The sequence below is a fragment of the Mustela putorius genome, unplaced genomic scaffold, assembly GCF_011764305.1.
Source record: "Mustela putorius furo isolate JIRA1106 unplaced genomic scaffold, ASM1176430v1.1 tig00001021_pilon_pilon_pilon, whole genome shotgun sequence".
NCBI classification, from domain to species: Eukaryota; Metazoa; Chordata; class Mammalia; order Carnivora; family Mustelidae; genus Mustela; species Mustela putorius.
Genome location: NW_025421534.1, coordinates 288,443 through 360,531, shown reverse-complemented (window position 1 = coordinate 360,531; position 72,089 = coordinate 288,443).

The window sequence follows — 72,089 nt, the reverse complement described above, 5'->3', positions numbered from 1 at the left end:
TATTAATATTATTGTGGAGGCTGAGAAAATTAAGGCCATCCCACCTCAAGTTTATCTAATGTGGGAAACAGAGGCAGAAGAAAATCATGAAAATTCCTTACCTACTGACAAGCCCTTGAAACAGACAGAGTGGCTCTCCCCTGGGGACTTAATTGCCCTCACCTTGACATTTTAGTAAGGACAATCCTAGCCTGACCGACATCCTACCTGGACAGGTCTGACCAGGATCCTGTAAGTCTACTTTAATAATTCCTTTATCTCTAAACCTCCAAGATAGTGTCGAGAATCATTCCCAGTATATGGCCCACTGATATACATCTAAAGGGTCTGACGAGAAGATTTTTATTATTGGGAATAAATAACCTTTTTCCCAACAATAGCTAGCCCCTCAAGATCCTGGAGACCTTGCTTCCAAAATTCCTTAGAGACTTATGCCATCCATAATCCCCTTTGTCCTCACCCACCGGCAGAGTCCAACCCTACTCCGCCTTTAAAAACTCTGACTGTAATCTGATTTGGAGTCCAAGTCCCTACTCCATTGTGCCAGGTATACTTGGGCCCAATCTTAAGCTTGTCAAATAAACCCTCGTGTGATTGCATCGGTGCTTGGCTCCTTGGTAGTCTCTCGGATGTGAAAACTCAGGCATAATAATTATTATGAGAGAAAGAAGCCCAGTAAAAACAAAACAACAACAAAAAGAAACCAAAAAAATAAATAAAACTTTGATAGTTGTCCAAAATCCTCCTCCAGTCCAGGAGTTTAACCAATCATTAGAGAGAAAAGGGTGATGTAAAGTGCCAATTTGAGTATCCATATCTTTTAGCAATCTTGTTACATTTCTGTGATAATCTGGAATATATACATAATGCTATCTTAATGAAAACGCAGGTTCCTCCCTGAGCTGCAGTCAGGATTTCAAGGACCATTCAGTTTTTCAAGACCATCTTTTGTATTTGTGGATTACTGTGTCCAGCTTAAAGATCACCACTGTAGCCTAGGTTAGAGTCTCTATTTGCAGTTTTACACCAATATAGGCAGTTTCTATTGGTGTAAAATATGGCTGAAAGATAGAAAACATCAAGAAGTCCTCTTTGTTTGCTGTCTAGACTTAACAACATCTTAGTTACAAGGAATGACTGGCAAGTAGTGATGACTCATCTCAGGAGAAAAGCACATCCACAAATGCATCAGCCCAATCATAAGGAAAGTGGAGATACTCACTATTTCTGCAAATCCATTGATAACTCCAGGGGGTGGGGTATGCTCTGACTCTCAAGGAGTGATTTTGTCATCCAAGCCACACAGAATTCAAGGTAATAGCTGAGTTATACAATTGTTGGGGGAGTCCATTCCATTTTCCAGTTGTTCAAAAGATCATATGCCCATGGGGGTACTCATAATTCCCACAGATTAACAAGGATGATTATTATCTATATATGGGCTATTATAGCAATTTCCCTGAAGTTGACATCAAGCTGTCCAGCATCAGTTTTCAGGGCTTCAGGAAAAAGGGCAATTTTTAATTTTTAATGACTTTAAGAGAATGGAAAAAGATTCAAAACATTAGTTTGGAGAGCCATAACCAGATATTTGAGAAAATTGAATTCAGGATCCAGTTTAATTTATAAAAACAGTATTAATATCTAATATCTAAAAAGATGTGTTACTGCAACATTTTCTTTCCATAATCAAAGATAACACATTTTTATTAAAGATAATTTTATTTTATAAAAGATAACAAAATCAAGACTACTTTGTTTCTAAAACAGGTCTAGTTTTAAGAAACTTGGCTAATTATATAGGCTCAGAAAGAATAGTGATTGATCATATTGATATTTTAAACTCTGCTTTGCTGGAACTTTTTATAATGAATGTCTAGATTGGACTTTTAATAGCCTTGAGGCCAGAAGCCAAGCTGAATATTTGTCATAAGACATACCTGCAATAATTGTAGATTTGGGCAAGTTCCTCTTCTCTTGATCCCCCAAGTATCCCGAGTTTCCTGGACCTGCCAGGAAGTGACATTCTTTACTCACTTGGTAAGGTTACTGGGAACTCTGTAAGCAGTTATCAGGTTAACATTTTGAAGGGGCTCTATTGACTTCATAAAATTAACCTTAGTTCCTTATACCCCCTGATCATATCTGAGTCTATGCAAGTCTCTCTCAAATATGACATTCCCCTCAAAGCCTTAGTAAAATAAACAATGGTGTCCTGTTACAATGAAAACAGATTCTTATAGAACTTATGGGAATAACTATTATTGTTATGAAATAAAGAATATTCACTGAGAGTTTTTGAGTTCTGGAGGGTTCAGGTAGAGAGAAAGGTTAAATGTTTCAATCTGTCTACAAATGAATATTTTATATTTCTTTATATTGTGGATATCTTAAGAGGAAATCCGGAGGAGGAGCAAACATTACAGAACCAATAGTGTTTCATACAAGGCCACAGAAACTATAATCATCTTTCTCAATTCATTTAGTTCAGTGTCATTAATTCTCACTGTGTTTGAATGCAGTTTTTCTGTTAGTTCTAGAAATTATTATCCACTTTAATTTTATAATGTTAATTATATATAAAAAAATCCCACCTGTTTGTTAAATAGTCCTCTTCATGAATCATCTTGAGCACAAAACATGTCCTGCAAGAGAATCAGAACAATAACTATAAATAAAGATAGAATGAAAATTGGGCATGGTTAAAGATCTGATATGAGATTTCATTATAATATAGCTGAGAAGGAATCCAGTTATTTCTGTGACCCATAACACTTAAATAATCAGAATATCAAGAGATGGCATTATTAAAACTTTAGGAAATTCATATAAATTCTAGAATAGTTTCGGAATTTTCAAAAAATTAAGTCTTATCATTGTTTAACTGTGCTTCCAGAATAATTTAACATATGAAATAAGGAAACCTTATTAGAACAAAAAGCTTTATTTACAATTAAAATCTGCAGAAGTTTGTTAAATCCCTCAATTTTAAAACTCCATGCCTAAGTAGGATTAGATCATTATCAGATTAACACATATTTAGTCAAGGTGGCAATAAGGGATTCTATAGGAAGTTACATAGTTGTTAGTAAAACTCAGTTCCTTTAATATTGAAAAGTTATAACATACTTAAGGAATCAAAGACCTGATAAAAACAAAACATGAAAGTTTTGGTTTTCTGGGCAGACAAAAGAGAAAAAAAAACAACTTTATATTTTCTTATCAAGAGCAGCCAAAAAAATTCAGGAAAATTTTGGTCTTTTAAACAGAGAGAAAATCAGATTGGGGGAGCAAGATGGCAGAGGAGTAGGGTACCCTATTTCAACTGGTCCCCTCAATTGAGCTGGATATATGCCAAACCACTCTGAACACCCAAAAATAAGCCTGAGATGTAAGAAGATATATCAGGATCTATACTAACAGAATATCTCAGGTGGACAGTTTTGAGTTATGAAGCAGGGAGCTGTGATTCTGCAGGCAGATATCAGAAGAAAAACTGAAGCAGTTGGGAGCCATGGTAAGCACCAGTGCTGGGAAGGTGAAATAACACAGGAGCACAAAAATGTCCCATGCTGGGGCCCAGACACAGACTTGCAGATAAGTAGCCATGGGAAAAGGACTTTAGGGCAGCCTCCCATGCTAAAACCTGGAGCTGCAGGGGCTCACATGTGAACTGGGGTTGGCTGGTAGTTTTAGAAGCACAAAGGGCAGAGAAATGTCTAAACCTGGAAGGGAGGGTTGGAAGTGCTGCTGTGGAGTGTACAACCCAGGTCACTGCAGTTTTAGCAGTCCAACAAAAACAGAGTTGGTGTGACCTGGAAGGCTTTCTGGAGAACAGTCTGTGATCTTTATGTTCTGGGACAGAAATTTGGACACAGTCACTTCTGCACTTACTCTTGGAAAGGACACAGAAACTTGCCAGGGGAAGCCACCAGACAACAAAGCCCCTGAAACCCGGTATTCACTGAGCCTATCCCCCACCACAAGGGGCAAGGCCATTCTGCCCAAACAGGATTGCCTGAGTTACAGCATGGCAGGGCCCTTCCCCCAGAATATAGAACAAGAGGCCTAGAAACCTAAAGAAAGAACAAGAGGCTGAGAAACCTAAAGTCCCTATAGAACAGGCACATCTTGCTTGGATTATAGTAAAAGAGTTTGGACTGTGTACATTTCTTCAACCACTTCACACCAGAATGACTAGAAGAAGGAACCCCTAACAGAGGAAAAATTCAGAGACTGTGACCTCTGCCACAGAACTATTGGATATGGATATAAGCAAGATGTTGGAAAAAGAATTCAGGGTAACAGTTATCCAGACATTGGCTAGGTTTGAGAAAATCATTAGTGGCAACATAGATTCTCTAAGGGCAAAGTGAGAGCTGATCTGGCAGAATTTAAAAATGTTATGAATGACATTCAATCTAATCTAGATACTCTTAACATCTAGGGTAAATGAGGCAGATGATCGAATTAGTGATCTAGAAGACATACTTATAGAAAAGAAGGATCAGGAGGGGGCCTCAAACAAACAGATTAGAAGCCATGAACACATAATTAGAGAAATAAATGAAGCCATAAAATATTTCTAGGTCAGAATTATTGGGATCCCTGAGAGGGTAGAGAGAGAGAGAGAGAGAGAGAGAGAGAACCAGAAGATATAGTTGAACAAATCCTACCTGAGAATTTCCCTAATCTATGGAATGGAAAAACTGTTCATTACCTAGAGGCAGAGAGGACATCCCTCCCAAGGTCAACGAAGGTAGAAAGACCTTCAGACATGTGACTGTGAAATTCAGGAATCATAAATTCAAAGAAAATATCTTAAGGGCACTTAAGGTGAAGAAATTCCTTAGGTACAGAGGGAGGAAAATCAGAATAACATCAGATCTGTCCACAGAAATCTGGCAAACCAGAAAAGTCTGGCAAAATATATTCAGGGCACTAAATGAGAAGAACATGGAGCCAATAATACTTTATCTGGCAAGGCTGACATTCAGAATGGATGGAGAGATAAAGTGCTTCCAAGACTGTCAAAAAAGATTATGTGACCACCAAGCCAGCACTACAAGAAATATTAAGGGGGGAGTTCTATAAAAGAAGACACCAAGAGCGATATACAACAGAAATTTGAAGTGAAAATCTATAGAAACAAGGACTTAACGGGGAATAAGATGAAAATAACATATTTTTCAATTGCACTACTGGGTATTTACCCCATAGATACAGATGTAGTGAAAAGAAGGGCCATCTGTACCCCAATGTTTATAGCAGCAATGGCCATGGTCACAAAACTGGAAATAACCAAGATGCCCTTCAATGGACGAATGGATAAGGTAGATGTGATCCATAAACACTATGGAGTATTATGCCTCCATCAGAAAGGATGAATACCCAACTTTTGTATCAACATGGATGGGACTGGAAGAGATTATGCTGAATGAAATAAGTCGAGCAGAGAGAGTCAATTAACATATGGTTTCACTTATTTGTGGAACATAACAAATAGCATGGAGATCAAGGGGAGACGGAGAGGAGAAGGGAGTTGAGGGAAATTGGAAGGGGAGGTGATCCATAAGAGACAATGGACTCTGAAAAACAATCTGAGGGGTTTGAAGGGGTGAGGGGTGGGAGGTTGGGGCAACCAGGTGGTGGGTATTATAGAGGGCACAGATTGCATGGAGCACTGGGTGTGGTGCAAAAATAATGAATACTGTTACAGTGAAAAGGAATAAAAAATAAAAAAAAAAGATAACTCTCAATGTGAAGAGCCTAAATGCTCCCATAAAATGGCACAGGGTTGCAAATTCATTAAAAAGACAGAGCTCATCCACATGCACTTTTGTACAAGAAATGCATACTAAAGATACATCACACTGAAAGTGAAGGGATGGAAAACCATCTTTCATGCCAACGGGGCTCAAAAGAAACTTGGGATAATGATTATCAGACCAGACAAGTTACATTTTAAGCTAAAGACTATAGTCAGAGATACAGAAGGACACTGCATCATTCTTTTTTTTTTTTTTAATAAACATTTATTTTTATCCACAAGGGTACAGGTCTGTGAATCACCAGGTTTACACACTTCACAAAACTCACCAAAGCACATACCCTCCCCAATGTCCATAATCCCACCCCCTTCTCCTAAACCCCCTCCCCCCAGCAACCCTCAGTTTGTTTTGTGAGATTAAGAGTCACTTATGGTTTGTCTCCCTCCCAATCCCATCTAGTTTCATTAATTCTTCTCCTACCCCCTTAAGCCCCCATGTTGCATCTCCACTTCCTCATATCAGGGAGATCATATGACAGTTGTCTTTCTCTGCTTGACTTATTTCGCTAAGCATGATACGCTCTAGTTCCATCCATGTTGTCGCAAATGGCAAGATTTCATTTCTTTTGATGGCTGCATAGTATTCCATTGTGTATATATACCACATCTTCTTGATCCATTCATCTGTGGATGGACATCTAGGTTCTTTCCATAGTTTGGCTATTGTGGACATTGCTGCTATAAACATTCGGGTGCACGTGCCCCTTTGGATCACTACGTTTGTATCTTTAGGGTAAATACCCAGTAGTGCAATTGCTGGGTCATAGGGCAGTTCTATTTTCAACATTTTGAGGAACCTCCATGCTGTTTTCCAAAGTGAATGCACCAGCTTGCATTCCCACCAACAGTGTAGGAGGGTTCCCCTTTCTTCACATCCTCGCCAGCATCTGTCATTTCCTGACTTGTTTATTTTAGCCATTCTGACTGGTGTGAGGTGATATCTCATTGTGGTTTTGATTTGTATTTCCCTGATGCCGAGTGATATGGAGCACTTTTTCATGTGTCTGTTGGCCATCTGAATGTCTTCTTTGCAGAAATGTCTGTTCATGTCCTCTGCCCATTTCTTGATTGGATTATTTGTTCTTTGGGTGTTGAGTTTGCTAAGTTCTATATAGATTGTGGACACTAGTCCTTTATCTGATATGTCGTTTGCAAATATCTTCTCCCATTCTGTCAGTTGTCTTTTGATTTTGTTAACTGTTTCCTTTGCTGTGCAAAAGCTTTTGATCTTGATGAAATCCCAATACTTCCTTTTTGCCCTTGCTTCCCTTGCCTTTGGCGTTGTTCCTAAGAAGATGTTGCTGCGGCTGAGGTCGAAGAGGTTGCTGCCTGTGTTCTCCTCAAGGATTTTGATGGATTCCTTTTGCACATTGAATTCCTTCATCCATTTTGAGTCTATTTTTGTGTGTGGTGTAAGGAAATGGTCCAATTTCATTTTTCTGCATGTGGCTGTCCAATTTTCCCAACACCATTTATTGAAGAGCCTGTCTTTTTTCCATTGGACATTCTTTCTTACTTTGTCGAAGATTAGTTGACCATAGAGTTGAGGGTCTATTTCTGGGCTCTCTATTCTGTTCCATGGATCTATGTGTCTGTTTTTGTGCCAGTACCATGATGTCTTGATGATGACAGCTTTGTAATAGAGCTTGAAGTCCGGAATTGAGATGCCACCAACGTTGGCTTTCTTTTTCAATATCCCTTTGGCTATTCGAGGTCTTTTCTGGTTCCATATAAATTTTAGAATTATTTGTTCCATTTAATTGAAAAAGATGGATGGTACTTTGATAGGAATTGCATTAAATGTGTAGATTGCTTTAGGTAGCATAGACATTTTCACAATATTTATTCTTCCAATCCAGGAGCATGGAACATTTTTCCATTTCTTTATCTTCCTCAATTTCTTTCATGAGTACTTTATAGTTTTCTGAGTATAGATTCTGTGCCTCTTTGGTTAGGTTTATTCCTACGTATCGTATGGTTTTGGGTGCAATTATAAATGGGATTGACTCCTTAATTTCTCTTTCTTCTGTCTTGCTGTTGGTGTAGAGAAATGCAACTGATTTATGTGCATTGATTTTATATCCTGACACTTTACTGAATTCCTGTATAAGTTCTAGCAGTTTTGGAGTGGAGTTTTTTGGGTTTTCCACATATAGTATCATATCATCTGCTAAGAGTGATACTTTGACTTCTTCTTTGCCAATTTGGATGCCTTTAATTTCCTTTTGTTGTCTGATTGCTGAGGCTAGGACCTCTAGTACTATGTTGAATAGCAGTGGTGATAATGGACATCCCTGCCGTGTTCCTGACCTTAGCAGAAAAGCTTTCAGTTTTTCTCTATTGAGAATGATATTTGCGGTGGCTTTTTCATAGATGGCTTTGATGATATTGAGGCATGTGCCCTCTAACCCTACACTTTGAAGAGTTTTGATCAGGAAGGGATGCTGTACTTTGTCAAATGCTTTTTCAGCATCTATTGAGAGTATCATATAGTTTTTGTTCTTTCTTTTATTGATGTGTTTTATCACATTGACTGATTTGCAGATGTTGAACCAACCTTGCAGCCCTGGAATAAATCCCACTTGGTCGTGGTGAATAATACTTTTAATGTACTGTTGAATCCTATTGGCTTGTATTTTGTTGAGGATTTTTGCATCTGTGTTCATCAAGGATATTGGTCTATAGCTCTCTTTTTAGATGGGATCCTTGTCTGGTTTTGCGATTAAGGTGATGCTGGCCTCCTAAAATGAGTTTGGAAGTTTTCCTTCCATTTCTATTTTTTGGAACAGTTTCAGGAGAATTGGAATTAGTTCTTCTTTAAATGTTTGGTAGAATTTCCCCGGGAAGCCGTCTGGCCCTGGGCTTTTGTTTGTTTGGAGATTTTTTTTTTTTTAAACATTATTTATTTATTTATTTGACAGGCAGAGATCACTAGTAGGCAGAGAAGCAGGCAGAGAGGGAGAGAGAGAGAGAGAGAGAGAGGGAAGCAGGCTCCCTGCTGAGCAGAGAGCCTGACACGGGGCTCAATCCCAGGACCCTGAGATCATGACCTGAGCCAAAGGCAGCGGCTTAACCCACTGAACCACCCAGGCGCCCCTGTTTGGAGATTTTTAATGACTGTTTCAATCTCCTTACTGGTTATGGGTCTGTTCAGGCTTTCTACTTCTTCCTGGTTCAGTTGTGGTAGTTTATATGTTGCTAGGAATGCATCCATTTCTTCCAGATTGTCAAATTTGTTGGCATAGAGTTGCTCATAGTATGTTCTTATAATAGTTTGTATTTCTTTGGTGTTAGTTGTGATCTCTCCTCTTTCATTCACGATTTTATTTATTTGGGTTCTTTCTCTTTTCTTTTTGATAAGTCTGGCCAGGGGTTTATCAATTTTATTAATTCTTTCAAAGAAGCAGCTCCTAGTTTCGTTGCTTTGCTCTATTGTCTTTTTGGTTTCTATTTCATTGATTTCTGCTCTGATCTTTATGATTTCTCTTCTCCTGCTTGGCTTAGGGTTCTTTCTTGTTCTTTTTCCAGCTCCTTTAGGTGTAGGGTTAGGTTGTGTAGCTGAGACCATTCTTGTTTCTTGAGAAAGGCTTTTACCGCTATATATTTTCCACTCAGGACTGCCTTTATTGTGTCCCACAGATTTTGAACCGTTGTATTTTCATTATCATTTGTTTCCATGATTGTTTTCAATTCTTCTTTAATTTCGCGGTTGACCCATTCATTCTTTAGAAGGATTCTGTTTAGTCTCCATGTATTTGGGTTCTTTCCAAACTTCCTTTTGTGGTTGAGTTCTAGCTTTAGAGGACTGTGGTCTGAAAATATGTACGGAATGATCCCAATCTTTTGATACCGGTCGAGTCCTGATTTAGGACCGAGGATGTGATCTATTCTGGAGAATGTTCCATGTGCACTAGAGAAGAATATGTATTCTGTTGCTTTGGGATTAAATGTTCTGAATATATCTGTGATGTGCATCTGGTCCAGTGTGTCATTTAAGGCCTTTATTTCCTTGCTGATCTTTTGCTTGGATGATCTGTCCATTTCAGTGATGGGAGTGTTAAAGTCCCCTACTATTATTGTATTATTATTGATGTGTTTCTTTGATTTTGTTATTAATTGGTTTATATAGTTGGCTGCTCCCACGTTGGGGGCATAGATATTTAAAATTGTTAGATCTTCTTGTTGGACAGACCCTTTGAGTATGATATAGTGTCCTTCCTCATCTCTTATTAGAGTCTTTGGCTTAAAATCTAATTGATCTGATATAAGGATTGCCACTCCTGCTTTTTTCTGATGTCCATTAGCATGGTCAATTCTTTTCCAACCTCTCACTTTAAATCTGGAGGTGTCTTCGGGCTTAAAATGAGTTTCTTGGAGGCAACATATAGATGGGTTTTGTTTTTTTATCCATTCTGATACCCTGTGTCTTTTGACAGGGGCATTTAGCCCATTAACATTCAGGGTAACTATTGAGAGATATGAATTTAGGGCCATTGTATTGCCTGTAAGGTGACTGTTACTGTATATGGTCTCTGTTCCTTTCTGATCTACCACTTGTAGGCTCTCTCTTTGCTTAGAGGACCCCTTTCAAGATTTCCTGTAGAGCTGGTTTGGTGTTTGCAAATTCTTTCAGTTTTTGTTTGTCCTGGAAGCTTTTAATCTCTCCTTCTATTTTCAATGATAGCCTAGCTGGATATAGTATACTTGGCTACATGTTTTTCTCGTTTAGTGCTCTGAAAATATCATGCCAGCTCTTTCTGGCCTGCCAGGTGTCTGTGTATAAGTCAGCTGCCAATCTAATATTTTTACCATTGTATGTTATAGACTTCTTTTCCCGGGCTGCTTTCAGGATTTTCTCTTTGTCACTGAGACTTGTCAATTTTACTCTTAGGTGACGGGGTGTGGGCCTATTCTTGTTGATTTTGAGGGGTGTTCTCTGAACGTCCTGAATTTTGATGTTCGTTCCCTTTGCCATATTGGGGAAATTCTCCCCAATAATTCTCTCCAGTATACCTTCTGCTCCACTCTCTCTTTCTTCTTCTTCTGGAATCACAAGTATTCTAATGTTGTTTCGTCTTATGGTGTCACTTATCTCTTGAATTCTCCCCTCGTCGTCCAGTAGCTGTTTGTCCCTCTTTTCTCAGCTTCTTTATTCTCTGTCATTTGGTCTTCTATATCACTAATTCTTTCTTCTGCCTCATTTATCCTAGCAGTGAGAGCCTCCATTTTTGATTGCACCTCATTAATAGCTTTTTTGATTTCAACTTGGTTAGATTTTAGTTCTTTTATTTCTCCAGAAATGGCTTTTATATCTCTCGAGAGGGTTTCTCTAATATCTTCCATGTCTTTTTGAGCCTGGCTTGAACCTTGAGAATTGTCATTCTGAACTCTAGATCTGAACTATTACCAATGTCTGTATTGATTATGTCCCTAGCCTTTGGTACTGCCTCTTGTTCTTTTTTTTTTGTGTGTGTTGAATTTTTCCGTCTTGTCATTTTGTCCAGATAAGAGTATATGAAGGAGCAAGTAAAATACTAAAAGGGTGGCAACAACCCCAGGAAATTATGCTTTAACCAAATTAGAAGCGATCCCAAATCATGAGGGGAGAGAAAGGGGATAAAAAGAGGTTCAAAAAGGAAGAAAGAAAAAAAAAAGAAAAAAGAAAAGAAAAGAATTTAAAAAAAAGAAAACACATAAGAAAAATATAAAAAAGAAAAAATATATATATATTGGATAAACTAGTTAAAAACGTTAAAAAAGAAAACGGTAAAAGTTATAAAAAAAAATTTACCAGAAGTTGAGAAAAAAAACAAAAAATGAAAAAGAAAAAAATTAAATTAACTGCAAGACTAAAAAAAAATCACAGGAAAAAGCCATGAGTTCCGTGCTTTGCTTTCTCCTCCTCTGGAATTCTGCTGCTCTCCTTGGTATTGAAACCGCACTCCTTGGTAGGTGAACTTGGTCTGGGCTGGATTTCTTGTTGATCTTCTGTGGGAGGGGCCTGTTGTAGTGATTCTTAAGTGTCTTTGCCCCAGGCGGAATTGTACCGCCCTTACCAGGGGCCAGGGTGAGTAATCTGCTCGGGTTTGCTTTCAGGAGCTTTTGTTCCCTGAGCGCTTTCTGTAGAGTCCCGGAGGACAGGAATACAAATGGTGGCCTCCTGGTCTCCGGCCCGGAGGAGCCGAGAGCCCAGGGCCCCACTCCTCAGTGCGCCCTCAGAGAACAGCGCCTAGTTACTCCCGTCTACCTGACCTCCGGCCGCGCTCTGAGCTCACCGAGCCTGCGACCGGTTCAAGGTAACACCGAGCTGTGAGCTTACTGTCGGCTCTGTGTCTGTAGCCAGCTTTCCCGTTCCAATACCCGCAAGCTCTGCGACACTCAGACACCCCCTATCCTTCTGTGACCCTGCGGGACCTGAGGCCACGCTGACCCCGCGTGGGCTTCGCCCCGTTTTAGCCTCTGGAGCGATGTCCCTCAGCGGAACAGACTTTTAAAAGTCCTGATTTTGTGCTCCATTGCTCTACCGCTTGCCGGGAGCCGGCCCCTCCCCCCGGGGTCTATCTTCCCGTCGCTTTGTATTCACTTCTCCACCAGTCCTACCTTTCAGAAAGTGGTTGTTTTTCTGTTTCCAGAATTGCTGTTCTTCTCTTCGATCTGCCGATGGATTTTCAGGTGTTTGCAATCTTTAGGTAAGCTATCTAGCTGATCTCCGGCTAGCTGAAGTAGTCTCAGCCTGCTACTTCTCCGCCATCTTGACTCCTCTCACACTGCATAATTCTGAAAGGGTCTATTCAACAAGAAGATTTAAGAATTGTGAATATTTTCCCCTAACATTGGAGCAGCCAACTACATAATCCAGCTGTTAATGAGAATAAAGAGATATATTGATAAGAATATGTTAATTGTAGGAGATCTTTACATGCCAGTCTGAACAATAGACAGATCATCTAAGCAGAAAATTAACAAACAAGAGCTTTGAATGACACATTGGACCAGATGGACCTCATAGATATATACAGAACATTCCGCCATAAAACAACAAAATATGCCTTCTTCTCGAGTGCACATGGAACTTTCTCCAGAATAGACCACATATTGGGTCACAAATGAGGTCTCAACCCATAATAAAAGACTGAGATTATTGTGTGCATATTCCTAGACCACAGTGCCTTGAAACTTCAACTCAACCACAAGAAAATGTTTGGAAGATATTCAAATATTTGGAAGCGAAAGAGCATCCATCCTGGTCAAGAATGTTTAGATCAACCAAGGAATCAAAGAAGAACTTAAACAATTCATGGAAATCAATGCAAATGAAGTCACATTGGTCCAAAACCTATGGGATATGGCAAAGTCATTCCTAAGGGGGAAATACATAGCCATCCAAGCCTCATTCAAAAAATTAAAAAATCCTGAATACACAAACTCTCTTCACATCTTAAAGAACTGGAGAATCGGGTTTTGAATTTGAGCTCCATGTAGGGTACAGAGATTACTTCAATAAAACTTAAGAAAAACAAAGCAAAACAAAACCAAAACAAAACAACGAACTGGAGATTCGACAGTAAATTAAGCCAACGCAACATATGAGAAGGGAAAAAATATATATAATTACCGTAGAGATCAATGAAATTCAAACCAGAGATACATTAGAACACATCAATGAAACTTGAAGCTGATTCTTTGAAGGAATTAATAAGATTGAAAAACCACTGGCCAGACTAATCCAAAAGAAAAGAGAAAGGACCCAAGCTAATAAAATTATCACTGAAGGGGGAGAAATCACGACTAACACCAAGGAAATAGAAATAATAATCAGAAATTATTATCAACACCTATATGCCAATAAGTTAAGCAACATAGAAGAAATGGATGCATTCCTGGAACCCTATAAACTTCCAAGACTGAAACAGAAAGAAATTCACAACCTGCATAGGCCAATAACTAGTAATGAGATTGAAGCAGTGATCAAAACTTCCCCAAAAACAAGAGTCCAGGACATGATGGATTCCCTGGGGAATTCTACCAAACATTCAAAGAAGAAATAATTCCTATTCTCTTGAAACTGTTTCAAAAAAGAGAAACAGAGGAAAACTTCCAGACTTTTTCTATGAAAGCAGCATCACCTTGATCCCCAAACCAGGCAAAGACCCAATCAAAAAAGAGAATTTCAAGTTAATATTCCTGATTAATAAGAGTCTCAGCAAGATCCTAGCTAATAGGATCCAAATAATCCTAGCTAATAGGAGATTTATATTAAAAAGATTATCCATTATGACCAGGTGGATCCCTGGGAAACAATGGTGTTACAACACTCAGAAATCAATCAATGTGATAGAACGAATCAATAAGAAAAGACAGAAGAACCACATGGTCCTCTCAATGGATGCACAACAAGCACTTGACAAAATACAACATCCTTTTCTGATTAAAACCCTTCAGATTATGGGGAAGGAGGGAACATTCCTCAACTTCATAGAATCCATGTATGAAAAACCCACAGTGAATATCATTTTCAATGGGGAAAGGCTGACAGCCTTCCCACTGAGATCAGGAACAGTAAAAGGCTGCCCACTCTCACCACTATTGTTCAACATAATACTATCAGTCCTAGCAACAGCAGTCAAATAACAAAAGGAAATAAAAAGATATTCAAATTGGCAAAGAGGAGTGAAACTCTCTCTCTTTGCAGAAGACATGATACTTTATGTGGAAAACCCAAAAGACTCTACCCCCAAACTACTAGAACTCATACAGCAATTCAGCAATGTGCAGGATAAAAAGCTAATGCATAGAAATTAGTTGCTTTCTTATACACTAACAATGAAACTGTAGAAAGGGAAATTAGAGAATTGATTCCATTTTCAATAGCACCAAAAACCATAAGATACCTTGGAATAAACTTAACCAAAGAGGTAAAGGATCTATACTTGAGGAACTACAGAACACTCATGAAAGAAATTGAAGAAGACACAAAAAGATAGAAAAACATCCCATTCTCCTGTATCAGAAGAATAAACATTCTTAAAATGTCTATGGTTCTCAGAGCAGTCTATACTTTCAGTGTCATCCTGATCAAAATACCACCACCATTTTCCAAAATGCTGGAACAAACAATCCTAAAATTTATATTTAACCAGAAATGACCCTGAATTACTAAGGAAATCTTGAAAAAGAAAAACAAAGCTGGTTCCATCAAGTTGCCTGATTTCAAACTTAATTACAAAGCTGTAATCACCACGACAGCATGGTATTAGCACAAAACAGACAGATAGACCATTGGAACAGAGTAGATAGCTCAGATATACCTCAAATCTATGGTCAAATTATCTTTGAGAAAGCAGGAAAAAATATCTAGTGGAAAAAAAGACAATCTCTTCAATAAATGGTGCTGGGAAAATTGGACAGCTTTGCATAGTAGAATGAAATTCAACTATTTTTTAACACCATACACAAAGATAAACTCAAAATGCATGGAATATCTCAAAGTGAGACAGGAATCCATCAAAATCCTAGAGGAGAACACAGGCAGTAACCTGTTCGACATTGGCCACAGCAACTTCTTTTAAGGCAGGTCTCCAGGGGGGCCTGGGTGGCTCAGTGGGTTAAGCCTCTGCCTTCAGATCAGGTCATGATCTTCAGGTCCTGGAATCGAGCCCTGCATTAGGCTCTCTGCTCAGCTGGGAGCCTGATTCTCCTGGTTTTAATTCAATCAGGGACAAGTTTTGGCTGGCTCCCAGTGGAATTCCAGCCAGGAGTGGCTAGACCAGCGATGTGGAGGGGATCAAAATAGACCAACAAGGAGGAAACCCTACAAAGGAGGGTTTCTAGTTAACAACTGTCCTAGTGACTTAGGTGTCTGTCTTGTGCCCAAGAAAGAACTTTCTGTAAGAATAGGAATAAGGGGGGACATCAAGCTTCTGGTTCTTATTACCATTCCAGCCAGAGTACTAGCTTCCAATCAAAAGGCAGGCTTTTATTCCTCTCCATAGAGTAGCCACAGGCTAGATGACTGCAGCCTGAGCAATCAATATGAATGTCTTCCAATTAAGACTGTACTTCTTGAGGAATCTCCATACTGTTTTCCAAAGTGGCTGCACCAACTTGCATTCCCACCAACAGTGTAAGAGGCTTTGCCTTTCTCCACATCCTCTCCAACACTTGTCGTTTACTATCCTGTTGATTTTGGCCATTCTAACTGGTGTAAGGTGGCATCTCAATGTGTTTTTTTTTTTTTAATTTTTTATTTTTTATAAACATATATTTTAATCCCCAGGGGTACAGGTCTGTGAATCACCAGGTTTACACACTTCACAGCACTCACCAAATCACATACCCTCCCCAATGTCCATAATCCCACCCCCTTCTCCCAAACCCCCTCCCCCCGGCAACCCTCAGTTTGTTTTGTGAGATTAAGAGTCACTTATGGTTTGTCTCCCTCCCAATCCCATCTTGTTTCATTTTTTCTTCTTCTACCCACTTAAGCCTCCATGTTGCATCACCACTTCCTCATATCAGGGAGATCATATGATAGTTGTCTTTCTCTGCTTGACTTATTTCGCTAAGCATGATACGCTCTAGTTCCATCCATGTTGTTGCAAATGGCAAGATTTCATTTCTTTTGATGGCTGCATAGTATTCCATTGTGTATATATACCACATCTTCTTGATCCATTCATCTGTTGATGGACATCTAGGTTCTTTCCATAGTTTGGCTATTGTGGACATTGCTGCTATAAACATTCGGGTGCATGTGTCCCTTTGGATCACTACATTTGTATCTTTAGGGTAAATACCCAATAGTGCAATTGCTGGGTCATAGGGCAGTTCTATTTTCAACATTTTGAGGAACCTCCATGCTGTTTTCCAGAGTGGCTGCACCAGCTTGCATTCCCACCAACAGTGTAGGAGGGTTTCCCCTTTCTCTCGCATCCTCGCCAGCATCTGTCATTTCCTGACTTGTTTGATTTTAGCCATTCTGACTGGTGTGAGGTGATATCTCATTGTGGTTTTGATTTGTATTTCCCTGATGCCGAGTGATATGGAGCACTTTTTCATGTGTCTGTTGGCCATCTGGATGTCTTCTTTGCAGAAATGTCTGTTCATGTCCTCTGCCCATTACTTGATTGGATTATTTGTTCTTTGGGTGTTGAGTTTGCTAAGTTCTTTATAGATTCTGGACACTAGTCCTTTATCTGATATGTCGTTTGCAAATATCTTCTCCCATTCTGTCAGTTGTCTTTTGATTTTGTTAACTGTTTCCTTTGCTGTGCAAAAGCTTTTGATCTTGATGAAATCCCAGTAGTTTCATTTTTTTTCCCTTGCTTCCCTTGCCCTTTTGCGTTGTTCCTAGGAAGATGTTGCTGCGGCAGAGGTCGAAGAGGTTGCTGCCCGTGTTCTCCTCAAGGATTTTGATGGATTCCTTTCGCACATTGAGGTCCTTCATCCATTTTGAGTCTATTTTTGTGTGTGGTGTAAGGAAATGGTCCAATTTCATTTTTCTGCATGTGGCTGTCCAATTTTCCCAGCACCATTTATTGAAAAGGCTGTCTTTTTTTCCATTGGGACATTCTTTTCCTGCTTTGTCGAAGATTAGTTGACCATAGATTTGAGGGTCTATTTCTGGGCTCTCTATTCTGTTCCATTGATCTATGTGTCTGTTTTTGTGCCAGTACCATGCTGTCTTGATGATGACAGCTTTGTAATAGAGCTTGAAGTCCGGAATTGTGATGCCACCAACGTTGGCTTTCTTTTTCAATATCCCTTTGGCTATTCGAGGTCTTTTCTGGTTCCATATAAATTTTAGAATTATTTGTTCCATTTCTTTGAAAAAGATGGATGGTACTTTGATAGGAATTGCATTAAATGTGTAGATTGCTTTAGGTAGCATAGACATTTTCACAATATTTATTCTTCCAATCCAGGAGCATGGAACATTTTTCCATTTCTTTGTGTCTTCCTCAATTTCTTTCATGAGTACTTTATAGTTTTCTGAGTATAGATTCTGTGTCTCTTTGGTTAGGTTTATTCCTAGGTATCTTATGGTTTTGGATGCAATTGTTTTTGATTTGAATCTCCCTGATGGCTAATGATGAACATTATTTTCAAGTGTCTGTTAGCCATTTGTATGTATTCTTTGGAGAAGGGTTTGTTCATGTCTTCTCCCCATTTTTTGATGTGATTACCTGTTTTGTGTGTGTTGAGTTTGAGGAGTTCTTTATGGATCTTGGATACCATTTGTCTGTAGTGTCATTTGCAAATATCTTCTCCCATTCGGTGGGTTACCTCTTTGTTTTGTTGATTGTTTCCTTTGCTGTGCAGAAGCTTTTTATGTTGATGAAGTCCCAAAAGTTAATTTGCACTTTTGTTTCCTTTCACTTTGGAGACATGTCTTGGAAGAAGTTGCTATGGCCGATGTTGAAGAGGTTACTGCCTATTTTCTCCTCTAGGATTTTGATGGATTCCTGTCTCACATTGAGATCTTTTATCCATTTCGAGTTTATCTTTGTGTATGCTCTAAGAGAATGGTTGAGTTTCATTCTTCTATGCATAGCTTTCCAATTTGCCCAGCACCATTTATTGAAGAGATTTTCTTTTTTCCACTGTATATTTTTTCCTGCTTTGTTGAAGATTATTTGACCATAGAGTTGAGGGTCCATATCTAGAGATTCCTTAAGAAATTTAAAATAGAGCTTCCCTATGACCCTGCAATTGCACTACTGGGTATTTACCCCAAAGATACAGATGTAGTGAAAATAGGGCCATCTGTACCCCAATGTTCATAGCAGCAATAACAACAGTCGCCAAACTGTGGAAAGAATCAAGATGCCCTTCAATGGATGAATGGATAAAGAAGATATGGTCCATATATACAATGGAATATTATGCTTCCATCAGAAAGGATGAATACCCAACTTTTGTATCAACATGGACAGGACTGGAAGAGATTATGCTGAGTGAAATAAGTCAAGCAGAGGGATTCAATCATCATATGGTTTCACGTACTTGTGGAGCATAAGCAATAACACAGGGGACATGGGGAGAAGTGAGTTGGGGGAAATAGGAGGGGGAGACAAACAATGAGAGACAGTGGACTCTGAGAAACAAACTGAGGGTTTTGGAGGGGAGGGGGTTGGGGGGGTTGGGTGAGCCTGTCAGTGGGTATTAAGGAGGACACATATTGCATGAAGCACTGGGTGTGGTGCATAAACGATGAATTATGGATCACTGAAGAAAAATTAAATTAAATTAAAGAAATATAAAGACTACTTCTTGAGAAGTCCTTGAAGTAAAAGTAAAAGGAAAAAAAAAAGATACTGTCACCAAATTTTTACTAAGCATCCTGAGAAGAAGGGCTTCATGTTGGGCACCAGAAATATGATGTGGGGCTGCTGAATGAACTGCCAAGAAGTCATTCCTGAGAAGTGTTTGGTGCAAAAAGTCTTTTATTATAGCACTGGGCAGGACCGATTGTAAGGAGTGACTGATTAAATATTTTAAAGTATGGGATTATAGATTATATAGTTTTAAGGTGGGGGTAGAAATGATGGAAATCTGTAAAGGGATTTCTGTGTATTAAATAAGACTTACTGGATCCAGGAGTTCTGGCTATTGTCAAGCTGAGATTGCTTTTTGCCTATAACAAAGCATTAACATTAAAGAAGTTGTGAATTCCTTGAGAAATGTCACACTGTCTGTCTCAGGTATATATCAATGGGCTGCAAATTGTAAGGACATTTAATTTTACCTACATTTCTCTAGCATTTGGAATAAGCAGAGGCTGGCTTTATGGCTCTTTCAACACCGAAGACCTAGAGGTTGTAGCATTTTCTGCCTATTTCTTCCTTTTGCCTTCCATAATAACTTCTTTTAATCTTCAGTGTTGTTAGCTATTGCTGGACTTCTGATTCTTGTTAATTACTTGAGTTGGTGAAGACAATTTGTAACTATCTAGTCATTAAGTATTCCAGAAAATGGCTGTAAGGAACTTAGTTATTTTTATCTTATGCATATATGAACACATTTTATCCATTCCTAGCCCCCAGGCTTGTGAGCTACTATAAGAGAGTGACAATGTCTTCTTTATTTTTCTGTTTTTACTCACTAACATACCATAGATACTTAATGAATATTTATTGAAGGTATGTTTAATTAATTCATTTATTATTTATTATTGATATTATTTTGATTTTGTGTGTCTGAGGGAGAAAAGTTACTGGCAAATTGTTTTGCCAACTGGTAAAAATATTATGACAGATTTATTAAATGTCTAGTAATCAAAATTACAGTGTTAGGTGCTACATACAAAATCTGTTTACAAAGATACAGCACTTTTAAAATTATTAGAACTTGCTCATACTTCAACACTTTATATTGTGATAGTGAAAGTGAGTAAATGGACTAAATTCATAGTCTAATAAATGGTGTATAAAGACAGCTATTTTCACTTTCTTTAAAATCATTTTTGTGGAACCTGTGTGATGCAGTCAGTTTAAGAGCCTGACTCTTGGTTTCAGTTCAGTTCGATGGTGGATAGTTGTAAGAAATGCAGACTGGGACAAGGTGGCCCCCACTCCTCCATGCTCTAAGAGGAAACCACCCTTGGAAGGATTTTACAAGGAGCACTCCACCTTTTCCATGTGACAAATGGATGGCAAAACCTGATTGGATTATAGGTACAGGGTGGGTTAATCAGATTAAAACAGCCCACCAAGGAAGGCATAAAAACCCCTAGACTTAGAAACTCTGATGTCAATCCTCTCAGGTCCCTCCCTCTTTGGGAACATTCTGCTATCACTCAATAAACTTTGCTTTCCTGCCCACAACTCAGATCTACCCCTTCTTTGAAGCGGGGCATGAGGAAGAACTGTGAGCACCAAAGGAAAAGAAATCCCGCAACAGTGATCTCAGGATCATGAGATTGAGCCCAGCGTCAGTATCTATACTCAGCACAGAGTTAGATTGGGATTCTCTCTTTCTCCCTCTGCCCCTCACACTTGTGCCCTCTCTCTAAAATAAGTAACTTAAAATAAAATAAAATCATTTTTATAGTTTTTATTAAAAAAAAATCTTCCTGGACTGCACTTAAAAAAAATAGCATTTGTCTACCTTTCTTTTAGTTTCACCAAAATGAAATTTAGGAATTCTACAGTGAAGAGAAAAGAGGAAAAAAAAGGGAAAAAAAAAAGCAACCAACAATCAAGGTCTGATGAATAAAAATACCATGTTATATATGACAAGTGTTGGATGACATCTGATAGTAGAGGGAAAAAAATAAAGGGATGGGGCACCTGGGTGGCTCAGTGGGTTAAAGCCTCTGCCTTCGGCTCAGGTCATGATCCCAGTGTCATGGGATCAAGCCCCAAATAGGGCTCTCTGCTCAGCAGGGAGCCTGCTTCCTTCTCTCTCTCTGCCTGCCTCTCCACCTACTTGTGATCTCTGTCTGTCAAATAAATAAATAAAATATTAAAAAAAAATAAAGGGAGTAGGTATAGGAAAACTTACAAAATAGGTGAGAATTATTGCCAGATCACTATATGGGGAGTGCCAAACAACAAGAAGGTACAAGTTTAACTCAAGTTATTTGTTATTATCAAGATAAAAATTTTATGCATGGCAAACTCTTATTTTTGGCTCAGATCATGATCTCAGGGTCCTGGGACTAAGCCCCACATCAGGCATGATACTCAGTAGGAAGTCAGCTTGTTTTCCTCTTCCTCTGCCCTTCTTCCCACACGCATGCTCTCTCACACATGTGCACACTCTATCTCTGCCATTCTAATAAATAAATATATTTTTAAAAATCATAAAAAAGACACATCAAATATTCACAAGTAATAATCAAATATGGCTCATGAGCACTCCATGTAAAATCAAATGAAATTTGCCTACATGAGTTGGGTAGTTTCACTTTTCTTTTTGATAACTCTGGCTAGATATATATCACTTTTATTCATTCTTTCAAAGACTCATCACCTAGTTTTTTGTTTGTTTTTTTGTTTGTTTTTTTTGTTTGTTTGTTTTTATTATGTTCAATTAACCAACATTTAGTTTTTGATGTACTGTTCAATGATTCATTAGTTGTGTATAACACCCAGTGCTCATCCCAACACATGCCCTCCTTAATACTCACCTCCTGTTACCCCATGCTCCCACCCCCACTTCTGTAATCCTGTTTCTTTCCCTGAGTCCAGACTCTCTCATGGTATGTCTCCATCTCTGAATTTTTCCCATTTAGTTTTCCCTCCCTTCTCCTATGGTTCTCTGTGCATTCCTTATATTCCACATATGAGTGGAACCATATGACAATTGTCTTTCTTTGCTTGATTTATTTCACTTAGCATAATCCCCTCCAGTTCCATCCATGTCAGTGCAAATGGTATGTATTTATCCTTTCTGATGGCTGAGAAATATTCCATTGTATATATGAACCACATCTTCTTTATCCATTCATCTGTTGAAGGGCATATAAGCTCCTTCCACAGTTTGGCTATTGTGGACATGGCTGCTGTGACCATTGGGGTGCATGTGCCCCTTCTTTTCACTACATCTGTATCTTTGGGGTAAACACCCAGTAGTGCAATTGCTGGGTCATAGAGTAGCTTTATTTTTAATGTCTTGAGGAACTTCTATACTGATTTCCAGAGTGGCTGTGCAAGCTTTCATTCCCACCAACAGTGTAAGATGGATCCTCTTTTTCCAGAACCTCACCAACATTTGTTTTCTGTCTTGTTAATTTTTGCCATTCTCACTGGTGTGCGGTGGTATCTCATTGTGGTTTTGATTTGTATTTCTCTGATCACTAGTGATGTTAAACATTTTTTCATTGTCTGTTAGCTATTTGTATATCTTCTTTGGAGAAGTGTATGTTCATATCTTCTAGCCATTTCTAGACTGGATTATTTGTTTTTTGGTGGTGTTGAGTTTGAGAAGTTCTTTATAGATCTTGGCTACTAACCCTTTATCTGTAGTGTTATTTGCAAATATCTTCTCCCATTCTGTCAGTTTTCTTCTTGTTTTGTTGACTGTTTCCTTGGCTGTGCCAAAGCTTTTGATCTTGATGAAGTGGGTAGCCTCTTAGAGTTGGTGACTGTTTCCTTTGCTATGTGGAAGGCTTTGTCATGTAGAAGTCCCTAAAGTTCATTTTTGCTTTTGTTTCCCTTGCTTTTAGATACATATCATGGAAGAAGTACATATGTCATCCTCTAGGACTCTGCTGGATTCCTGTCTCACATTGAGGTGTTTCATCCATTTTCAGTTTATCTTTCTAGGTAGTATAAGAGAATGGTCCAGTTTCATCTTCTGTATGTGACTGTCCAATTTTTCCATCATCATTTATTGAAAAGACTGTCCTTTTTGCATTTTATATTCCTTCCTGCTTTCTCAAAGATTAGTTGACCCTAGAATTGAGGGTACATTTCTGGGTTATCTATTCTGTTCCATTGATCTATGTGTCTGTTTTTGTGCCAGTACCACACTATCTTGGTGATCACAGATATGTAATACAGCTTGAAGTCAGGCATTATGATGCCCCACCCGACCTCACCTGCCCCACCACCCCACTCCCCACTTTGGTTTTCTTTTTCAACATTCCCCTGATGATTCAGGGTCTTTTCTGATTCCATACAAATTTTAGAACTGTTTGTTCTAGCTCTGTGAAAAAAGTCAATGGTATTTTGATAGTGATTACATTGAAAGTGTAGATTGCTCTGGGCATTGCAGACATTTAAACAATATTTATTCTTCCAATTCATGAGCATGGAATTTTTTTTTCATTTCTTTTTGCCCTCCTCAATTTCATTCCTTAGTGTTCTGTAATTTTAGAGTAAAGATTTTTACCTCTTTGTTTATGTTTGTTCCTAGGTATTTTATGGTTTGGTGCAATTGTTAATTAAATTGATTCCTGGAGCACCTGGGTGGCTCAATCCTTAAGCATCTGCCTTCAGCTCAGGTCACGGTTCCAACATCCTGGGATCGAGCCCCACATTGGGCTACCTGCTCTGTGGGAAGCCTGCTTCTCTCCCTCTCACTTCCCCTGCTTGTGTTCTCTCTCTCGCTGTGTCTCTCTCTATCAAATAAATAAATAAAATCTTAAAAAAAAGAAATTGATTCTTTAGTTGCTTTTTATACTATATCATTGTTACTGTATAGAAATGTAACTGATTACTTTGCATTATTGATGTTACAGCATACCATGTTGCTAAATTGCTGTATAAGTTCTAATAATTTTGGAGTGCAGTCTTTTGGTTTTCCACATAAAGTGCCATGTCATCTGTGAAGAGAGAGAGTTTGAATTCTTTGCTGATTTTAATGCCTTTTATTTCTTTCTATTGTCTGATGGCTGAGGCTAGGACTTCTAGTACTATGTCCAACCAAAGTGGTGAAACTGGGCATCCCTGTCATGTTCCTGACCTTAAGAGAAAAACTCTCAGTTCTTCACCATGGAGAGTAACATTTGTTGTGGGCTTTTTGTAGATGGTTTCTTTGATATTGAGATATGTTCCTTTTATCCCTATATTTTGAAGAGTTTTAACAACAACAAAAAAAGGATGCTGTATTTTTATTTATTTATTTATTTTAATTTTTTTATAAACATATATTTTTATCCCCAGGGGTACAGGTCTGTGAATCACCAGGTTTACACACTTCACAGCACTCACCAAAGCACATACCCTCCCCAATCAATTGAGAGGATCATATTATTTGTCTTTTCTTTTGTTAATGTGATCTGTCACATTGATTGGATTATGAATGTTGAAGTACCCTTGTATCCCAGGAACTCATCCCACCTGCTCATGGAAAATATTGCTTTTAATGTATTCTTGGATCCTTTTTGCTAGAATTTTGTTGGGTATTTTGGCATCCATGTTTATCAGGGATAGGAGGCTGTAGCTTTCCTTTTTTTAAAAAGATTTTATTTATTTGTTTGATAGAGATCACAAGTAGGCAGAGAAGTAGGCAGAGAGAGAGGAAGAGAAGCAGTCTTCTTGCTGAGCAGAGAACCCAATGCGGGGCTCGATCCCAGGACCCTGGGATCATGATCTGAGCCGAAGGCAGAGGCTTTAACTCACTGAGCCACCCAGGTGCCTGTGTATTTTTCCTTTTTGATAGGGTCTTTTTCTAGTTTTGGAATTAGGTTAAAACTGGCCTCATAGAAAAAGTTTAAAAGTTTCCTTCCATTTCTGTAATTTGAAACAGATTGAGAAGAATAGGTACTAATTCTTAATTTAAATGTTTGGTTGAATTCCCCTGGGAAGCATCGGGCCCTGGATGGTTTTTTGTTGGGAGATTTTTTATTACTGCTTCAATTTCCTTGCTGGTTATAGGTATGTTCAGGTTTTCTATTTCTTCCTGTCTCAGACTTGGTAGTTTATAAATTTCCAGGAATGCATGCATTTCTTCCAGATTGCCTAATTTGTTGGCATATAGTTGCTCATATATTCTTAAAATTGCATTTCTTTGTTGTTTGTCATTATGTCCCTTCTTTCATTCATTATTTTATTAATTTGGGGCCTTTCTCTTTTCTTTTGGATAATTCTGTCTAGGGGCTTATCAATCTCAACAGTTCTTTCAGCAAACCAATGTGTAGTTTCATTGATCTGTTCGACTATTTTTCTGGTCTCTATTTCATTGATTTCTGCTCTATTCATAATTTCTCTTCTCCTTCTTGGTTTAGACTTTTCTTTTTTACAGTTCTTTCTCCAGCCACTTTCAGTGTAAATTTAGCTTGTGTATTTGAGAGTTTTCTAATTTTTTTTGAGAAATTCTTTTATTATTATGTATTTTCACTTAGCCCACTTTTGCTGTAACCCAAAAGTTTTGAATAGTCGTGTTTTCATTTTCATCTGTTTCCATGACTTTTTAAAATTTTTTAACTTCCTCATTGACCCATTCATTTGTAGTAGGATTCTCTTTAACCTCCAATGTTAGATTTCTTTTCAAATTCCATCTTGTACTTGAGTTCAAGTTTCAAAACACTGTGATCTGAAAAATATGCAGGATATAATCCAAGTCTTTTGGTATATGCTGATATCTGATTTGTGACCCAGTATGTGATCTATTCTGGAGTATATTTCACGTGCATTTGAGAAGAATATGTGTTCTGTTGCTTTAGGTTGGAATTCTCTGTGTATATTTGTGAAATCCATCTGGTCCTGTGTGTCATTCAAAGCCCTTGTTAGTCTTCTGCTTAGATAATCTGTCCATTGCTGTGAGTGGGTTGTTGAAGTCCCCTACTCTTATTGTATTATTATCAATGTGTTTCTTTGACTTTACTATTAATTTGTTTATATAACTGGTTGTTCCCAAGTTAGAAGGATAAGCATTAATAATTTTTAGATCTTCTTGTAGGATATACCCTCTAAGTGTATCTTTTCATCCCTTACCACAGTCTTTAGTTTAAAATCCAACCTTTCTCACATGAGGATTGCTATCCCAGCTTTCTTTTGAGGTCTATTAGCATCATAAATTGTTCTCTACTCCCTCACTTTCAGTTTGGAGGTGCCTTTAGATCGACAATGAATCTCTTATAGACAGCATGTGGATGAGTCTTGCTTTTTTATCCAATCTGATTTCCTGTGTCTTTTTATTGGGGCATTTAGCCCATTGATGTTCAGATAACTATTGAAAGATAAGAATTTGGGTCCATTTTATTACCTGTAAAGTCTCTGTTTTTGTATTTCTCTGTTTCTTTCTGGTCTATGTTAGTTCTGAGCTCTCCCTTCACTTAGACTATCCCCTCTAATATTTCTTGCATGGCTGGTTAAGTGGTCACATATTCTTTTAGTTTCTGTTTCTCATTGAGCTCTTTATCTCCCCTTCCATTCTGAATGACAACATTACTGGGTAAAATATACTTGGCCACATGTTTTTTTTTTTTTTTTTCATATAGTACCCTGAATATGTCATGCTAGCCCTTTCAGACCTGCAAGGTCCCTGGGGACTTTTTTTTAAAAAGATTTTATTTATTTATTTGACAGACAGGGATTACAAGTAGGCAGAGAGGCAGGCAGAGAGAGGAGGAAGCAGGCTCCCTGCTGAGCAGAGAGCCCGACGTGGGGCTCAATCCCAGGACCCTGGGATCATGACCGGAGCCGAAGGTAGAGGCTTTAACCCACTAAGCCATGCAGGTGCCCCACCTGGGGACATTTTTAATGCCAGACTAATATTTTTATCCCTGTGGGTTAAGAACCTCCTATCTTGGGGTGCATTCAGGATTTTCCCTTTATCTCTGAAATTTGAAAGCTTCTCTATTATATGTCAGGGTGTTGTTCTATTTGTATTGCTTTTAAGAGGAGTCCTCTCTACTTCTCTGTCTTGAATGTCTATTTTCTTCCCCCTTATTAGGGAAGTTCTCAATTACGATTTTCTCAAATATACCTCCTGTTCCTCTCTCTTCTCCCACTGGACCCCAGTAATTCTAATATTATTTTGCTTTATGGTATCTCTGACTTTTTTCTCTTTTTCTCAGCTTCCTTCCTTTTTTTTTAAATTTTTTATTTTTTATAAACATATATTTTTATCCCCAGGGGTACAGGTCTGTGAATCACCAGGTTTACACACTTCACAGCACTCTCCAAAGCACATACCCTCCCCAATGTCCATAATCCCACCCCCTTCTCCCAAACCCCCTCCCCCCAGCAACCCTCAGTTTGTTTTGTGAGATTAAGAGTCACTTATGTTTTGTCTCCCTCCCAATCCCATCTTGTTTCATTTATTCTTCTCCTACCCACTTAAGCCCCTATGTTGCCTTCTTTTTTTAATCAACTTGTCTGCTATGTCATTAATTCCCTCTTCTGCCTCATTTACCCTAGGTGTTAAAGCATCCAATTTATATTGCATCTCAACTAAAACATTTGTAATTTCAGCCTGATTAGATTTTATTTCTGCACTAACTGATTCTTTAGTATATTTTCTTCTTTCTTCAAGCCCAGATAATAACTTTTCAATTGTTATTCTGAATTATTGTTCTGATGTATTACTTACATCTATGTCACTTAGATCTGTGCCAGAGAGCATTATCTCTGGTTCTTCCTTTTGTTGTGAATTCCTCCTTCTAGTCATTTTGCCCAGTGAAGAATGGATGAACTTGAGAGGAAAATTAAAAAGAAAAATCACAACCCCAGTGAAATACACATAAACAAATCTGAAGAGATCAGAAACCAAAAAAGAAAATAAAAGGAAAAAAAGAGGGGAAAAAGAGAATGTAATCATCCAGCTGGACAAAACAGATTGATCCTCTTGCTCTTGGGTGTATTTTGGCCTTAGTTAGTACACACTAAATCCCAAAATTGTAAAAAAAACAAAACGTACATATATATACACACACACGAATAAAATTGGATACAGGGAAAGGAAGCCAAAAATAAAAAATATATCTATAAAATGCAAATGTAAAAAGTGGAAGTTAAAATAGGCTTATATACATAGAGTTTATAAAATAAGAAACTATTTGAAAAGGAACAAAAAAATAGAAAAAAAAGAAAAGGAAACCTTAAAGTGAAAGGGAAACAAATCATGAGAAAATTCTTTTGAGTTCTGTTTGTTGTTTTCCCCTAACACTTGACTTTTACTGTCCTGTGTGCTCCATAATCTTGTTGATTCCTTGTTATTCTAAATGATCTTTTGGGGGAGTGTCTTGCTGTAATCATTCTTGGGTGTCTTTGCCTGGAAAGATTTATACCACCCCTTGCCATAGGGCCAGGCTCAGTGTATGCTACTTTAGGTTCCCCTATGTGGCTTTTGTTTCCTAAAGATTTTCTGTTCCTCTTTAGGATGAAAATAAAAATGGTAATGGATCTCTAGCCCCAGAGCTGAAAATTCTGGTACCATCAGTAAACCCTCAAGGATAAATGATCTTCACTTTTGTGTGTGCCAAGCTCTACAGATTCCTGCAGTGCAACCCACACCAATCCTCCCTGGGGAGGTGGGGGGGTCACCATGTTTGTACATTGGCAGGGACCCCACACAGAGAGCTGTTGCAAGACCAAGCTGCAGTTGGCAGTTTATGGCAAACTGAGTTGAGCCCTCTTAATAGGCTTGCTGACCTTTGCAAGTTTCCTGCTCCAATGCTCAGGAACTCTGATCACTCAGGTACCCCAGTTGTTCCTGTGACCGTGGGGATCCTGAGACCACACTGTCTTATGTAGAATTCATTACTGCTTCACCATCTGAGCTCCTATCAGGCAGGGATGTCTTTCACTGAAGCAGATTCTTAAAGGTTCTGATTTTGAGCTTCAGGGATACTATCAATTTCCCATAGCTGGGAAGAGTCTCCCTCCCCTCATACGATTGTCTTATTTTATATTCCCCTCAGTTTCACTTCCCTGTACCTCCTACCTTCTAAAAAGTGTTCACTTTTCTATTTGTAGAATTCCAAATATTTTTTTTCTAACAATTCAGATTGAATTCATAACTGTTCAGAATGATTGGATAATTATCTAGTTAAATTTAAGGGACAAGATGTAAGGAGGTCCCCTACTCTTCAATCATCTTGTCTCCCTGCAGAACTTAACTTTTGATTTAACTATTAATCCATATTCACAGTGATTATTGATAGATGTGAGTTTAGTGCCATTTTATTATTTGCTTTGTGCTCTTTCTGGAGATTTTCTCTGTTCCTTTCTTGTCTTTGTTGCTTTTGGTCTTTCTTTCCCACTCCAAGAGTGCCCTTTAGTATTTTTTTCAGGGCTTGTTTAATGGTCACAAACTCCTTTAGCTTTTGTTTGTCTAGAAAACTGTTTATCGTTCTTATTCTGAATGAAAGTCTTGGTGGATAAAACATTTTTGGTTACACATTTTTTCCCATTCAGCACATTGAATGTATCATGTCACTCCTTTCTGGTTTGCCAATTTACTGTGGAGAGATCTGTTGTTAATTTTATTTGTTTTCCTTTGTAAGTTAGAAATTTCTATTCCTTTGCTGCCTTTTGGGTATTTTTCTTCTCTCTGTATTTTGCAATCTTTACTACAATATTTCCAGGTGTTGGCCTGCTTTTATTGATTCTGAGCGAGTTCTCTGTGCCTCCTGTATGTGGATCTCTATTTACTTCCACATTTTAGGTATGTTTTTAGCTTTAATCTGCTCAAATAAATCTTCTGCCCCATTTTCCCTCTCTCTTTTTTTTTTTCTTCTAGTACTCCTATGATATAAATGTTATGCTTTATGGTGTTGCTGAGTACCCGAAGTCTACCTTCATGATCCAATATTCTTATCCCCCTCTTCTTTTCAGCTTCATTATTTTCCATAATTATATCTTCTATTTCACGTACTTCATTCCCTTGCTTCTTCCATTCTTGTGATCATTATAACCAGTTGGTTTCACATCTCAGTTACAGCACTTTTTATTTTATCCTAAGTGTGTTATTTCTATCATAAGGGCCTCTCCATTGCCTTCTATGCTTTTCTTAAGTCTAGCTCTTATCCTTACAATTATTATTTTAAGTTCTGCTTCAGGCATATTACTTGTATCTGTTTCAATTAGTTCTCTGGCTGTGGCCTTTTCTTGTTCTTTCTTTTGGATAAATTCTCCCATGTTGGTGTTTTTCCTAAGTCTCTGAATTCTTCTATATTTTAGGGAAGGCTGTTATGTTTCCTGCTGCTAAGAGTACTGGCTTTGTTAAGAAGAGGTCATATACTGTCCATAGCCTGCTGCTTCAGTAAGTGTTTCTGGTGTATTCTGTGTATACTCTGCTCTTGTGTTTTGGCTGCTCTTTCCCACAGGTCAGCCCTCTGAATATTTTCACTTTGCCTGCAGTGGAGAACATTTAGAGCTTGTCCACTGTGTGGTGAATTTTAACTAAGTGTGCTTTGTTCTGCCTGTTAAAAAAAGACTAGATGCTATTTCCACTAGAACTAAAGTCTGCAGTGTTCTGTGGTCAGTAGAGTTGGTGTGAGTGGGGTTTTGGTCTTCTGTGGGAGGTTTCTGCTGCTGCTTTGGGTCTCAGGCACACTTGCCTTAGTATGGAAGTACCTGCAGAGTGCATGGGTAGCAGATTGGTGTAAGCAGCTGTAGATGCTGTGCTGGCTACTGAAGTCCACCATGATGCTTTGTGGGGGAGAAAAATGGTGCCTGTCATCTCTCATCCCATGGAGAGAGGGTTTGTGCCCACCACTGTCTGGGAAGCCCTCACAGAAGAGCCAACACTTTCCCCTTCTGTATCCTGGGTGTTTCCCAGATCCCTACCTTCACCCTGTCTATATCTGGGCCATCTGATCACCCAGCAGCACAGTGAACCTGCATTTTATGTCAAGCACACTAGCTGAGTTTCAGGATTTCAAATTATAGGGACTCACAGTGGTGTGTACCCATCCTGATACTCTGCGGGAATGTTTTGCTGAGTTGGGGCTGGTAGTTCTTTGTCTCAAAAGAATAGTGTATGCAGAACATGAACTGCAGCTTGAAGTTTTACAGTAAAGGACACCAAAAAGCTGACAATCAGATTAGCTGCACTTAGCAGATGTCATAGCCTGTATAGTAATGAACAGGGCAGCTCAATGGTGCCTGTAGGCAGTTTTGTCTCCTAAGAGGCAATGCCTCCTAACCCAAATGCACTCCAAAAGAGGAAGCGTCCCTCTCAGTGTATCCTAGGACATCCTAAGAACGCACTGTTCACTCCCCAGCTTCTATCCTTCTCCACAGGAGCACCTCCATGCCTGCTGGTCTCCACCCCGGCCACTGTGTGGACTTTTAAAAGTTAGTCTTTGAGCTCTGTTCTTTGTAAAACCTCATGAAAATCCATCTCTCCCATTTTCCTACTCAGTGGTTTTGTAGAAGTACTTTTCTTTTGTAATACTCTGTACGCATGCTCTCTCTCCCCCTGATCCTTTCCTCTCTTTCTCTCCTCCATCGTGATCAGAGCTCTCTCACCTTTGCAACTCTCATGATTATTTTCTTTCCCAGTTCATGTCTTTGCACCTCTTACCTTACATGTTGTGACCTCTTTTTCCATCTAGTTGTGTCATTTGTACTCTCAGTCCTCATATTATTTTGTTGGGTGTTCAGGATGATATGATATTTATCTAGCTTTATTTGAGGGATGAGGCAATCATGGGGTTCCCCTACTACTGTGCTTTTTAAATTCTTCTTCTTGATAAGTGTTTTAAATTGTAGATTCAAGCCCTTGTCATTACCCAGAAAGTTACATAGTTACTAATTAACTTATAAATTCATAGCAGTTTACTATTGCAATGTATGCAATTTTTTTATTTAAAAAAGAATTTGTAAAGTATGCAGAATGTGTCAAGTAAGACATACCTAAAAATTCTGTTTGTTATTGAGTCATAGATTTTATTATGTTTTGGATCTTTGACTTTTCTAACTTCGTAAAATACAATCTTGAGATTCTCATAGTAGCATTTTTTTTTTTTTTGTATGGTAAGTACATTAAGAACTTTTTAAAATGTGAAAAATAAGTATATCTCAGCAGGATATTTTTGGAGTATTTTAACACGAAGTGACATTGGGTAATAGAAGAACCATAAGTTCTGGATTTAGTCAGAGTTGGGTTCAAATATTTGCCCTGCAAATTGCTAGTTGCTTAATCTAGGGCCAATTAACTTATTTACATTTTGTGTACTACTGTGGAATTATGAGGATTAAGTGGAATAAGATATGAAAAGTGCGTATTACTGTGGGATTATGAGGATTAAGTGGAATAGGTATGAAAAGTGAATAGAATGTAGTAACCACTCAGTGTTAACAATTCTAAGCATTTTATTAAGTGTGCCATATTTAATAGTTAATAAATCAAATTCCACTTTAATCCTGATTGATTCTTCAATTTTACTTGAATAAATTTTCCTTTAATTGACCTTTCCACCTTTAGTAGCCATTCTTTCCCTGACTAAAAGAAATTACAAAAAAAAAAAAACAATGACTGTTTTTGCATAATTAATCTTCCATCCCATTTCTCATAATACTTTTTTTTTTGTTTTGGTGTCATTTCTACAAAAGATTTAGAAATACTTGAATGAGTGGTTACTTTAAAATCACAACTACTTAATTCATATTTGATAACTATCTTTATAAATTGTGCATATATGTGTCTATATTTAAAATACAAAGAAAAATTACAATTAATATTTTAAAATCAGTATATATTAAAATTGTATTTCTAGATTGATATATGTATTGTCAGAATGATGTGTCACTTAAGATCATAAAGTGATTGAGAATAGGAACCATTTATGAATGGAATCACACAATGCAACATACTGCTCAGTAAATATTAAACAGCAGCAATTGGCAATTGCCTTAGGACATACATGAATGTGTGATCATAGTGCACAAGTGATAGCATAAATATAGTTTTGGTAATATTTTAATTACTTACCTCCTCTAACATATTTGAAGATTCAAATATCCTGTGCTGAAAGACACTAATCAGCATATATTTCAGAAATCTCAGGAGATGCAGATCTCAATGCAAATCTTACTTCCTGAGGATTTTATAATACCATTTATCTCCAATACTCACAAATTGACCAGAGAGAATGGACATTTGTGGTTACTGAATTGTTATTTATTTATTTATTTTAAAATGGTCAATTAGAGTAAAACCTGCACATAACAGGTTGGAAAGCAAATTGGTGATAATTATCAAGTCATCAAATGCTATTTACTAGAATAAATCACGGAACATGGTGAAAATAATAAGGAAATTAATTTTCTTGAGATTAATTAATACTTGACAATTCACTTAAGGCTTTTGATGACCACATTAGTTTTAGATATTTTTAATAATTTTGGGGAAATTGATTTAAATAATAAAAAATAAATTTTCACTAGCTAACTAAAACTCTTTATTCTTGAGACACCCACATTTAAAACAGGAATTCAGCTTTCACCTTCAAAATTTGTTCATGAAACTATAACTTAAAGCAAAAAATAATCTACAGATTGAGAGTACATGGTTTGCTATCACGTTTTTGAGAAACTGGACATTTATTATTTGGACAACTTTACCTGCTTAATGTAGCTGAGGCTAAAATGAAAATAAAGTAATTAAATAATTTAATAAAAAATCCTGGAGAGAGGGGGGACAAGATGGCGGGAGAGTAGGAGGAGGCGCCTTTTCAGCCTGTACCCCAAAGTGAGTTGATTACCTACCAAAGAACTCCATTCACCCATGAAATCAGCCTGAGATCAGAATTATACACATATGGATCTCTACAGGGGCAGAAGACACCAGTGGGCAGGTAAAGCAGAATGGGAATGGCAGACTGATATCGGAAGATAAACAAAAGGTGGAGGGAGCCACCAGAGGCGACCGGTTGGAAAGTAATACCCCAATAGAGCGAGAGTGCCCTGCGTCTGGGGACCAGCATTAACTTGGAGACTGGTTGAAAGCACTCCAAAAGAGCAAAGGATCATGGGGGGAAATTGTGGGAACCGGGGCCGCTAGGGACAGGGGCTTAAGTCCCTGGTCCCAGGACAGCCTCCCTGGCACTGAGGCAGAGAGAGTGCGGCGGAGAAACCAGGTCTTGGTCCCTAAGCCACCAGCATGCATGAGAATGTGTGGGTTCTAGTTCTTGTGAGGGGATGGGAGCCACGCCTGTCGGCAGAATGGGCAAACCCTACCACAAAGCTTGAGATATGCGCGCATGTCCCTCGTGCTCCCCTGAGTTACAAAGGCCCGGCCAGCGCTCTTTGACCCGCGCCATTGTTCAAAGCCTAAGCCACGTGCCCCAAACTCTCCCCTGACAGAAGTGCACAAAACCCCAGCCTGGTGCTTTCGGACCTGCGCCCCGTTCTCAGTGCCTGAGACGCGTGCGCGACCCATAGCTGCCCCTGAAAGAGGTGCACGCAAGCCGGGCACTCTTAGACCCAGCAAGACAAGGCACTGTCAGCCCAGGCCAGTGGCAAAATCTCAGTGTGCCATTGCTGCTTGGAACCTCGCTGATGGTCGGGAGCTCCCAGACAACCACCATTGCCTTGGCTTTGGGTACAAGCAAAAGATCCTGCACCCCCAGGGTCTGCAACTTGGAACCTGCTCTGCCAGCAGCCAAGGGGGAACTTATTTAGGCTCTGCACACAGACTGAGGCTTCTCTCTGAGAGGTAGATCAGGGTGTGGTTTGTTTTCCTCTAAACTACAAAAAGCATCAAAGGCGTCAAGGTGAGAGAAAAAAAAAGTGAACAAACATAAAAACGGCCAGAGAACAAAAGCCTGAAATAATCCAGTTTCCTCAGAGCCCACTCCCTTGAGGGGGGTGGGAGGACTTAACTCAGGAAATATCATTGACTGAAAACCCACGTGGCAGGACCCTCCCCCAGAAAACAAAACAAGAAAGAAAAAAAAGAGGAAAAGAAAAAAAAAAAGGACTGGAAGAGAACAACCACTACTTCATAGGAAAATTTGTATTGTTGACTCGTTCCCACTATTCTGGTTCATTTTTTTTTTTTTTACACATAGGTAATTTTTTTAACCTATTTACCATGACAGTGAGCTGTATAGTACATCAAATTCCATAATACCCTTCTAACCTGAACTTTTTGATACATACACCTATGTTTTTCTTTTGCATTTTTATTTTTTGAATTTCTTTTTTAAAATTTTAGTTTAGTTTAGTCTAGTTTATTCCTTTTTATTTTTATCCTCTAATATGCATAGAGTTAAACTTCAAAGTAATCCCCTTTCCCCAATCAATACTACCCCTATAGGTAAACCAATTTTTAATCCCCTTTATCTTAGGAAAGTTGAGTTCTTTAACAAAGATATCAAGATACATCCAGGAAGAATCAAAACAACCTTCCTCGCACACACTGAGAATTTATAAGAACTCTCCCATCTTGTTGTTCCACCAGTGTTTCTATGTTTTTGTGATTGTCCTGATAGCATATAAATCTTACACTTGGGGTTCTTTTTGATGAGGTTCTTCCTTTATTTGCACATATATATTTTTTTCTCTTCTCATATATTTTATCAGTCTTTTTGTCTCTTCTTGTTTGTCTACTTCATAAACCTTACATTGGGGCCCATCTGGGCTGAACCTTCTCTTTCATCTTCCCTTTCTTTCCTATCAATCTCTCTCTCTTTTTCTTTTCTTTTTCTTTATCTTTTCTTTTGTCTCTCATTTGGGTGGGGAATCCTGATTGCTCAGAAGTGTTCCAGGGTGCACCTTGACTGCACCACAGTTGATACATCCAGGTACCTCTGTTCAGTCAACTCCCACCAAAATGACTAGGAGGAGGAATGCCCAACAGAAGAAAAATACAGAGGATGGACCTTCTGCAACAGAGCTAACAGCTATCAACATAGACAATATGTCGGAAAAAGAATTCAGGCCAACAATTATCCAAGCAATAGCTAGGTTGGAGAAAGCCATGGATGACCAAATGGAATTGATTAGGGGTGATCTGAAAACGACCAGACAGGATGTTCACAATGTTAGGGCGGAGCTTAAAGCTACCAGGGAGGAGGTTCACAATGCTCTCAATGAGTTCCAATCTAATCTAAACTCTCTCAAAGCTAGGGTAACTGAGACAGAAGATAGAATTAGTGATCCAGAAGACAAACAGATAGAGAGAAAGGATCAGGAGGAAGCCTGGAACAAACAGCTTAGAAACCACGAAAACAGAATCAGGGAAATAAATGATGCCATGAAGCATTCCAACGTCAGAATTATTGGAATCCTTGAAGGGGAGGAGAAAGAAGAAGTCTAGAAGATATAGTGGAACAAGTCCTTCATGAAAATTTTCCCAATCTCATGAATGGAACCAGCGTTCATGTACTAGAGGCTGAACGGTCTACACTAAAGATTATACATTCCAAAAAAACATCACGACACCTGATAGTCAAATGGAGGAATTATAATTGTAGGTATAATCTCTTGAAAGCCACCAGGGCAAAGAGGCTCCTTACTTACAGAGGGAAGCCCATCAGAATAACGTCAGACCTGTCCACAGAGACCTGGAAAGCCAGAAAAGGCTGGCAAGATATATTCAGGGCACTAAATGAGAAGAACATGCAGCCAAGAATACTTTATCCAGCAAGACTGACATTCAAAATTGATGGGGAGATAAAGAGTTTCCAAGACCGGCAAGGCTTGAATGACTGCAACCACCGAGCCAACACTGCAGGAAATATTAAGGGGGGTTCTATAAAAGAGGAAAACTCCTAAGAATAGCATTAAACAGAAATATAGAGACAGTTTACAGAAAGAAAGATTTCAAAGGTAACTCGATGTCAATAAAAACGTATCTATCAATAATCACTCTCAATGTGAATGGCCTAAATGCGCCCATAAAATGGCACAGGGTTGCAGATTGGATAAAACGACAGGACCCATCCATATGTTGTCTACAAGAGAACCATTTTGAACCTAAAGATACACCCAGACTGAAAGTGAAGGGATGGAGAAGCATCTTTCATGCCAATGGGCGTCCAAAGAAGGCTGGGGTAGTGATTCTCATATCAGCTAAATTAGACTTTAAACTAAAGACTGTAGTCAGAGATACAGAAGGACACTACATAATCCTTAAAGGGACTATCCACCAAGATGATCTCCCAATATGGGAGCAGCCAATTACTTAAGAAAACTGTTAATCAAGATAGAGTCATATTGATATGAATACACTAATCATAGGAGACCTTAACAGGCCTTTCTCAGAAATAGATTATCGAAGCAGAAAATCAATAAAGAACCAAGAGCACTGAATAACACATTGGACCAGATGGACCTCATAGATATATACAGAACATTCCACCCTAAAACAACAGAATGCTCATTCTTCTCAAGTGCACATGGAACCTTCTCCAGAATAGACCATATACTGTGTCACAATCAGGACTCAACCTATACCAAAAGACTGAGATGATTCGCTGCATATTCTCAGATCACAGTGCTTTGAAACTGGAGCTCAATCACAAGGAAAAAGTTCCGAAGGAACTCAAACACCTGGAAGCTAAAGACCACCTTGCTTAAGAATGCTTGGATCAACCAGGAGATCAAAGAAGAACTGAAACAATTAATGGAAACCAATGAGAATGAAGACACTTCTGTCCAAAACCTATGGGATACAGCAAAGGCGGTCCTAAGGGGAAAATACATAGCCATCCAAGCCTCCCTCAAAAAAATTGAAAAATCCAAAATACCCCAGCTGTCTCTGCACCTTAAAGAACTGGAGAATCAACAACAAATCAAACCAACTCCACACATAAGAAGGGAAGTCATCAAGATTAGAGCTGATATCAATGAGGTAGAAAGCAGAGATCCAGTAGAACGTATCAATGAAACTAGAAGCTGGTTTTTTGAAAGAATCAATAAGATCGATAAACCATTGGCCACACTAATCCAAAAGAAAAGAGAGAGAGCCCAAATTCATAAAATTATGAATGGAAAGGGAGAGATCACAACGAACACCAAGGAAGTAGAAACAATCATCGGAAGTTATTATCAACAGTTATACAGCAATAAGCTTAGCAACATAGTTGAAATGGATGCATTCCTGGAAAACTATAAACTACCAAAATTGAACCAGGAAGAAATCGACAACCTGAATAGACCAATATCTAATAAAGAGATTTAGGAAGTGATCAAAAACCTCCCAAAAAACAAGAGCCCAGGACCTGACGGATTCCCTGGGGAATTCTACCAAAGTTTCAAAGAAGAAATAATGCCTATTCTCCTGAAGATGTTTCAAAAAATTGAAGCAGAAGGAGAACTTCGAGACTCTTTCTATGAAGCCAGCATTACCCTGATCCCCAAACCAGGCAAAGACTCTACCAAAAAGGAGAATTTAAGAACAATATCACTGATGAATATGGATGCTAAGATTCTCAACAAGATCCTAGCAAACAGTATCCAACAGCACATTAAAAAGATTATCTACCATGATCAGGTGGGATTCATCCCTGGGCTACAAGGATGGTTCAACATTCGCAAATCAATCAATGTGATAGAAAAAAATTAATAAGAGAAGAGCGAAGAACCACATGGTCCTCTCAATTGATGCAGAAAAAGCATTTGACAAAATCCAACATCCTTTCCTGATTAAAACGCTTCAAAGTATAGGGAAAGAGGGAACATTCCTGAACCTCAACAAATCTATCTATGAAAGATTCACAGCAAATATCATCCTCAATGGGAAAAAGCTTGCAGCCTTCCCATTGAGATCAGGAACAAGACAAGGATGCCCACTTTCACCACTCTTGTTCAACATAGTATTAGAAGTCTTAGCAACAGCAATCAGACAACAAAGAGAAATACAAGGTATCCAAATTGTCAATGAAGAAGTCAAACTCTCTCTCTTCACAGATGACATGATTCTTTTTTTTTTTTTTTAAAGATTTTATTTATTTATTTGTCAGAGAGCGAGCGAGCGAGAGCGAGCATAGGCAGAGTGGAAGGCAGAGTCAGAGGGAGAAGCAGGCTCCCTGCGGAGCAAGGAGCCCGATGTGGGACTCGATCCCAGGACGCTGGGACCATGACCTGAGCCGAAGGCAGCTGCTTAACCAACTGAGCCACCCAGGCGTCCCTGACATGATTCTTTATATGGAAATCCCAGAAGACTCCACCCCCAAACTACTAGAACTCATACAGCAATTCAGCAACGTAGCAGGATACAAAGTCAATGTGCGGAAATCAATGGCTTTCTTATACACTAACAATGAAAGTACAGAAAGGGAAATCAGAGAATCGATTCCATTTACTATAGTACGAAGAACCAAAAGATACCTGGGAAGAAACCTAACCAAAGAGGTAAAGGATCTGTACTTGAGGAACTACAGAACACTCATGAAATAAATTGAAGAAGACACAAAAAGTTGGAAGACCATTTCATGCTCTTGGATCAGAAGAATAAACATTGTTAAAATGTCTATACTGCCTAGAGCAATCTACCCTTTTAATGCCATTCTGATCAAAATTCCACCAGTATTCTTCAAAGAGCTGGAGCAAATAATCCAAAAATTTGTATGGAATCAGAAGAGACCCCGAATAGCTAAGGAAATGTTGAAAAACAAAAATAAAACTGGGGGCATCATGCTACCTGATTTCAAGCTTTACTACAAATCTGTGATCTTCAAGACAGCATGGTACTGGCATAAAAACAGACACATAGACCAGTGGAACAGAGGAGAGAGCCGAGATATGGACCCTCAACTCTATGGTCAATTAATCTTTGACAAAACATGAAAAAATATCCAGTGGAAAAAAGACAGTCTTTTCAATAAATGGTGCTGGGAAAACTGGACAGCTATAAGTAGAAGAATGATACTAAACCATTGTCTTACACTGTACACAAAGATAAGCTCAAAATGGATAAAATACCTCAACGTGAGACAGGAATCCATCAGAATCCTAGAGGAGAGCATAGGCAGTAATCTCTTCGATATCAGCCACAGCAACTTCTTTCAAGTTATGTCTCCAAAGGCAAAGGAAACAAAAGCGAAGATCAACTTTTGGGACTTCATCAAGATCAAAAGCTTCTACACAGCAAAGGAAATAGTCAAGAAAACAATGAGGCAACCCACAGAATGGGAGAAGATATTTGCAAATGACAGCACAGACAAAAGGTTGATATCCAGGATCTATAATGAACTCCTCAAACTCAACACCCACAAAACAGACAATCATATAAAAAGTGGGCAGAAGATATGGACAGACACTTCTCCAATAAAGACATACAAATGGCTATCAGACACATGAAAAAATGTTCATCCTCACGAGCCCTCAGGGAGATTCAAATTAAAACTACATTGAGATATCACCTTACACCAGTTAGAAATGCCAAAATTAACAAAACAGGAAACAACATGTGTTGGAGAGGATGTGGAAAAAGGGGAACCCTCTTACACTGTTGGTGGGAAATCAAGTTGGTGTAGCCTCTTTGGAGAACAGTGTGGAGATTCCTCAAGAAATTAAAAATAGAACTTCCCTATGACCCTGCCATTGCACTACTGGGTATTTACCCCAAAGATACAGATGTAGTGAAAAGAAGGGCCATCTGTACCCTAATGATTATAGCAGAAATGGCTACGGTCGCCAAACTATGGAAAGAACCAGGATGCCCTTCAACGGACAAATGGATAAGGAAGATGTGGTCCATATACACTATGGAGAATTATGCCTCCATCAGAAAGGATGAATACCCAACTTTTGTAGCAACATTGATGGGACTGGAAGAGATTATGCTGAGTGAAATAAATCAAGCAGAGAGAGTTAATTATCATATGGTTTCACTTATTTGTGGAGCATAACAAATATCATGGAGGACAAGAGGTGTTGGAGAGGAGAAGGGAGTTGGGTTAAATTGGAAGGGGAGGTGAAATTTGAGAGACTATGGACTCTGAAAAACAATCTGAGGTGTTTGAAGTGGCGGGGGGGGGTGGGAGGTTGGAGTACCGTGTGGTGGGTATTATAGAGGGCACGGATTGCATGGAGCACTGGGTGTGGTGAAAAAATAATGAATACTGTTTTTCTGAAAATAAATAAAATAAATAAAATTAAAAATAAATAAAAATAAATAAAAAATAAAATTCCTGGAACACTGAACATCATCATGGAACTTTTTCAGTGTTCATAAAAAAAATGTCCCAAACTATTTAGAGAACTAAAATGCAACACTATATAACAATTATAAGAGAGGCAGCTCTTTAGAACTAAAGTGACTAGAAAGGAAAACACAATTTGAAAAACAAAATGATATACACTAGTAACTATGCTTTATTCTAAGTGTAAAAAATAACTTCAGAATTATACTTTCAAAAATTGAAGTAATCAACAGAAAAAGTCTTCCTGTAAACTGTTGTGAGAAAAAAAAAATGAAAGGGAAAGTTAGACACTATTTTTTTATAAGATTTTATTTATTTATTTGACAAATATCACAAGTAGGCAGAGAGGCAGGCAGGGTCGGGGGTGGGGTATCAGCCTCCCTGCTGAAAAGAGATCCCGATATGGGTCTCTATCCCAGGACCCTGGGATCATGACCTGAGCCAAAAGCAGAGGCTTTAACCCACTGAGCCACCCGGGTGTCCCTTAGATACTATTTTTATACTCTCCTTTTTTTTTTTCCTGAGTAGAACAATTACCAGGTTTGTTGTTGTTGTTGATGTTGTTTTAAAAGAGGGGATTGGGAAACATGGGTATCTCAGTAGGTTAAGCAGCTTCCTTGGTTCAGGTTCAGGTCATGACCCCAGGGGTCCTGAGAGCACATAAGGCTCTCTGCTCAATGGCAGCGTCTGCTTTTCCCTCTGCACCTCCACCCTCCTTATGCCCTCTATTTCTTTCTCTAAAATAAATAAATAAAGTCTTAAACATATTTAAAAAGAGAGGTGATTGTACTGGGTCAATGTTAAATGTCAGAAAACTTCAATACCTGAATAATTAAAGAAAATACTAAAAAAATCAAGTCAGTAAGAAAAGATATCTCTAATTTCCAAGAAATGAAAAGCACCCAACATGTTAATTGTATCTGTCACATGTGAAAATTATTAATCATTCACATAAATGAAATAACTTGTGCATATGTGAAATATATATCAAAGTGGTTAAGAGCATGGTATCTAGAGACTGATTAGATTCAAATCTAGCTCTGCTATTTCCTAGCCAGGTAATCTTGAGAAAATTATTTAATTTCTCCAGGTCTCACTCACCTGTAACATGGTGATACCAACAGTATCTATCTCATAAAATGAATATGAGAATTAATTGAAATAAATAGACAAAACACTTAGATCACCAAAAATTGATTTATTAATAACAATGCAGTGTTTTACAGGCTACAAAGATTTTTTTTATTATTCTTAACCTAGGCCTCTTAGTTATTTGCTCCCAAATGATTGAAATCTGTCAGCACAAATTAAAAATGATAAAGCAGGCAGGTTGTTCTCAGCACATGAAAGAACACAGAAACTCACTTATTTTGAAAAATAAGCATTTGATGGTCTTATACTTGACATTATATAAATTATGGGAAAATGGCATGTTTTTAATATTTTGAAACAGAACAAGTTAGCTTGAGTAACAGAAATCCTGATTAATCTTCAAGAATTATCATGCAATTCTTTTCTTTAAAAGTTAAATATATTACTCTTACACATTTCCTCCTTTAGAATTATTGCCTGTGATATGAGCATAACACACTACATGGAAGTTAACATTTCTTAAAAGTCCCATACCACTTCCAAGCACTTCATGAAGAGATGCATCAATGTCAATGACACTCTTTTCATGATCTTCCTTGGTGTTTCTACCACTGGAAACAACCATGAATAGAATTGGCCTTACATTTGTTTCACTGTCATTGTTTGTCTTATTGGAGGGCATTGGGTTTGGTGCATGTCGTCTTTTAGGTAAAATATGTCAATTAAACTTGAGATTGCATTAGAAGCTAGACACTTAAAATTACAGTATGCTATATTTATTTTTTTCTTTTCATAAGAAGTCCATTTTATATATCTATTTATGTAATGTATGTAATAGCAAAGTTAAGAAACAGGCTCTGGAATCTGACTACCTGACTTCAAATTCTATCTTTACTCCTTAGCCTTATGACTTTGAGGAAGTTACAGAATCATGCTAAGCCTTAAATTCCTCAACTGTAAAATAGAGGAGTGGTAATAATACCAATTTCTGCCAGCTGTTGTGAGAATTGATGTGGAAATGTTCGGGTTTGGAGTGAATGGTGAAGAAAGAATTCCTGAGATAACTTTGATGCAAAAATTTGGGTTTATTTATTTATTATTCATTTATTTCTAAAGGTGGGTTGATTAAAGCATGGGGACAAGACCTGTGGACAAAAAGAACTGACTGGGATTGTGAAGAGCAATTGATTGAAAGTTCATGTTTAGAGGAGGTTAGGGAATAGTCTCTAAGGAATTCTGGAAATGAGATCTCTAAGACCTTGGGGGGATAGCTATTGTTAAGAAAAGCTCATTTATCACTATATGGAAAAGCCTTAGTCATGAGACCCTTCAGATGTATATTAATGGGTCATATACTTGGAGGGTTACTGCTAACATATATCTTGGGGGGTAAAGTTAAATAAAGTTTCCAAAGGAATTTTTATCTGTTAAAGGAGACTTAGAGGATCCTGGAGGATGAGATGATGTTACACTAAGATGGCCTTTTGCCAGGTATCATGGTGCCTGATTTTATGCTATATTATAAAACTGATCACCAAGACAGCATGGTATTGGCACACACACACACACACAGACACATAGATCAATGGAACAGAATCAAATCTCCAGAAATGGACCCTCAACTCTATCATCAACTAATCTTCAAGGAAGCAGGAAAAAATATCCAGTGGGAAAAAGACAGTCTCTTCAATAGATGGTGCTGTGAAAATTGTACAGCTATATACAGAAGAAGGAAATTCGACCATGGTATGTGTATTACACCATACACAAAGATAAACTCAAAATGGATGAAAGACCTCAGTGTGAGACAGGAATCCATCAAAATCCTAGAGGACAACATAGGCAGTAACCTTCTTGACATTGGCTACAGCAACTTCTTTCAAGACACGTCTCCAAAGGCAAGGGAAATAAAAGCAAAAATGAACTTTTGGTACTTCATCAAGATAAAAAGCTTTAGAACAGCAAAGAAAACAGTCAACAAAACAAAGAGGCAACCCATGGAACAGAAGATACTCAAAAATGACACTACAGGCAAAGGGCTGGTACCAAGATCTATAAAGAACTTCTCAAACTCAACACCCAAAAAACAGATATTCAAGTCAAAAAAATGGGCAGAAGACTTGAACAGACACTTCTCCAATGAAGACATATAAATGGCTAGCAGACACATGAAAAAATGTTTATCATCATTAGCCATCAGGGAGATTCAAATCAAAACCACATTGAGATACCTCCTTACACCAGTTAAAATGGCAAAAATCAACAGGACAGTAAACAACAGGTATTGGAGAGGATGTGGAGAAAGAGGAACCCTCTTACACTGTTGGTGGGAATGCAAGCTAGTACAGCCACGTTGGAAAACAGTATGGAGGTTCCTCAAGATATTAAAAATAGAGCTATCCTAAGACCCAGCCATTGCACCACTGGGTATTTACCACAAAGATACAGATATAGTGAAAGGAAGGGACACATGCACCCCAATGTTCATAGCAGGCATGTCTACAATAACCAAACAGTGGAAGGAGCCAAGATGCCTTTCAGCAAGAATGGATAAAGAAAATGTGGTTCATATATACAATGGAAAATTACTCAGCCATCAGAAAGGATGAATACCTACCATTTGCATTAACATGGATGTAACCGGAGGGGATTATGCTAAGTGAAATAATAATAAGCCAAGCACAGAAAGACCATTATAACATGGTTTCACTCATATGGGGAACATAAGAAATGGCAGAGGGGACATTAGAGGAAGGGAGGTAAAACTGAAAGGTTTGAGAAATCAGAGGGGGAGATGAACCATGAGAAACTATGGACTCTAGGTAATAATATGGGGGTTTCAGAGAGGAGGACATTGGGGGATTGTGGTAGCCAAGTGATGGGTATTAAGGAGGGTACATATAATGAGCACTGGGTGTTATATGGAACTAATGAATCATTGAACACTACATCAAAAGCTAATGATGTACTGTATGGTGACTAACATAACATTTAAAAAAATGATCGCTTAATATGCTTGTGGTTACCACGTTGGTAGGGGATGGGTGAAATAGGTGGGGGAGGGTTAAGGAGTGCACTTATTGTGATGAACACTGGGTATCGTATGTAAGCACTGAATCACTTAATTGTACACATAAAACTAATATTACACTGTATGTTAACTAACTAGAATTTAATTATAAGTTAAAAATTTAAAAAATAATCTTTTAACCATCAAAAATATAAATAAAAGGCATCTAAATTAGTAAAGAAGTAAAACTTTCAATATTTGCAGATGACATGATAATATTTATAGATAACCTGGAAGTATCCACAAAAAAACCACTATAATTGACAAATGAGTTCAGTAAAGTTACAAGATGAAAAATCAATGTATAGAATCTGTTGTATTCCTATATACCAATTATGAAGCAGCATAAAGTGAAATTAACAAAACGATCCATTTTATATTCACACCCAAAATAATAAGATACCTAGGAATAAGCCTAACCAAAGAGGTGAAAGACCTTTATTTAGAAAAGTGTAAAACACTGATGAAAAAATTGAAGATGACACAAAGAAATGGAATGACCTTCTATGCCCATGGTTTGGAAGAACAAATATGTTAAAGTGTCTATACTACCCAAAGCAATCTACACATTTAATTCAATCCTATCAAAATACCAACAGAATTTTTCACAGAACTAGATAAAACCGTCTTAAACTCTGCATAGGACCACAGAAGTCCCCGAATACCCAAAGTATTTCTGAAAATGAAAAGCAAAGCTGGAGGCATCACAATTCCAGACATCAAGTTATATTACAAAGCTGTTGTAAACAAAACAGAATGGTATTGGAAAAAATTTAGACATATAGATGAGGGAACAGAATAGAAAACTCAGAAATGAGCCTACAATTATATGGCCAGTTAATTTTTGGCAAAGGTGTGAAGAATATGCAATGGGAAAAGCAGTCTCTTCAACAAATGGTGCCAGGAGAACTGGAAAGCAACATGAACAAGAAAGAAACTGGATCAATATATTACACTTTACACAAACATAAATTCAAAACAGATTAAAGACCTACATATAAAACCTGAAATAATAAAAATCCCAGAAGAGAACACAGGGAATGACTTCCTTCACACTGACAATAGCAACTTTTTTCTAGCTACATTTCCTGGTACAAGGAAAAGAAAAACAAATATAAGCTATGGGGAGGGACTACATCAAAACAAAAAGCTTTTGCACAGCAAAGAAAACAACCAACAAAACTAAAAGTCAACCTATGGAATGAGAGAAGGTATTTGGAAGTGATATATGCAATAAAGAGTCAGTATTTAAGATATATAATGAATTTAAAAAACTCAACACCCAAAAAACAAACAATCCAGTTTAAAAATGGGTAGAAGGGGCGCATGGGTGGCTCAGTGGGTTAAAGCCTCTGCCTTCGGGTCAGGTCATGATCCCAGGGTCTTGGGATGGAGTCCCACACTGGGCTCTCTGCTCAGCAGAAAGCCTGCTTCCCTTACTCTCTCTCTGCCTGCCTCTCTGCCTATTTGTGATTTCCATCAAATAAATAAATAAAACCTTTAAAAAATAAAAAAAATTAAAATGGGCAGAAGTCATGAATAAGGATTTTTCCAGAGAAGATGTCCACATGGCCAACAGACACATAAAAAGATTTTCATCATTTACTGTCCGGGAAATGTGAATAAATATGCAATGGGATAGCACCTCACACCTGTCAGAATAGCTAAAATCAACAACACAGGAAATAACAGATTTTAGTGAGAATGTGGAGAAATAGGAGCCCTCTTGCATTGTTGATGGAAAAGCAAACTGGTACAGCCACTGTAGAAAACACTATGGAGATTCCTCAAAATGCTAAAAATAGAACTACCTTATGATCTAGTAATCACACTACTAGGTATTTATCCAAAGAAAACATGAATAATAATTCAAAGGGATACATGTGTCCCTACGTGTATAGCAGCATTATTTACAATAGCCATGATATGAAAGCACCCAAGTGTCCACTGACTTATGAATGGATAAGTAGGATGTGATATATAGACATGTATATATAATGGAAAATTATTCTATCAGGAAAAAAAAAGAAATCTTGCCAAAATTTTTTAAACTTATATGAGTATTTTTTGTTTACAATAAAACAAGCCTGAAATACAGGTCCTGTATCCTCATATATAAAAACAAAACAAAACAACAACAACAACAACAAAAAAACCACACACACACACAAAAATGATACTGACTAATCAATAACATATCTGAGATTAGAAATCACATCAAGAATAAAGTTGTGAGGGGCGCCTGGGTGGCTCAGTGGGTTAAGCCGCTGCCTTCGGCTCAGGTCATGATCTCAGGGTCCTGGGATCGAGTCCCACGTCGGGCTCTCTGCTCAGCAGGGAGCCTGCTTCCTCCTCTCTCTCTCTGCCTGCCTCTCTGCCTACTTGTGATCTCTCTCTGTCAAATAAATAAATTAAAAAAAATCTTTAAAAAAAATTAAAAAAAAAAAAAAAAGAATAAAGTTGTGATTAGCACCCAGGTCTATTGATTTCAACTTCAGTACTCTTTTCCTCAAGAATTAACCAGGAGAAAGTCCAGATGACTACAGAGCGTGTCCACTATATCACTGGGGGGAAAAAAATCAAAGGACACTTTCTATTGATGGTGAGCCAGACACAGCATCTACCTGAAGCACATCACAGCAATAAGTAGACTATAACCTTTTATTTTTGTTCTACTATTTTCCAATGGGTTTTGACTCTTAAAATAGAAATTTCTTTAAAAAAGTAAATAGAAATTTCTGCAAATATTTTAACCACTAGGTGGTGTTGGAATGACCTGAAAAGTTCTTTATTGTACAATCTGTCTTAAATTACAATTATTCAACAACATCTCCCCAAAGCATATAAATTCCATCCAGGGTCGCCTGCGTGGCTTAGTTGGTTAAGTGGCTGCCTTAGGCTTGGGTCATGATCCCAGGGTCCTGGGATCCAGCCCCATGTTCTCCCTGCTCAACAGGTAGTCTGTTTTTTCCTCTACCCCTGCTCATGCTCTCTCTCTAACTCATTCTCTTTCAAATAAGTAAATAAAATCTTAAAAATAAATAAATATTTTTCTGCATGTGGCTGCCCAATTTTCCCAGCACCATTTATTGAAGAGGCTGTCTTTTTTCCATTGGACATTCTTTCCTGCTTTGTCAAAGATTAGTTGACTGTAGAGTTGAGGATCTATTTCTGGGCTCTCTATTCTGTTCCTATCAAAGTACCATCCATCTTTTTCAAAGAAATGGAACAAACAATTCTAAAATTTATATGGAACCAGAAAAGACCTCGAATAGCCAAAGGGATATTGAAAAAGAAAGCCAACGTTGGTGGCATCACAATTCCGGACTTCAAGCTCTATTACAAAGCTGTCATCATCCAGACAGCATGGTACTGGCACAAAAACAGACACATAGATCAATGGAACAGAATAGAAAGCCCAGAAATAGACCCTCAACATAAAAAAAAATATAAATAAATAAATAAATAAATAAATAAATAAATTTCAATCAAACTTCCCAGATTCTATTCTAATTTTTTTTTCAGTGTTCCAAAATTCATTATTATATACAACACACCCAGTGCTCCATGCAATACGTGCCCTCCTTAATACCTACCACCAGGCTCACCCAAACCCCCAACACCTCCCCCACCAAAACCCTCAGTTTGTTTTCCAGAGTCTGCAGTCTCTCATGGTTTGTCTCCCCCTCCATTTTCCACCAACTCACTGCTCCTCTCCATCTCCCAATGTCTTCTGTGTTATTCCTTATGCTCCACAACTAAGTAAAACCATATGATAATTGACTCTCTCTGCTTGGCTTATTTCACTCAGCATAATCTCTTCCAGTCCCATCCATGTTGATACAAAAGTTGAGTATTCATCCTTTCTGATGGAGGCATAATACTCCATTGTATATATGGACCATATCTTCTTTATCCATTTGTCCATTGAAGGGCATCTTGGTTCTTTCCATAGTTTGGCCCACTGTGGCCATTGCTGCCATGAACATTGGGATACAGATGGCCCTTCTTTTCACTACATCTGTACCTTTGGGATAAATACCCAGAACTACAATTGCAAGGTCATAGGGTAGCTCTATTTTTAATTTCTTTTTTTTTTCCTATTTTTAATTTCTTAAGGAATTTCCACACTGTTTTCCAAAGTGGCTGCAGCAATTTGCATTCCCGCCAACAGTAAACAACATTTATTGTTTACTGTCTTGTTAATTTTGGCCCTTCTAACTGGTGTAAGGTGGTATCGCAATGTGGTTTTGACTTGAATCTCCCTGATAACTAATGATGATGAACATTTTTTCATGTGTCTGCTAGCTATTTGTATGTCTTCTTTGGAGAAATATCTGTTCATGTCTTCTGCCCATTTTTTGTTGTGATTATCTGTTTTGTGTGTGTTGAGTTTGAGGAGTTCTTTATAGATCTTGTATATCACACCTTTGTCTGAAACGTCATTTGCGAATATCTTCTCCCATTCTGTGGGTTGTCTCTTTGTTTTTTTGACTATTTCTTTTGCTGTGCAGAAGCTTTTGATCTTGAAACTTCCCAGATTCTTAAATGGATTATGGCATTATATGAAACAATGGGAAAATGCAAATGTCAAATGATGTAGTCTCTAGGAGTAAGATGTACTCAAATGCTTGGAAGAAGTATAAGATTAAAGAGAATATAATTGTTCTTGACATATCAGTCACTAAGTAAGAATTCTAAAAGCTATAGGAATTAGAAGTTAATTCTTCAAAAAACTTTGTATTTTGAAGTAACACTTTGTTACTTGATGCATATATGAAAGTAGGGCCAGTTAATGCTTAGGTAAAAACACAGTTTGATTTTGGTGTGGTTTAATATAATTCATCAATTTTTAAATGAGCCTAAAATAATGTTCAATCATAGTCATTTCCCCCCAAAGTTCAAAAACTAAAAAATCATCTCATTCATTTTAGAGAAATTTTGTTTAAAGAGATGTTTTCTGAGGCACCTGGGTGTCTCTGTGGGTTAAAGCCTCTGTCTTCAGCTCAGGTCATGATCTTGGGGTCCTGGGATCGAGCCCCACATCAGGCTCTCTGCTCAGCAGGGAGCCTGTTTCCCCCTCTCTCTGTATCTGCCTGCCTTTCTGCCTACTTGTGATCTCTGTCTGTCAAATAAATAAATAAAATCTTTTAAAAAAAGAGAGATGATTTCCAAATTCATATCTTCTGACTTGTCTTACTCCAACACTCACAAATAACCAGGACCATTATACTAGTTTAAAAATTTAGCCAAAATTTGAAATAGTACCTCATTTACATACTGAATAGACTTTTAGATATCTTTTCCTAAGATTTTTTTGGCCAGCTTTATAGAACTGAAGGGTGATTAATTATTAGAGAGCAATGGTGAATTGGACAGGTCAAAGAATTAATTCAAAAATAATTGCCTTAGGATGAAATTCCAAAAGCATTTATCTCCACTTTTGTTCTCTGCTTCAACCATACCTTTTTAAGTAGCTGAAATGGAATATTTGTTGCAAAGCTACTAGTTTCAACCATTAGACTAAATAACACATTCTCCCATTTCCCTGCTGATTTAAAAATATATCCCATCTGGTGGTGGGTATTAAGGAGGGCACATATTACATGGAGCACTGGGTGTGGTACATAAAAAATGAATCTTGGAACACTGAAAAAATAAAGTAAAATAAATTAAAATAAAATAGATCCCATCTCAGATTTTGTAAAAGTCCCATTTGAGTTATGGTAGAAATTATTTTGCATGCTACAATTAATTATCTCTCCTAAATATAAACTACCTCAATTCAAGATTCTGAGAGAGATTAATTCCATTCATTTCCATCTAAGGTGAAGGCTTCAAACTGCACTGTTTTAATAGCTTAACCTGTACAGCAACGTGTGTGTGTATATATATATATATATATATATATATATATATATATATACATATCTATCTATCATACTGGTATAGATAGATAGATAAATATATATACTTTATATACTTTTAAATATATATATATACATATATATATATATATATAATTTGATATATTGATATATTCACATCTTTCCTCTCCATATCTAGATATAGTATTAGAGTATTAAGATAAATTCTGATGTCAAGCTTATAGAGTTGTTGATATCTCACTGAGTATATTATATGTATTTCTTCCTTTTCTCTCCTCATGCCAGAGATACTGATTAGGTACACACTATTGGTTAAAAATAAAATGGTATTGGAGACAGGATTTGTTTTGGCTCTTAAATTTTTACATGGAGCTATCTATACAAATCTATAGAAATCCTAGCCTTTGTCTCTAATGTTTGCTATTTCTATAGCTTAAAATTTTATAGAAAAGAAAATCTCCTAACTAAATTATCACTATATATTTTTTTCTATTCTGCCAGCTGCTTTTCATAGAACATGGACACAAAGTAAACAATTTTTCTAGTTTTATTTAAAAGATATTTAGATGGAAAAAAAAATCATTTTACAACCCTACTGAGATTTACTAATGTGCTCAGAATAAACTAGAAATTGTCTTTAATGAAATTGCATCGCATTTAACTGGTGATCTATTGTTAATGGCCAACATAAATACATTTTAATGAATTATAACCCAAAACTTGGCTAGCCTTGTTATTCAACCCTAAGCAATTTCCCTAATGTTCCCCTTCAGTATTGCTAGAGTAAGTTTCATAGTCTTGAAAGAAGTCTATAATGATTTTGTTCATTTTTGGAAGAGAATGTCAAGAAAATATGATAAACTATAAACTGAATTCTAAAGCAGACTATAAAATGTAAGATTTAAAGGACTGTTCTCTTTAACTAGCAATGAAGCTGAGAAGTTTTCAGAATGTAACTATTATATATATATGTATTTTACTTCAATACCAATGGATTTTTTTTTTAATGTAAGCATAGGGCTAAGAAGAGAGTTTAGCTGCAGCCAACACTAAAGGCATATAGCAGGTGTGATCTGGGGACACCAGATGTCACTCAACCTCACCAGAGTTTGGGGAAAAGACAGATGGTATTCATTTTGCTGCTGAAGTCAGCCTTTCCCCAAAGATACAGTCAATACTTTAGTAGCCTGGATGTAGACATTAGCAAGGTACATACATATGAGTGCTAGATTGGGAAACTGGAACAACAGTGCTGAAGGCAGTGGTGATTTTTACTGCTTTGTAAACTGGGGTGAGTCAGGGAGATGAAAACATTCAGAAAGAGAAAAATAAGAGAAATTCCTTAGTTTTCATCTTAGCAACAATATTTTTAATTCTTAGTGGTAACATTGGTAGTATCCATATATTTGTTATATTATACTATATTATAAACCACTGGTATTTATAATAGTAGTAGCAGCAGCAGTGTTCATTAGTAGCTTATAAAAGCTAACATTTACTGAAAGCTTATGAAGTGTCAGACTCTATGCTAAGCTCTTTGACTGCAGTATGTCATGTAATTCTTATTGTGGGGAACAAAGACAAAGTAAACAATTACATTTCCTTAAAACTTACAGCCCATTGCTAAGTCCTTGAGACAGGCAGAGTAACCTTCCTATAGGAACTCAAATGCCTCAGTATTGATATTTTGTGAAAGACAAGGGAAATATATTTTTTTCAATGCTATGTTAGTCATCATACAGTACATCATTAGCTTTTGATATAGTGTTCAATGATTCTTTAGGTGTGTATAACACTCAGTGCCTATTACAACACATGCCCTCCTTAATACCCATCACCTGGCTACCACAACCCCCATCCTCCTCCCCTATGAAACCCTCAGATTGTTACCCGGAGTCCATAGTCTCTTGTGGTTCATCTCCACTTCTGATTTCTCCACCTCTCAGTTTTCTCTTCCTTTCTCTAATGTCCTCTGTGTTAGTCCTTAAGTTCCACATATGAGTGAAATCATATGGTACTTGTCTTTCCCTGCTTGACATATTTCACTTAGCACAATCCCCTCCAGTTTGACCCATGTTAATGAAAATGGTAAGTATTTATCCTTTCTGATGAATGAGTAATATTCAGTGGTATATATGAACCACAATTTCTTTATCCATTCATCTCTTGAAGGGCATCTTGGCTTCTTCCACAGTATGGCTATTGTGGAACCTCCATAATTTTTTCCAAAGTGGCTATACCAGCTTGTATTCCCACCAAGACTGTAAAAGGGTTCCGCTTTCTCCACATCCTCTCCAACATTTGTTTCCTGACTTATTAAGTTTTGTCATTCTAACTGGTACAAGGTGGTATCTCATTGTGGTTTTGATTTGAATTTCCCTGAATGGCTAATGATGTTGAACATTTTTTTCATGTGTCTCTTAGCCATTTGTTTGTCTTCATTGGAGAAGTGTCTGTTCATGTCTTCTTCCCATTTATTGACTGGATTATTTGGTTTTTGGGTGTTGAGTTTGAGAAGTTATTTTAGATCTTGAATACTAACCCTTAATCTGTAGTGTCATTTGCAAATATATTTTCCCATTCCATGGGTTGCCTCTTAGTTTTGTTGACTATTTCCTTTGTTGTGTAGAAGATTTTATCTTTATGAGGTCCCCAAACTTCATGTTTGCTTTTGTTTCCCTTACTTTTGGAGACATGTCATGAAAGAAGTTGTGACTGATGTCAAAGAGGTTACTGCCTATGTTCTCCTCTAGGATTTTGATGGATGAGAAGTCTTTCATCCATTTTGAGTTTGTTTTTTTTTTTTTTGTGTGTGTGTGTATGGTGTAAGAGAATGATCGAGTTTCATTCTTCTGTATGTAGCTGACAAATTTTCACAGCACCATTTATTGAAGAGACTGTCTTTTTCTCCATTGGATATTTTTTTCCTGATTTCTCAAAGATTAGTTGACCATAGAGTTGAGGGTCCATTTCTGGAGACTTGATTCTGTTCTATGTGTCTATGTGTCTGTTTTTATGGTAATACCATGCTGTCTTGGTTATCACAGCTTTGTAATAAAGCAAGATGTCAGGCAATGTTATGCCTCCAGCTTTATTTTTTTTTTCCTTTTCAACATTCCCTTGACAATTTCAGGTCTTTTCTGGTTTCATACAATTTTAGTATTGTATCTTACAGCTCTTTGAAAAGTGTCAATACTATTTTAAGAGAGATGGCATTGAAAGTGTAGATTGTTCTGAGAAGGACAGGCACTTCACCAATGCTTATTCTTGCAATCCATGAGCATGAGATGTTTTTCCATCGCTTTGTGTCTTACTCAATTTCTTTCATAAGTGTTCTGTAGTTTCCAGAGTATAGATATTTTACTCTTTGTTTAGGTTTATTCCTAGGTGTCTTATAGTTTTTGGTGCGATTGTAAGTGGAATCAATTCCCTAATTTCTCTTTGTACAGTTACATTATTAGTGTATAGAAATGTAACTGATTTCTGTGCATTGATTTTGTATCCTGCCACATTACTGAATTGCTCTGTGAGTTCTAGTAATTTGGGGGTGGAGTGTTTTGGATTTTCCACATAAAGTATCATGTCATCTGAGAGGAGAGTTTGACTTCTTCTTTTCCAGTTTGTCTTTTGTCTTTTTGCTGTCTGATTGCTGAGGTTAGGACTTCTAGTACTATGTTGAACAATAGTGGTGAAAGCAGGAATCCCTGTCATGTTCCTGATATTATGAGAAAAGCTCTCAGCTTTTCCCCATTGAGAATGAAATTCACTGTAGGGTTTTCATAGATGGTTTTTATGAAATTGAAAAATGTTCCCTTTATTCCTACACTCAAGAGTTTTAATCAGGAAGGAATTCTATATTTTGTCAAATGCTTTTTCTGTATCAACTGAGAGGATCATATGGTTCTTGTCTTCTTTTGTTAATGTGCTCTATAACATTGATAGGTTTGTGAATGTTGAGCCACCCTTGCATCCCAAGAATAAATCCCACTTGGTAGTGATGGATAATCATTTTAATGTGTTTTTGGGGTCCTATTGGCTAGGATCTGGTTGAGTATTTTGGCATCCATGTTCATCAGTGATATTGGTCTGTAATTCTCCCTTTTGGGGGGACTTTGGTTTTGGGATCAAGGTAATGATGGCTTCATGAAAGTAGTTTGTTAGTTTTCCTTCCATTTCTATTTTTTGAAACAGATTCTGTAGAATAGGTATGATTTTTTTTTTCTTTAAATGTTTGGAAGAATTCCCCTGGGAAGCCATCTGCCCTGGACATCTGTTTGTGGGGAGATTTTTTATTATTGCTTCAATTTATTTGTTGGTTTTTGGTCTGTTCAGATATTCTACCTCTACCTGTTTCAGTGTTGGTAGTTTATAAGTTTCCAGGAATGCATCCATTTCTTCCAGATTGCTTAATTTGTTGGTATATAGTTGTTCATAATATGTTCTAAAATTTGCCTTATTTCCTTGGTATTGTTTCTGATCTTCCCCTTTCATTAATGATTTTATTAATTTGGTTCCTTTCTCCTTCTTTGGATAAATCTGGCCAGAAGTTTATCAATCTCATTAATTCTTTCAAAGAACCAGTTTTTAGTTTTGTTGATCTGCTCTACTGATTTTTTGTTTGTTTGTTTCTATTTCATTGATTTCTGCTCTGATCTTTATCATTTCTTCTCCTGCTTGGTTTAGATTTTATTTGCTGTTCTTCATCAAGCTCTTTTTGGTGCAAGGTTAGCTTGTGTATTTGGGAATTTTCTTCGTTTTTGAATGAGGCTTAGATGACTATGCATTTCCCCCTTAAGAGGACCTTTTCAATATCCCAGAGGTTTTGGACTGATGTGTTTTCATTCTCCTTGGTTCCCATGAATTGTTTACGTTCTTCTTTAATTTCCTGGTTGACCCAAACATTCTTTAGCAGGATGGTGTTTAACTTCCAAATGTTTGAATTCCTTCCAATCTTTATTCTTGTGATGGAGTTCCAGTTTCAACGCATTATGTTCTGAATATATGCAGGGAATAATCTCAATTTTTTGGTATCAGTTGAGACCTGATTTGTGACCCAGCATGTAGTCTATTCTGGATAAATTTTTGTGTGCATTTAAGAATGAGTATTTCCTTGTTCTAGAGAGGGATGTTCTGTATATATCTACAAAGTCTGTCTGGTCCAATGTATCATTCAAAGCTCTTGTTGCTTTGTTGATATTCTGCTTGGGTGATCTGTCCATTGCTGAGAATGGAGTGTTGAGGTCTCCTAGCACTAAAGTATTATTATTGATATGATTTCTTATTTTGGTTAACAGTTGGCTCCTCTCATGTTGGGAGCATATATATTTTCAATTGTTAGAACTTCCTGTTGGATAGACATTTTGATATGCTATAGTCTCCCTGTACATCTCTTACTACAGTCTTCAGCTTACAATCTAATTTGTCTGATATGGGAATTGCCACCCAAGCTTTCTTTTGAGGTCCGTTTGAATGATAAGTGGTTCTCCATCCCCTCACTTTGAATCTGGAGTTTTCTTTCGTTTCCAAATGAGTCTCTTGTAGATAGCATATGGATTGGTCATGTGTTTTTATCCAATCTGCAACACTGTGCTGTTTCATGGGAGTTAGGCTATTCATGTTGATAGTAACTATTGAAAGATATAATTTCAGTATTGCCTGTAAAGTCCCTGTTTATATAGATTGTCTCTGTAAATATCAGGTCTAGATTACTCTTGGGTCTTTCTTTTTTAATATAATTCCCCTTAATATTTCTTGCAGGCTGGCTTGATGGGCACATATTCTTTGAGTTTCTGCCGGTCCTGGAAACTCCTAGTCTCTCCATCCATTCTGAATGACAACCTTACTGGCTAAAGTTCCCTTGACTGCATGTTCTTCTCATTTAGTACCCTGAATACATCTTGCCAGCCCTTTCTGGCTTGCCAGTTTTCTGTGGAAAGGTCTGAGATTTTTCTGATATTTCTCCCTTTGTACATAAGATATCTCTTCCTCCAGCTGCTCTGAGGATTGCTTCCTTGGCTCTAATTCTGCAAGTTTTACTATTATATGCCAGGCATAGGTCTGTTCTTACTGATTTTGGGAGGGGTACTCTCTGCCTCTTAGACAGGAATGCTTGTTTCCTTGCCCACGTTAGGAAGGGTTTCAGCTGTGATTTGCTCAAATATACCTTCTATTCTTCTCTCCCTCTCCACCTCTCTCAGGGATCCCTATAATTTTGACATTGGAACAATTCATGGTATAATATATCTCTCTAAATCTGCTCTCATGTGCTTCTAGCTCTTTATCCCAGGCCTCTTCAAATTTCTTCCTTTTTTTCATCTTATCTTCTAGTTCAATAATTTATTCTTCTGTCTCAATTTACCCTAACTGTCATGGCATACAGTTTGGCCTGCATCTCATTCATAGCATTTTTAAGTTCACCCTGATTAGATTTCTTTTCTGCCCATAGAGAATCTATGTTGTCACTAACATTTTTTTCAAGTCTTTATATTGGCTTCAAAATTACTACTCTGAATTTTCTCTCTGACATCTTGCTTATATCCATATCCATTATGTCTGCGGCAGAGGCCATAGAATCTGGTTCTTTTCTTTGTCTGGAGTTCATCCTCTTAGTTATTCTACTGAGGAATGGTGGAGGGAGTGTACAGAGTCCAAACTATTATTCCTGACTGATGCAAGGTGTACCTGTTTTTTGGGGACCATGGGGTTGTCATCCCCTTGTTTTTCCAGCCTGTCTTCTGGGGGAGGGGACTGCTTCTCTGTTGCTCAGGCAACCCTGCTTGGGCATAGTTGCCATGCCCCCTGTTGGGGGTGGGCTCATTTTTTTTTTTTTTGATTGGTTTTTGTTGTTGTTGTTGTTTATTTGTTTTTTGTTTGTTTGTTTAAGCTTTCTCCTCTGGTAGCTCTCATTGTCTCTTCCAAGAATCAGAGCAAAAATGACCATACCCAAACCTCTGTCCAAGAGGAGATAAATTGTAGTCTACTCTTCACTGAACCCCCGAGAACACACAGTATCCATTTATGTATGTGCTGTTAAAAAACGCAGATTCCCACGGTGATGCACACCCACAGTAACTTTCCCAGAGGTCAACTCCAGGGCCAGGATGTGTCTCTGCCTTTTGTGGTTCTGCCCCAAGTTCCAGCATGAGCACCCAAAGCTACTAGATCCTGAGAGGGAGCTGCTCTAAAGTCCTTTCCCTATTGCCACTACTCCAAAAGTCCCCCCCACCCCGCCCAGTCCCAGGTGCAGGATGCTTTAGTGCTCTGGTGTTATATCACTTTCCAAGTACCAGCTTATGGAGTCTTCCTCCCCCTTCTGTTTATCTTCTGATATTTGCCTGCATATTCATGACTCCACCCTTCATACCTCATGACTGGTGTTTTTGTTTGTTTGTTTGTTTGTTTTGTTTTGTTTTGTTTTTTGCTTATAGAGATCCAATTGTATATCCTTACATCTCAGGCTGATTTTGTGGATGTTCAGAATGTTTTGGTAGATATCCAGCTAAATTCAGGGGACTGGTTGAAACAGGGTCCCTACTCCTCCAACTTTTACTTTTTTCTTTTTTTTAAGATTTTATTTTTTTATTTGACAGAGAGAGGAGTCACAAGTAGGCATAGAGGCAGACAGAGGGGGAAGAGGAAGCAGGTTCCCTGCTGAGCAGAGAGCCCAATGTGGGGCTCGATCCCAGGACCCAGAGTGTCGGACTCCGGTAGGTTTTGCGGGCTGACAGGCATGAGGAGAGAGTCCGGGCCAGCCGGTAGCTCCCCTTGGGGCTGAGTGGGATGGCGAGTGTCGCAAGTCCAGGCGCATTAACAAACCACACCAGACTCGGGGGATCTGTCGAAGCAGGATCTCACTTTATTGAGCGGGGTTGCAGCTTATATTGGGTAGGGGATGGGAAATGAGGTCAGCGGGGAGAGAGCCTATGGGGTTTGGTTACGTAGTCAGTAACTGGGTGGGGTGTGTTGGGCGAGAGGAGGAAATATCAGAGATATGCGGAACCGAAACCGCCACGTTGGCGCCAATACTGCCACGGTGGCGCCTTTTCTAGCCGGAAGAGAAGGCAGGCCAGTGCCATCTTTGCTGTGCCCAACACCCGAGATCATGACCTGAGCTGAAGGCAGACACTTAACCCACCGAGCCACCCAGGCACCCTTCACATTTTATTTTCTTTTGTTGTCTGATTGCTGTGGCTAGGACATCCAGTACTATGTTGGATAAAAGAGGTGAGAGTGGACATCCTTATATTCTTGACCTTGAGGGAAAGCTCTGTTTTTTGTGTTTTTTTTTTTCCTTAAGCATGAAGTTAGCTGTGTGTTTTTCATACATGTTCTTTATAATTTTGAGGCATGTCCCCTTTAGACCAACTTTGTTGTTAATGTTTTTTATCATGAATGCATGTTGCACTTTGTTAAATGCTTTTTCTGAAATGTTCATAATGTTCTTATATTTTCTCCTAAGGATGCGATGTGTCACAATGATGGCTTCATGCTTCTTGAACTGACTTGAAATCTAGGAAAAAATCCCCATCAATCCTGGTGAATGGTTTCTTGACAGGATTGTTGAATTTAGTTTGTTATTATTTCCTCAAGTTATTTTATATATGTATTAATCAAGTATATTAACAATTATTTCTCATTTTTTGTGTAGTCTTTATCCAGTTTTAATGTCAGTCAGGATAATACTGGCTTCATAGAATGAAATTAGAAGTTTCCTTCCCCCTGCTTTGTTTGAGTAGTTTGAGAAGAATAGTATTAACTCTTTTTTAAATGTTCTGTAGAATTTCCTGTGAAGTCATCTGGCCCTGACCTTTTGTTTGTTGGAAGTTTTTGTTTCTTTGTTTGTTTTGTGATTCAATTTATTTGCTGGTTATCACTTTTTTCGATGTTTGCATTTCTTCCTATTTCAGTTTGGTGGTTAATATATTTCTAGGAACTTATTTATTTCTTTTAGTTTTTCATTATGGCTTCTTATAATTGTATTTCTGTGGTTTTGGTTGTCATGTATCCTCTCTCTTTTCTGATTACATTTATTTCAGTCCCTTCTCCTTTTCTTCCTAGATAAATCTAGCTAAATGTTTATTTGATTTTTCAATTATCCATCTCCTGGTCTCTTTGATCTATTCTATTGTTGTTTTTCTTTTTGTTCATTTCAACTTTTATTTAAATTCTATTTAGTTAATATATAGTGTAATATTGGTTTCAGGACTAGAATTCAGTGATTCAACATGTGCATGTATCACCTAATGCTCATGACAAGTGCCATCCCTAATATCCATCACCCATTTATCCCATCCCTTCCCCACCTCCCCTCCAGCAACCTATTTTTTTCTCTATAGTTAAGAGCCTCTTACAGTTTGTCTCCTTTTTTTTATATCTTCCCCTAAGTTCATGTGTTTTGTTTGTTAAATTCCACACACAAGTGAAATCATATGGTATTTGTCTCTGACTGACATATTTTACTTAGCATAATACACTCTACTTCCATCCACAAGACCTAAAAAGACAAGATTTCATTCTTACTCATGGCTGAGTAAATATATATATATATATATATATATATATATATATATATATATGCCAGTTCTTTATCCATTCACCAGTTGAGAGACATGTGGACTCTTTTCAAAATTTGGGTACAGTTAATAAACTTCAGAGTGTATGTGCTCCTTCAAATCCAAATTTTTGTATCCTTTGAGTAAAATACCTAGTATTGCAAATTGCGGTTCATAGGGTAATTCTCTTTTTAACTTTTTAAGGAATTTCCATACTGTTTTCCAGAGTGGCTGTGTCAAGTTATATTCCCATCAACAGTGCAAGAGGATTCCCCATTCTCTGTGTCATCACCAAAATTTGATGTTTCATGTGTAGTTAATTTTAGCCGTTCTAAGATATGTGAGGTGGTATCTCACTGTACTTTTGGTTTGTATTTCCCTGATGATGAGTCATGTTGAGGATCCTTTCATGTGTCTGTTAGCCATCTAGATGTCTTCATTAAAAAAGTATCTATTCATGTTCTCTGCTCATTTTGTAAATGGCTTATTTCTTCTTTGGGTGTTGAATTTATATGTTATTTATAGATTATAGATACTAAACATTTACTGTATGTCTTTTGCAAATATCTTCTCCCATTCTGTTGTTTGTCTTTTAGTTTTGTTGATTATTTCCTTTGCTGTGCAGAAGTTTTATCTTGATGAGCCCCAATCATTCATTTTTGCATTACTTTCCCTTGCCTCTGGAGACATACCTAATAAGAAGGCTCTCTGAGTGCTGTCAAAGAGGTTGCTACCTGTTTTCTCCTCTAGGATTTTTATGGTTTCCTGTCTCGTATTTAGGACTTTCATCCATTTTTACTTTATTTTTGTGTATGGTACAAGAAAGCAGCCCAGTTGTATTCTTTTGAATGTTGCTTTCCAATTTCCCCAACACCATTTGTTGTGACTTTTTTTCTCTTTGAAGTGACTGTCTTTATTCACCGGATGTTCTTTCCTGTTTTGTCGAAGATTAGTTGACCATATAATTGTGGGTTCATTTCTGGGTTTTCCATACTGTTCTATTGAGCTATGTGTCTGGTTTGGGCCAGTACCATACAATATTGATGACTACAGCTTTGTAATATAGCTTGAGGTCAGAAATTTTGATGTCTTCAGCTTTGCTTTTCTTTTTCAAGATTGCTTTGGCTATTTGGGGTCTTTTGTGGTGCCATACAAACTTTAAGATTTCTATTCTAGCTCCGTGAAAATGCTGATAGTATTTTGATAGAGATAACATTAATGTGTAGATTGCTTTTGGTGCTGAAGACATTTTAACGGTATTTGTTCCTCCAATCCATGTGCGTGGAACGATTTTCCATTTCCTTGTCTCCTCCTCAATTTCCTTCCTAAGTATTCTATAGTTTTCAGAGTCCAGATCTTTTAATTCTCTGGTTAGGTTTCCTCTCAGGTAACTTGTGCTTTCTCTTGTAATCAGAACTAGTATCAATTCTCTGAATTCTTTTTCTATTTCATCACTGGTGTATAGAACTGCAAGCTTTCTATATGTTGATTTTGTATGATGGAACGTTACTAAATTCTTTTATCATTTCTTACAATTTTTAGATAGAGTCTGTAGGGTTTTCTACATAGAGTATCGTCTCATCTATGAATAGTGAAAATTTGATTTCTTTTTTTTTTATTTTGATGCCTTTATTTCTTTTTGTTGTCTGATCGCTTAGACTAGGACTTCTAGTACTATGTTAAATAACTATGGTGAGAGTGGATATCCTTCTCTTATTCTTGACCATAGAGAAAAGTTTTCAGTTTTTCTTCATTGAAGATGATATTAGCTGTGCGTCTTTTGGATATGGCCTTTATGATGTTGAGATACCTTTTTTTTTTTTAAGTGTTTATAGTGTTTATTTCTCTTTACCCTCCTCTGTTTACAATATAACTGTTTTAGGTTTTTTTTTTTCTGTATGCATTTAGAATCACTTGAGATATTGTTACTATTTTTGCCTCAGTTGTTAAACATAATTTAGAAAACTCGAAAGGAAAAGAAAAGTAGTTTGAATTTACCATTTTTGCTTACTGTATTGTTCCTTCCTTCCTGATGTTCCATGACTCTTTCTTCCACTGCTTCTTTTCTGTTTATAGAACCTCTTTTTAAAAAAGTTTTTATTTAAGTAATCTCTTCACCCAGTGTGGGGCTTGAACTTATGACCCCAAGATCATTTAACCACATTTTGCTGAGGTTCTTCTTTTTGTTTTTATCAAGACTGAAATTTGTACTTTGTCAAATGTCTTTAGGCATCTATTGAGAAGATCACATGATTATTATCCTTTCTTTTATTAATATATATCATAGGGATTGATTTGTGAATATTGAACCATGCTTACAACTCAGGAATAAACCCCACTTTTTATGCCATGGTGACTATTTCCTTTAATGTACTGTTGCATTTGATTTTCTAGTATCATGCTGAGAATTTTTGCACCCATATTTATCAGGGATATTCACCTCCAGTTTTTCTTTTTAGTGGGATCCTTCTCTGGTTTTCAAATCAAGACAAGGCTGCCCTTTAGAATCAAATTGGAAGTTTTCTTTCCCTTTGAATTTTTTTGAAAATTTCTGATGGAGGCATAAATACTCCATAGTGTATATGGACCACATCTTCCTTATCCATTCGTCCGTTGAAGGGCATCTTGGTTCTTTCCAGTTTGGTGATCATGGTCCTGGCTGCTATGAACATTGGGGTACAGATGGCCCTTCTTTTCACTACATTTGTATCTTTGGGATAAATACCCAGTAGTGCAATTGCAGGGTCATAGGGAAGCTCTATTTTTAATTTCTTCAGGAATCTCCATACTGTTCTCCAAAGTGGCTGCACCCACTTGCATTCCCACCAACAGTGTAAGAGGGTTCCCCTTTCTCCACATCCTCTCCAACACATGTTGTATCCTGTCTTGCTAATTTTGGACATTCTATCTGGTGTAAGGTGGTATCTCAATGTGGTTTTAATTTGAATCTCCATGATGGCTAGTGATGTCCAATACTGTTACACTGAAAAGAAAAAAAAAAAGACTCACATTTTTTCATGTGTCTTATAGCCATTTGTATGTCTTCATTGGAGAAGTGTCTGTCCATATCTTCTGCCCATTTTTTGAAATGATTATGTTTTGTGTGTGTTGAGTTTGAAATGTTCTTTATAGATCCTGGATATCAGCCTTTTGTCTGTACTGTCATTTGCAAATATCTTCTTCCATTCTGTGGGTTGCCTCTTTGTTTTCTTGACTGTTTCCTTTGCTGTGCAGAAGCTTTTGGTTTTGATGAAGTCCCAAAAGTTCATTTTCACTTTTGTTTCCTTTGACTTTGGAGACATATATTCCAAGAAGTTGCTGTGGCTGATATCGAAGAGGTTACTGTCATTGTTCTCCTCTAGGATTTTGATGGATTCCTGTCTTACACTGAGGTCTTTTATCCATTTCAAGTGTATCTTTGTGTACGGTGTAGGAGAATGGCTGAGTTTCATTCTTCTACATATAGCTGTCCAGTTTTCCCAGCACCATTTATTGAAGAGACTGTCTTTTTTCCACTGGATATTTTTTCCTGTTTTGTCGAAGATTAATTGACCATAGAGTTGAGGGTCCATATCTGGGCTCTCTACTCTGTTCCACTTGTCTATGTGTCTTGTTTTTATGCCAGTAGCATGCTGTCTTGGTGATCACAGCTTTGTAGTAAAGCTTGAAATCCGGTAACGTGATGTCGCCAGTTTTATTTTTGTTTTTCAATATTTCCTTAGCAATTCAGGGTCTCATCTGATTCCATACAAATTTTAGGATTATTTGCTCCAGCTTTTTGAAAAATGCTGGTGGAGTTTTTATCAGAATGGCATTAAAAGTTAGATTGCTCTGGGCTGTATAGACATTTTAACAGTGTTTATTCTTCCAATCCAAGAGCATGGGATGGTCTTCCATCTTTTTGTGTCTTCTTCAATTTATTTTGTGAGTGTTCTGTAGTTCTTCAAGTACAGATCCTTTACCTCTTTGGTTAGGTTTATTCCCAGGTATCTTATGGTTCTTGATGCTCTAGTAATTGGAATCAATTCTCTAATTTCCCTTTCTGTATTTTCATTGTTAGTGTATAAGAAAGGCATTGGTTTCCATACATTGACTTTGTATCCTGCCACATTACTGAATTGTTGTATGAGTTCTAGTAGTCTGGGGGAAGAGTCTTTTGGATTTTCCATATAAAGAATCATGTCATCTGCAAAGAGAGAGTTTGAATTCTTTATTGCCAATTTGGATACCTTTTATTTCTCTTTGTTGTCTGATTGCTGTTGCTAGGACTTCTAATACTATGTTGAACAAGAGTGGTGAGAGTGGGCATCCTTGTCGTGTTCCTGATCTCAACAGAAAGGCTGCAAGCCTTTTCCCATTGAGGATGATATTTGCTGTGGGTCTTTCATGGATAGATTTTATGAAGTTCAGGAATGTTCCCTCTATCCCTATACTTTGAAGCGTTTTAATCAGGAACGGATGTTGGATTTTGTCAAATGCTTTTTCTGCATCAATTGAGAGGACCATGTGGTTCTTCTCTCTTTTATTAATTTGTTCTGTCACATTGATTGACTTGCGAATGTTGAACCATCCTTGTAACCCAGGGATGAATCCCACCTGATCATGGTGGATAATCTTTTTAATGTACTGTTGGATCCTGTTTGCTAGGATCTTGTTGAGAATCTTAGCATCCATATTCATCAGTGATATTGGTTTGAAATTCTCCTTTTTGGTAGGGTCTTTGCCTGGTTTGGGGATCAGGATAATGCCGGCTTCATAGAAAGTGTCTGGAAGTTTTCCTTCTGCATCAATTTTTCAAAACAGCTTCTGGAGAATAGGTGTTATCTCTTCTTTGAAAGTTTGACAGAATTCCCCAGGGAATCAGGCATGTTCTGAGCTCTTGTTTTTTGTGAAGTTTTTGATCACTGCTTCAATCTCGTTACTAGATATCAGTCTATTTAGGTTGTCAATTTCTTCCTGGTTCAATTTTGGGAGTTTATAGTTTCCAGGAATGCATCTATTTAATCTAGGTTGCTTAGCTTATTGGCATTTAATTTGACAAGAATTTAATTGGCATTTATTGGCATTAGCTTATTGGCATTTAACTGTGGATAATAATTTCTGATGATTGTTTCTACTTCCTTGATGTTAGTTGTGATCTCTCCCTTTTCATTCATAATTCTATTAATTTGGGCTTTCTCTCTTTTATTTTGGATTAGTGTGGCCAATGGTTTATTGATCTTATTGATTCTTTCAAAAAACCAGCTTCTACTTTCATTGATACATTCTACTGTATCTCTGTTTCCTACCTCATTGATCTCTGCTCTAATCTTGATTATTTCCCATCTTGTGTGTGGAGTTGGTTTGATTTGTTGTTGGTTCTCCAGCTCTTTAAGGTGTAGAGACAGCTGGTGTATTCTGGATTTTTCAACTTTTTTGAGGGAGGCTTGGATGGCTATGTACTTACCCCTTAGGATCGCCTTTGCTGTATCCCATAGGTCTTGGACTGAAGTGTCTCCATTCTCATTGGTTTCCATGAATTGTTTAAGTTCTTCTTTGATCTCCTGGTTGATCCAAGCATTCTCAAGGAAGGCGGTCTTTAGCTTCCACGTGTTTGAGTTCTTTCCAAAATTTTCCTTGTGATTGAGCTCCAGTTTCAAAGCATTGTGATTGAGAATATTCAGGGAATAATCTCAGTCTTTTTGTATCGGTTGAGTCCTGATTTGTGCCCCAGTATGTGGTCTATTCTGGAGAAGGTTTCATGTGCATTTGAGAAGAATGAGCATTCTGTTGGTTTAGGGTGGAATGTTCTGTATATATCTATGAGGTCCATCAGGTCCAATGTGTCATTTAATACTCTTGTTTCTTTGTTGATTTTCTTTTTTGATGATCTATTACTGAGAGAGGCATGTTAAGATCTCCTAATATTAATGTATTCATATCAATATGACTCTTTATCTTGATTAATAGTTTTCTTATGTTATTGGCTGCTCCTGTATTGGGGGCATATATATTTACAATTGTTAGATGATCTTGGTGGATAGTCCTTTTAAGAATGATGTAGCATCCTTCTGTATCTCTGACTACAGTCTTTAGTTTAAAATCTAATGTATCTGATATGAGAATCACTACCCCGGCCTTCTTTTGAGGCCCATTGGCATGAAAAATGCTTTTCCATCCCTTCACTTTCAATCTGGGTTTATCTTTAGGTTCAAAATGGGTCTCTTGTACACAACATATGGATGGGTGCTGTCGTTTTTTCCAATCTGCAACCCTGTGTCGCTTTATGGGCACATTTAGGCCATTCGCCTTGAGAGTGATTATTGATAGATACGTTTTTAATTACACCGTGTTACCTTTGAAGTCTTTCTTTCTGTAGATTGTCTCTATATTTCTGTTCAATGATATTTTTAGGATTTTTTCTCTTTTATAGAACTACCCTTAATATTTCCTGCAGTGTTGGCTTGGTGGTTGCATAGTCTTTTAAGCCTTGCCAGTCTTGGAAACTCTTTATCTCTCCATCCCTTTTGAATGTCAGTCTTGCTGGATAAAGTATTCTTGGCTTCATGTTCTTCTCATTTAGTGCCCTGAATATATCTTGCCAGCCCTTTCTGGCTTGCCAGGTCTCTGTGGAAGGTCTGACTTTATTCTGATGGGCTTTCCTCTGTGCATAAGGAGCTTCTTTGTCCTGGCTGCTTTCAGGACGGTCTGCTTACAATTATAATTCTTCATTTTTACTATTACATGTTTTGAGGACTTTCGAAAATCTAGAATCTTGGGGGGAGACCGTTCTGCCTCTAGTACATGAACGCTGGTTCCATCCGTGAGATTGGGAAACTTTTCATGGACAACCTGTTCCACTCTATCGTCTAGACTTCTTTCTTTCTCCTCCCTTCAGGGATTCCAATAACTCTGACATTGGAATTTTTCATGGCGTCATTTTTTTCCCTGATTCTGTTTTTGTGGCTTCTAAGCTGTTTGTTCCAGGCTTCCTCCTTATTCTTTCTTTGTATCTGTTTGTCCTCCAGATCACTAATTCTTTCTTCTGTCTCAGTTATCCTAGCTTTTAGAAAATTTAGGTTAGATTGGAACTCATTGAGAGCATTTTAAACATCATCCCTGGTGGCTTTCAGTTCTGCCCTAACATTGTGAACATCATCCCTTGTGGCTTTCAGTTCTGCCCTAATCAATTCAGTTTGGTCATCCATGACTTTCTCCAATGTAGCCATTGCCTGGTTAATTGTTGGCCTGAATTCCCTTTCTGACATATTGTCTATGTTGATAGCCTTATCTCTGTTGTAGAAGGCCCATCCTCTGTATTTTTCTACTCTTTGGCATTCCTCCTAGTCATTTTGGTTAGAGATGACTGAACGGATGTAGCTGGATGTATCAACTGTTGTGCAGTCAAAGTGCACCCTGGAATGCTTCTGAGCAATCAGAATTCCCCACCCAAAAGAGGAAAAAAAATAAAAGAAAGTGAAAAGAGAGAGAGAGAGAGACAGGAAAAAAAGGAAGATAAAAGTGAAGGTTCAGGTCAAATGTTCCCCAAGGTAAGATCTATGAAGTATACAAACAAAACAGAGAAATAAAAAGACTGATAAAAATATATGGGAATAAAAGGACGAACCTCGTCAAAAAGAACCCCAGGTATAAGATTTATATACTATGAGGACAAATACAAATACACAGAAACACTGGCAGAAGAAAAAGATGGCAGAGTGGTTATAAATTCTCAGTGTGGGCGAGGAAGGTTATTTTGATTCTTCCTTAGTCTATCTTGATATCTTTGTTAAAGGACTCAACTTTCCTAAGATAAAAGGGGATTAATAATCAGTTTACCTATAGGGGTAGTATTGATTGGGGAGGGGGTTACCTTGAAGTTTCACTCTATATGAATATTGGGAAATAAAAATAAAAAAATATAAACTAGACTAAACTAAACTAAAATTTAAAGAATATTAAAAAATAGAAAAGCAAAAGACAAACACGGGTATATGTATCAAAAAGTACAGGTTAGAAGGTTATTATGGAATTTGATGTACCAAACATCTCACTGTGATGGTAAATAGTTAAAAAGTTATCTATAGATTTAAAAAAATGAACAAAAATTGTTGAACGAGTTAAAAATAAAAGTTGTATCTCTGAAGTAGTGGTGATTTTTCTCTTGTAGTCTTTTTTTTTTTTTTTTCCTGGTTGGTTTTCTGGGGGAGGGGCCTGCCACGTGAGTTTTCAGTCAATGATGTTCCCTGAGTTAAGTCCTCCCTCACTCATCAAGGGGATAGGCTCTGAGGAAACTGGTTTTACAGGCTTTTGTTCTTTGGAGGATTTTATGTTTTTCTTTTTTTCTTTTCTTTTTTTTTTTCCTCTTGCCTTGGCAGCTTTTGATGGTTTTTGGAGGTTTGGAGGAAAGCAAACTGCACCCCGACCTCTGTGTCAGAGAAAAGCCTCAGTCTGTTCCCTTGTTGGTGCTGCAGAGCTGCTGGCAGAGCAGGTTCCGAGTTGCGGTCTCTGGGGATGCAAGATCTCCTGCTTGTACCCAAAACCACGACAGCAGTGACTGTCTGGGCAGCTCCAGACTGCCAAAGAGGTTCCAAGCAGTGATTGCACACTGATATTTTCCCACTGTCCCGGGTGGGAATGCCTGGTCTTTCCGGGTCTGAGAGCACCAGGCTGGAACTTGCACGCACCTCTCTAAGGGGAGGGTGTGGGGTGTGCACGTCTCAGGCTCTGATAGCACAGCACAGTGTTCTGCCATCTGGAAAGGCTCCCAGACCCTCATGGGAGCTGGACCCCATGAGTCCTCAGGTGTGCTGGCGGCTCAGGGACCAAGACCTGGTTTCTCCGCCACACTCTCTCTGGCTCAGCACCATAGGAGGCTGTCCTGGGTCCGGGACTTAAGCCCCTGTCCCTAACCGCCTCAATTCCCACAATTTCCCCCCACAATCCTTTGCTCTTTTTGAGTGATTTCAACCAGACCCCAAGTTAATGCTTGTCCACAGATGCAGAGCACTCTCGTATTGGGGTATTTCTTTCCAATCCGTCGCCTCTGGTGGCTCCCTCCCCCTTTGGTTTATCTTCCAATATCAGTCCGATGTTCCCACTCTGCTTCACCTGCCCACTGGCGTCTTCTGCCCCTGTAGTGATAGAGACGTGTATAATTCTGATCTCAGGCTGATTTCATGGGTGATTGGAGTTCTTTGGTCGGTAATCAGCTCACTTTAGGGTACAGGTTAAAATGGTGCCTCCTCCTACTTCCCCAACATTTTGTCTCCCCTCTTGTTGTGAGTCTTGTTCCTGGGACTTGAGGATTATGACCTGATCCAAAGGCAGACACTTAACCTACTCAGTCTCTCAGGTGCATTACCTTTGAAATTGTTTTTTTTTGGGGGGGATGCCTGGGTGGCTGAGTGAGTTAAGCCTCTGCCTACCACTCGGGTCATGATATCAGGGTCATGGGATAAAGCCCCGCATTGGGCTCTCTGCTCAGCAGGGAGCCTGCTTCTGCCTCTATCTGCCTGCCTCTCCACCTAATTGTGATCTCTCTCTCTCTATGTCAAGTAAATAAAATCTTTAAAACTTTTTTTGCTGGAGATTTTCTCTGTACTTTTCTAGTCTTTGTTGCTTTTGGTGTTTTGTTTCATTTTGTTTTTCCCTACACAAATAACCATCTTTAAAATTTCATTGGTTTCTGATAACAAATTCGTATAATTATTGTTTGTCTGAGTAACTCTATTTCTAATTCTGTGCTTACTGACAGCCTTGCTAGATAAAGTATTCTTGGCTGCATGTTTTTCCCATTCAGCATGTTGAATATATCATGCCACTGTCTTTTGTCCCGACAAATTTCTGTGGACAGATATGTTGCTAACATTATTTGTCCTCCCTTTTAAGTTAGGGATTTTTTTTACTTTGGGCTTTCAGGATTCTTTCCTTATCTCTATGCTTTACAAATTTTTCTAAAATGTGTCGTGATAATGATCTATTTTCTTGATTTTTTTTTAATTTTTAATTTTTAATTTTTTATGAACAAATATTTTTATCCCCGGGGTACAGGTCTGTGAATCGCCAGGTTTACACACTTCACAGCACTCACCAAAGCACATACCCTCCCCAATGTCCATAACCCCACCCTCTTCTCACAATCCCCCTGCCCCCAGCAACCCTCAGTTTGTTTTGTGAGATTAAGAGTCACTTATGGTTTGTCTCCCTCCCAATCCCATCTTGTTTCATTTATTCTTCTCCTACCCACTTAAGCCCCCATGTTGCATCACCATTTCCTCATATCAGGGAGATCATATGACAGTTGTCTTTCTCCGCATGACTTAATTCGCTAAGCATGATACACTCTAGTTCCATCCACGTTGTTGCAAATGGCAAGATTTCATTTATTTTGATGGCTGCATAATATTCCATTGTGTATATATACCACATCTTCTTGATTCATTCATCTGTTGATGGGCATCGAGGCTCTTTCCATAGTTTGGCTATTGTGGACATTGCTGCTATAAACATTGGGGTGCACGTGCCCCTTTGGATCACTACGTTTGTATCTTTAGGTAAATACCCAGTAGTGCAATTGCTGGGTCATAGGGCAGTTCTATTTTCAACATTTTGAGGAACCTCCATGTTGTTTTCCAGAGTGGTTGCACCAGCTTGCATTCCCACCAACAGTGTAGGAGGGTTCCCCTTTCTCCACATCCGCACCAGCATCTGTCATTTCCTGACTTGTTGATTTTAGCCATTCTGACTGGTGTGAGGTGATATCGCATTGTGGTTTTGATTTGTATTTCCCTGATGCCGAGTGATATGGAGCACTTTTTCATGTGTCTGTTGGCCATCTGGATGTCTTCTTTGCAGAAATGTCTGTTCATGTCCTCTGCCCATTTCTTGATTGGATTATTTGTTCTTTGGGTGTTGAGTTTGCTAAGTTCTTTATAGATTCTGGACACTAGTCCTTTATCTGATATGTCATTTGCAAATATCTTCTCCCATTCTGTCAGTTGTCTTTTGGTTTTGTTAACTGTTTCCTTTGCTGTGCAAAATCTTTTGACCTTGATAAAATCCCAATAGTTCATTTTTCCCTTGATCCCCTTGTCTTTGGCGATGTTCCTAAGAAGAAGTTGCTGCGGTTGAGGTCAACAAGGTTGCTGCCTGTGTTCTCCTCAAGGATTTTGATGGATTCCTT